The sequence below is a fragment of the Salarias fasciatus genome, chromosome 11 (assembly GCF_902148845.1).
Source record: "Salarias fasciatus chromosome 11, fSalaFa1.1, whole genome shotgun sequence".
Classification (NCBI taxonomy): Eukaryota; Metazoa; Chordata; class Actinopteri; order Blenniiformes; family Blenniidae; genus Salarias; species Salarias fasciatus.
This window is the reverse complement of record NC_043755.1, coordinates 18,664,809-18,736,897: the sequence shown is the minus strand read 5'-3', so window position 1 is coordinate 18,736,897 and position 72,089 is coordinate 18,664,809. Positions and strand designations below refer to the sequence as shown.

Here is a 72,089-nt window from a genome sequence, read left to right as displayed (position 1 = left end):
AGGAGATCGGAGCAAAACCAGAGAAAATACTACAGAGACAAGCACTGCACTTGTGTGAGTACACACGGTAGGTGTGGCGCTTCAACGCGCTTTCCAAAAAAGCGGTAGAATAACTAACCAGTGTGAGGTCTTTCATTTTGATATGAGGATCAATCTGTTTTATAAAGGAGGTCATTCACAGTCTAAGTAAGTGCTTCTGTAGTATATTTTTATTTTGGGTTCAGTCACCAAATGGTATTTTTACAGCATATTTGCTTCCAGTAATGTTTCTCTTTTGGCCACTTCACCAAAATGACTCTTCATCTCAGAGGAGCTACTTGGTTAAACTATAAAAGTGAAAGCATTAGAGTGTGGCGCAACATTTGCACAATGGCGCCATATTAAGCATGTAACAATAAACTGCTTTTTCACTAAGAGGGTGATGAGAAATCAGTTTAAACTTCCCTGTGTACTCAATAAAAATGCACTACAAGTACAGTACTAGAAAATCGTCCACTTTACCGGTAAACATCTATCATTTTTATGTGATCTGCGTAACCTTCGTTCTCTTTGAATGCCAACACTTTTATAATTGACTTCTCTTGTCTGTTAATGTACAGCTTGCACATTCACCCATGTTTATGCCATGACAGTCGCCTGCATATGTACATTAAAGGATAGGTTTGAATGTAGGTTTTATCTTAATAAATAGATGCTCTTATGTATGATTACAGAATTCTCCGTGGCTGTAATTTTCCCTTCTGTTCATCATGGCCTTGAAGTGCTCCTTTTTCTGGAGCAACTACAATCTTAGTCATAAAGAACTTAATCTACTGTCTGCGCCGCTCAACATGCACTCTGAAGTTGAGTCAAAGCCAATATGAGCCTTTATTTTTGTGTATAAGAAAAATAACTTATAGATCTTTCAAATTGTGGATGATCTGGAAATAAACCCACTTTTAATCGCTTTTCTGTTCAAGGTCATTGTTTACGTCAGTGGTCTTGATGTACGTAGCATATTTAGGCGATGTCCAAATTGCATTCTTGCTGGTGTTAATGAATCACTGTAGTGTTCAGTCTGGCCTCACTCCAGATCTCAGGTTTTACTTGTGGACAGCTTGAATTGAAATTGAAATATAAACGGATGACCAAGACTGTATGGCATTTTTGTGGCCAGGCTATTATCTACTACTAGCTTTAATAATTCCTCAGAAATGTGCAGTAAGACCTTGTGGTCACACTCTCACTCAAGAAACTGATTCACAGCACCCAAAATGCATTGTGAAGAAAAAAGTTTTTTTTATTCCATCTGTGCTCATGCAAGTAGTCTCAAAAAACAGGTTTAACACCTGATGGTGAATACATAGCATCACAGAGAGTACTGACTCATGGATACTCCTGATCACTCTTGCAAAAAGCTTCCCTCTGGTTTGTGCTTTTTTTTTTTATTGAAGGAACAATCACGGACGTTTCTGTTGCACTTCATATTATTACTATATATAATTATTATCATAGAATCATATTGAAAATATCGACTACCAAAGAACTGATTGAAAATAGCAAATCATTTATTGTCCTTTCTAAAGTGGACATGCTGAACAAGGGTCATTAGAAACATGTACAATCAATACCGACACGGTGTGGATGGTGTGAAACAGAATAGACAGCAGCTCTAACAGACCACTGAACCCTGCATTTCCACTGGGTAAGCAGAAAAATATAAGGGGGTCAAATGAAAGAGGCTAAATAATTTAGATTAGGGACTAAAGGTGGATGTTTCTGTCTTCCAGTACTGCACTCAGTTCTTCATGTGACTAATGAAACGAGTACTCGTGCAATCAATAAAAAAATTACAACTTCTGTTGAAACTTTTCCTTCTTTCCTAGACCTGCACAACAAAGCAATGACAGGATGACTGGAGTTATCAATTTTTGAAGGATACACAAATTCTCTGCCCTGGTTTCTAAATAAGATAATGTACACAGCCTGGAAGCAGTGTATATAATATATAAATGGTTGAATCAAATATATGAACATGATGGATTAAGTTCTGGAGCTTCGAATAGAAAAATGACACTCAGAGAAATATATTCCCAACAATATCAAGACTTTAGGCACACTAGCTATTCCTCGTCGCTAAAGTCATACGCATGCCGTGACATAACCTTGTTGATTTTCTTAGAATTATGGATTAAATTCGTGCAAAAAAAAAAAGTGCTGAAGTTGTAGAAAAAAAAATCTTGTGTTTTTTTTCCATGGTCGTCTGACTGAGGGGGACATTTTTATCAGAGATCTCTTCAGAGCCAATACGGACGAGGAGAAATTATCATAGAAACCAATAACTCAAGATGCGAGCGCTGTATTAAGATGGACTGGAAAAATGGAATGCTTATGTTTGTGATTGTCTGCGTAAATGAATGAGTAAATGTGGAAACGGGAGACAGGATGTACGTGTGTGTGTGTGTGTGTGTGTGTGTGTGTGTGTGTGTGTGTGTGTGTGTGTTTACTCCTCCCTCTTAAGAACAAAAAAAAAAAGGCAGCCATCAGCCTTGTTGAGTTATAGTGACATGACTCACGCGATGTCTGCTGCGAGTGACGGCTGCAGCTCTTTTAATTGCATGTCTGCGCTGAATGATGGGATACTTAATTCCTACACATTCCACACAATTGCTTTTCACACTGGCAGAGGCCTGGGGAGGCAGCCGAGGCTTTCTGTGGCCATATGGAGAGGGAGGCAGAGCCCAGGCTGAGTGATCGGGAGCTTCCCGCCTCGTCCCAGCACCAGACTGCCTGCTATACTGTACCGGAGATGCAGACGGACAGACTAATGAAACACATTCTCCCCGTGCACGCGCCCGTGCACGCAGGCACACATGCACATACGTGGAATCTTTGAGGGACTTTGCCAATGACATCATTTATTTCCTAATATTCCCACATTCACAACTATCCGAATTTAAGTGACTAACTGTAACCCTTTAAGGGGATTATTTGATTAAAAACACTTTTTTAAATTAAAATAGATGTGAGATCGTGTAAAGCCCCGTGTTTTGAGCCGGACAAGTTAGTATGCATACACACACACACACACACACACACACACTAAAGTAAGCAAGCAAGCATACAAGTGCCATGAGGTATAGTTTCAGCCTTAGTCTCAGCACACCGCCAAATACATTGACAAACACACACTTCTCAACTGTCTATCACTTGTAGATGTATGCACGTACGTGCACACGCATCCAACAAGCTTAGCCCACATGGTCTCACACGAACTCCACAGGCTCAGATATGTTCTCAATTACATAGCCACTGTAATCTTGCACACTGAGGGCATACAGTTGAACACACACACACACACACACACACACACACACACACACACACACACAGAGACACAGGGTCGGCTGTATGAAGTGTGCTGACAGTCCTGTCAGCTCCTGGTAGCACCATCAGGCTCCCTGCTGTACTGTGAATGGGTCACTTCTCCTTCTCCTTCATCTCTCTTATCGCTCTGTCACATCGCTTGTTTTCTGTTGAGTCCGGGGTAAGAATAGAGCTCTCTTGCTACAGTAGCAGTGGATAGTGCACTACTGCTGTAACCCGAACTTTAGTAAAACTAGATTTTCAGTGACTATGAGGCAGGTCAGTGATTGTCAGTGTGGCAAAAAAAAATAAACATAATGTCTAAATATGTTCATACACAAATTCTGGATTATCATTATTAAAATGTTAAAATATGTGTGTGTTCTGGCTGAGTCATCCATTTCGCCTGGTTGTTATCTTCCCCACAGATGTAGGATAAGCCCCACCATGAGCTCCTATTTGGCTCAGGAAATCCTTACTAATAAAACATATGAATGAATTTTCCAGCGATTTATTACCAGATTCCTAACAACATGGTAACAGTTCGCTTGTAACGACACCATCACTCTTCGGTAAGCTTTGCAACATTATGTTAGAATGAGATCAGTTCTATTCATCACTCATTGCCATTGAAACTAAAGTGTAAAGTCTTCTAGGAAGGGAATAGCATCAGGCAGTGATAATACATAAAGGCTGCCACTGGCATCCCTACTCAACATTTAGACTAGTAAGTGGAAATAAACCTTATAATTGTTCAGTGTGTTTATTTCTGCATCTTGCTTTTGTCGGCTAGGTGAATTCTTCCCGGGCGCATATGACTTTTCATTAGGTGGGACATTTCCTCTTAGTTTCATTGTTCTCTTCAGTGTCAGCTTTTCAGAACAATCAATGAGCTGCTCACCTGAATCCTAAGCAGCTTAAAACGTTGCAAAACACCTCTGCACACCTCACCTTACACAACGGAACATTCATTTTTCTCTCTCTGTCTCGTTTTTTTTTTTTATTCTTTTTTACAGTCGAAAACATAACTGGATATAATCAAAGTAAAATCAATAAAATAATTCAAATTTCACTCAATTTAAGTTTTACTCTAATCCAAAATCACAATTTCTCTGTCATCTCTCACAGAAATCAAGCGCAAGGCTGGTTGTTACAAACTGTACAAGAAAGCGAGATTACCTTCAGTTGGAACACAGTGAATGTCAGCATGAACCATATTTATTGGCAGATTTAATGCAAACATGCTGGGACTGGCCTCAGATGTAGTGGGTAAATGTCAGCTCCGAGAACAGGCAGGAGTACTGTTCATCGATGTGACCCTGGAAATACCTTGGCCCCGGCAGACCCTAACTAGTGCCTGTGCATGCAGAATAAGGCGAGAGAGAGATGTATAGTGTATATTGAGGGAGACAGAGAGTCCGCTAATGCATTTAGTAGCCAGGCCTCGTTTAAGAAAAGCCCTTAATGGCTTTAATTGATCTTTATTAGCTTCAATTAGAAGGGGACACTGGGGAGGAAACAAGGTTGTGATTCCTGCAGACAGTTCAGAGGAGGTGAGCTGGATTACAGCAGATACAGGAGAGAGGAGCACGGAATGGGAAACAGCGGAGGGGGAAAGGGAGGGAATAATTTACAGCTCCGTTCACGTGACACGAGTGGGATTATGAGTAACAGTTTCAGTGACCTGTCATCCTGCAACACTGTCACACTGGATGCTATGGTGAGTGACATTAGCATGTTACACTGTGCTTGTGGGTGTTAATTATCTTCTCTAACACCTTACCCAGCTCGTAAAGGAATAGCTCGAAATTAATAGCAGACCATACTGACTGAACGTCTTTTATAACAACATATGTGACCAAAAACAGTACCTCGGAGGAAACTAAGCAGCATACAGATTGTCTTATATGCAAAGGGGGGCAGAGAAATCTCTGAGGTGTCAGACCTCTGTGCATTGATTGGTCATATAGTGTGAGGTGAAACAGAATGTACTTAATGTATTACCATACGGACAATTTTATTATTGAATTCAGTCTTTAAATATTTATCTAGGGTAGCACATCAGATCACATTTTTGAACGAATTGTGTGCTTCCTATCACTTCCTCTTTACAGGGGTTGCTTCTGGAGGTCATTATATTTTGAAGGCCATGCCGGTTTATGTCAGATGACTCTCGAACCCAGATCTCCCAGACTTAAGGCCGAGACTTAACCTGATGTGCCACCAGAAAACTGCTCAGAAATAATAAAGACAACATCATATTACAACAGGAAGCGATCATGCTGGATCTACTTCCTGATGTGAACTGGGTTACATGTAAGGAATTAAAGGATGTCACATAGTTCATTGAAAGTAAAATGAAAAACTGATCGATCACAAATGGATAATCTTCAACTAATAACAACGTCAAATTTTTTTCATATGTTTAAATGCAAACATGATATCTGTTTCAGCAATTCCTGAAGAACTGGACTGCAATTTAAATGATATTTCATTAAGACCAGGGATTTGACTGAAATTAAAACAAATGAATTGAGTGTTGTATGTTTCAATGCATCCTTAAAGAATAAAAGAATGAAACACCGATTTTTATGTACTTTGTTGTTAAGTTACTGTTGAAACACTGAAAACAGTAACTCACCTTAACCAATTTTTGCATTTGTTGATAAATTATGCATTTAAAAATGTTAATTTCTATTACGATTTTTTGAAAAATGTACTTTTCAAACACTACTTTTTGACAAAATACAACTGAAATCTAAAACAATATTGAAAAAAATTATTCATCTAGATTCCCTGCTGTGGTGATTTATGTTGATCCTACTCAGGTTATAATTTATTGGGAACATAATTCAACAAACAATTGCAGATGAGTTTTGAAAGACTGTAAAATTAAAGATTTAGAGGGATTCAAACTGAACTTGTAATTGTTGATTCAACAGTGTTTTCATCTCAAAAGTTTCTTTAAACAATAGGGGACATTTAAACTACAGAATGACTCAGAGAATTTTGTTTCTCACAAATAGAAAATAATGCTTATCATAGAAGCACACTGTCAGGAGTTGGACTCCTACATCAGTACTGCCTCTGTTATACTCACAGAAATGTGGACAAAGCAAACCCATGGGAGAATCTCCAGCTCAGCCCCGTCCCTCCAGCTCCTCATCCAGCCCAGCGTCCATGCCCTCCTCTCCCCGGTGCTGTGTTTGTGTTTCTAGAGGGAGCCGGCTGACCCCTGACCCGGGGCTAATGAGAGCGATAACGAGGATTAAAAGGGGGTGACTGGAAGGTGTCTGAGAGTGGGGTTTAAACAATTACACTGGGCTGCCAACATGCCTTTCTTCATGACTCAGGAAATTACAGTCTCCCTCTCTTTCTCCCCCACGCGCTCTTTGAGTCGGCACACAAAAGAAAGGGCTTATGGAAAATAATAAATTATCTCGGGGCCACGTTAACTTGGATGTAAATCGCCGGGCAATTATGTTTTAATAGCCCTTTAAGAGAATGAGTAATTGGGTTGACACTACTGGGGTTGATCAGGCTCACCCATCTCTCTCCCTTTGTGCCCGGCGGAGGAGAGCTGTGGGTCTGCGAGCCGGTCAGCCTGCAGCGTGGCGGCGGCTCTCCGAGTTAGAAACACAGGAATCGCCATATCAGACAATCTGGATGACTGTTTTCATTAGGCTAAAATGAGACCTTCTTCTGTGGTAAGCCAAGCATTGTCAGTATCGTTCCAAAAGGCTCCTCTTCGTCTATTTCTGGAGCTTATTACTTAGTGTAATGATGTTTTTGCCATTCACTTCTTAGAGAGCACTTCTCTCATTTCAGCTGAGTCTGTAGTAAACCCTTGTAGCGGAATTCAGATTCTTTATGCCAAATCTGGGATAAATAAAGATAAATATGAGGGATTATAATACAAAATATGTTTACCTCTTTATTTACCTCTCTATTGTACCTGAAGTGAAACCACCACCCTTAATAATAAAAGCATAAACAGTGTTAATTCTACGATGCTGTAAAACATTACAGCCTGGAGAACACAGGGAGAACATGCAGACTCCACACAGAATAACCCCCAAGCTTTGGATCAAAGTTACAGAGCTGGTCTAATATATATATAACATGCACATTAAAAAAGAAAAACAAAACAAAACCATGCGAGGGGTAAAAAGGTCTGCTGAATTTGATCTAAAGTTTACGAGTGGAACTGCATGGTGGAGTTTTGTAAGGTTTCATTATTTTTACAGTCTTGAAACTAAATTACATCAATGCTGGTTAGACAAAAAAAGTTCTGCTTTATATAGTTACTTAGAATATAAATTAATTTATTCAGGCTTTCTTGGAACACCGGTAAGAAGAAGTCTTGTTTCATTTGTGAGACAAGGTCATAATGAATTGAAATCTTTTGATACATAAAGTCTCGTCTTTTCCACACTTCAGGGCTTCGTCTCAAAATCAGTGAGCAGCGCTTCAAGCAGCCCGACTATGACTTTACTAAATTTATATGACTCATGCCTAAGTGCAAAGTAAACCTCGTTGAAGACAAGACAGAACTGTGTATTCCAGATTTCTACCTTATTGCTGGAAAGATATCAGATGTACTGAACATCATTACGGCGAGTAATAACTCCTGTTTCTCATGTCTCTAAATTCATTCTTTCATTGCCTTTTAATTCAAAGTCAAATTATTCTCAATAAGAGTCAGAGTGTGACAAAACTATCAGCGATCATGATTTCATTTAAAGTAAAAATAGCAAATGGACTACACTTTATATAGGGCTCAAAAGAGAATGGTATTTCGCAATGCATTATGGGCCGCGGTCACCATTTTGACGAGCGCCAGCTTTTGTTTACAGCATGTAGACACAGGCGCGATGCTACCAGAGACTCTCAAACATTATGGCAAAACGGACCGCAGTAAAGAACTGGATGCACAGTACCGAGACAAGCAGACCCTGTTCTGAGGGCTCGACACCACGAGAACATTTGGCGGAACATGGAGCCATATGAGCACGTTTATCGGACCAAGGATTTAACCCATGCATTTATTTTTCTCACTAGAAATAATTTTCCTTAGTTGCTGTGTTATTTATCTGTTTGCACATGTCTTTTGCTGTTGGCATCTTATTCGCACTGTTCCTGGAACTTTAACAGTGTCATTGTTCTGCACAACAACTGTTTTAACAAACTGAAGAGAAATAAGAGGTCAGCATGAGTAAACTGATATGTAGCAGCTTAACTATGATTTTCCAAAACTGTGTATTATTTAAACGAGTGTCTCTAAATTAACAGCAGGTGTAAATGTGTTCATCTATGTCTGTTTTCCCCGCGAGGGACTGGTGACCGGTCCAGACACCTGCCCAACACTGACTGTCAGCTGGGATTGGCTCCAGCCTCCAGCCTCCTCCCTGACCGTAAGCTGGACATAGCAGTCTAAAATAACGAGGGCTGAATGGACGGATAAATTATGAGGGCTTGTAGAAACCCTGGAATGTGGCTACCAGTCTGAAAATACAAATATCATTCACATATATCATTCCACTGAGCTGAAGTTTTAGGAAAATTTGTGAAACTGATCAAAAGTTGGGTTTGTGAACGCGGTCATTTGAGTCCACTGTTGTAGTGAAATGCAGGAACATATAAAGATATGAAGTATTTAAATGGAAATGAGCTGTGTGGAGTTGAGAATATCCGAATTGTCATTGGAATTTGTTCACATTTCGGCTAATTTGAAAAATGACGGTTATGCTTCTTTCAATAATAGTGATGAATACACACAGACAGTATGTTGCTTCCTCAATAAATATCCAGCAATTGTACTGAAGTATTTGCTCATAATTAAAACAACAATCAACATTTTTATCTCATCAATCTGTATTGCTACAGTAAAAGTTAAAACTATAAAAGAAAGTGTGTTGGGATAATAGAGAAAAATGATATCAGTTGGGATTTTTTATCAGCAGGATCGTACCGCCAACACAGACAGGTGAGAAGGACCCTGGTCAGCTCCCTTTGACCTCTGAACTCTGGCCTTGAATGTGACCTGTTGGATGGTCTGAGGGCGGGATAGAGGAGGCAGTATCGACGCGAGCGAGGAGGGAAGAGATCACAACAGGCCAAAGCCGGTGAGCTGAAAACCACCGAATGAAAGTGAAACAACACAAACAGCGGGGGGGAAGGAGGAGCGCGGAAAACGAGGATGGAGAGACGGATGGAAAAAACAAAAAAATAAAACACGTGATAGAGATCTGATGCTAGGCTGAGTCTGACACAGAGGAAAGAGGAAATAATCAAAATCCTCGGCAGGATGTCGGACCTCACAGCAACGAACAAGCAAATGGTGGGATAAACCTGCATTTATCTGCTCGTACTTTCATCTCTGGGAGGAAGACAAACGGGCTAAGAAATTGATCAGATGAGCATCTGTTAGGCTTGGCAACAGTCACAAGTCTGCAGAGACGGATTCTAAACCCCATTTTTCAATCTCGTCTCCATTATTGTCAACGCTGTACCATCACTTAAAGGGCCATTCCGCGGCGCGGGAAGGAAAAGAGCTGTGCCTGTTAATGGAGCCGAGTGCGCCTCAGATCATCACCCTGCTACACCCGGCTCCTCTCGCTGCAGCTGCTGGCAGGGCTTGACATGGGCAATTTGGGCTTTGTATGTCCACAGAAGTAATTGAGTAAAAGAGTCAAAACATTTTTTTTCTTTGAAGATACCTCCGATTTAAAATTTAATGGCCCATCTATATATAAAAGTAAACGCCCTTCACAGAAACATGGCAGAGGTCAGCCGATGTGGTTTTTCTCTCAGTCTTGTTATAAAGAATGAGCGGATGTCAGTCAGCCGGCGGTGACCTTGAGTAACCTTCACCTGTTATGGTTCAGTAGCATCCAACGCAGCCTGGAGGAGCTGCTATTGACCAAACTGTGTTAAAACTGAGGGCCCGTTCCAGTCGAATCCTGCACCACTGCTGTGACAATGGCCACTTTTTCTTTTTGCTTTGTTTTGTTTTATGCAGAACCGGGCAAAGGCAACGTGATGTGGCTCAGTGTGAAATTTTACACAGCCAGAGAGCTTTCTGCAGTAGAGACATGACATGGAATTTATTAGTGTGTGTGGAAGGGCGGACGAGCCATCTGGACGTCCTGGAAAAGTCTGAAAAGACAAACACACTGGCTTTGTCCTTTAGCAATCGTAAACGAGAGTTACCAGCAGAGGACGCTGATGTGATCATTTATTGGGAAAGAAAAGTGCTGTTTGGTAAAGTTTGAGTAAAAAAAAATATATTTTGTGTCAGAGTGCAAAGCACAATAAAACATCTTAAGGAGCAAATCCATGCAACACGTCATGTTGCTATAAACAGTGCTGTGAAGGTACAACAGTTACTACTGAAAAAAGTAGTAAGAAAAGAAAGTTGCGTGTTGCTTTAAATGAAATAATCTGTTTTAGGATATTTTATCTGTAACACTGCGACGCATTAGCCGGGCTGTCAGAACTGTGTGGGTCAGCCTGATGACTGATTCACTCAGCTCGCTGGAAGTCAAACGGTGGAGCACAGACCGCGTTTTAGTCTGCTTGACCTAATCAGTCATTATCCCAGTCATATTTTTTTTTTTTTATCCACGGCAAGCACTCCTAGTAAGAGGACACAGTTGCTCAGCAGTTATGCAAAAACATGGCAAAGCACCTGTTCCAGAAAGAAACAGATTAATGGGTGAACAAAGATGAGGAGCAGCAAGAAAACAGCATCGATAAACTACCAGCATGCAGGCAGGTCTTATAAAGGTGGACTGATGTTTATTTTAGGACCTTAAAATACATTTATATCTCAGTGGGAGATATCTAGAAAGCTATAGGACAGAGAGAGACAGCAGCTCTCTGCATGTTTTCAGTTACAGTAAAAGTAATAAGATCACAGAAACTTCAATGACATGAGTAATCAATTACTGTAGTAATTTATAACGCATTGTTTTCAACTCTCGGTGAAAACATTCAGTTCTGTCACTTTGACAGTTTTTCTGTGTGTTTTCCTGCACCTGGCTGCAGAGGGATTCAACTGAAATAGTGTGGAAATCTTGTTTCTATCGTCTCATTTTCGAGCTGATAAATTTGTTAAATACATCCACAAACATACTTTTTGAGTATATAATTAATCATCCCTAGAATAAAGAGCTTTTGGTTGATGTTAACAAACTGGTTCCTGATTAAGGTCCTGAATGAATTCTCCAGGTCTTTCCTTTTCTGTGTTATGAAGCACCTAATTATTTGTGCCTGTATATTTCAAAGTGTGTCAGCGCGTCTCTGTATCCTTATTTCTCTGCCCCCCCCCCCCCCCACCCTCCTTGTCTTCCTCACTGAGGCTCTTTTATTCCCTCCTGAGCGGCTCCGTCACCCATGTCGCCGGGGGACAAGGAGAATGTGGCGTTTTCCCTGGATCAAAAATTTACGAGCAATTAAAAGGCGGCCGACGCCCGGCATCCATCAGCCCTGCGTGCTGCTGCCAGGCTGGGTGAGGGGGACTCGCAGTAAACCACAGGCTATATACTTTTATATCTGTTTTCCCTCCAAAGAGGGAAGGTTATGACAAAATTATGTTTTACTGTTCCTGGTTCCCAGCGAGATGTAGACATCTTTCATGGAGCCGGCTCGTTGGAGGTCACAGCCCCTCAGAAGGCAGACTCAGAGAGAGAAATATGTACAAGCGGAACGGTAAAAGTGTGTGTTTTGTTTATGCGGGATGATTTTCCGACCTGTGACAGAGGTCTTTAGCATAGCGGGAATAACACAATATCTGCTCTCGTGGTCCATCAGTTACTGAGGGAAGAGTGACCTAATTACCCCGTTGTTTATTACAGCACAGCTCTGATTTATGCTCCCACACTGATGTCATTTCAACGCCGAGTCTTCCTCCTCAATAATGGCAGCAAAGGCGCATTTCTTTTTGCGCGCGCAGACACTCACACGCCCGCGCACGATAATCCGCTGCGACACACCTAATACACAAAAACACACGCAAACCCCCTCATACATCAGCCCAGTCACTCTTTCACTTTTTCTGGCTGCTCGCGACAGGCCCAGACTCATTTGCATCCTTAATTGTGTTGTAATGTACTTTTAATTTGAAAATGGAGGCAATTAATTATTTTGATATGGAACAAAATGCCGCAAATGTAAACATTCTAATAGTTCTCCATGAGCGGAGTATCATTTTTCAAAAGAGGGATTGAATCTTATCTCATTTTTTAATGCCATAACAGTTCCTCTTCTTTCTTTCTTTTTTTTTTTTTTTTTATTTGAGGATAGCATTTCAGCACTCATGCATTCTCCTTGATATTCACTTTGTTTTCAGCAGCGAGGGCAGCCTTTCTTTGATCTATTCCTCCACTGTTATTTTCCATCTAAATCTCCCACAGGATAATTACTGTAGTTTCACCTATGCTATCAGAAGAGATTAAATGAAATTAAGCCTGTTTGGACGCTCTGCCTCTCCCCGGGTACGTCATGCCTCTGGTGCAAAGCCTGCTAACACCAGACTCTCCACTTTCTATTTCGAGGTTAGAGAGGCTTCAAGTGGAGATGTGAATCGCATTTTTTTTTTTTTTTTTTGCCTTTGCCGACCATGTGATCAATAGGTGTCAGTGTTCAAAGGGTGCGGAGGAGAGGATGTGGAAGGAGAGGAGTATTTGTTGACTCCCTGGAAAACACTGACACTCGCTCTCCCTCAGTCTGATGAACTCGCCACAGAGAGGAACAGGATAGATGCATGTTGGGTTTTTTTTTTTTTTATCGCCCTCCTCCTGCCACCTATCTCCATCACCCTTTCTCCTTTCTCTCTCTTGTGCAGATTTTCTGTCCTCTTGTCTCTCTATCCTCCACCCAGCCACCATCCCTCCCCCCTCCCCATCCCTCACCCTTCCCTCCTCTCTCCTCCCGTTCTCCCGGGGTGCTGGGAGCCGGCTGACATCACAGCCGGCCCGGCAACAGCCTATAAATTATGAGTGACAAGTCTTTGGACCAATAAAAGCACCACCATATTTCATGCACAGTAAATCTGATTGCAGATTGCTGTGGCGTGTGGCGGCTGACATGTTTATTGTCGTCACGGCGGCGGGAGCGGAGGGGTGGAGGACGGGGTGGCGGGGCGCTGTCCTCCGCTTCGGAGTTTTCTAAAGCTCCCAGTCTATATGGAGGTCAAGCAGATGGGAACTCTGGGATACAGTTCCACCAATTTGACAAGACCCCAGCCCCCCTAAAGTATCCCCAAACGTAAACATACGTAGATGCACGCACGTCGGCACCAACACGGCAAACGTACAGTACAGCATGTCAGGAAGCTTTGTTTTTTTTTTTTCCCTGCAGCCGATACAAAGCCGAGCAGTCACTGCAACCATCTGTCCACAATACGCACATCCTTCCCGAAAGGACAGGTTACACACCACTACTTTGAATTTCCCCATTTTAAATGAGCAACTTTTCCATTAAACATTGTTCTACATTTTGGAGCTGCTCTGTACACAAAATACTTCCTAAAGGAATACGTGATCATTAATCCTCGACTGTAAACTGCAAGTAGAGACCAGTGTTTATAACAAAGTGACACACAAAAAGCAGAACAAAGCTACTCAGAGAGAGATACAGGAAAGAGGAAAACACTCTCTGACAACAGAGAAGCCAGCATGGCTTCAACAGCACATTGAAATGAGCCTGTTTTCAGTTTTTAATGTTCCAAAAGAAGGTACAGAAATAAAGTGCAGGTGTTTTTTGAACAACAGTGAATGTTTTCATGCAACGTTTTACCACTACTGTACTACAAATAAGAGGGCAACATACTTTAGATCTTTTTACAATTGCAATTTGATTTTTGAATTGCCTATGAAGTATAATGCAGAATTTATTTGCACATCCATCCTTCCATCTTCTCCTGCCACAGACTTGCAGGTCGCTGAACTACACGCTTTCCCCTGCAGATACAGTATAAAGTTCATTCATCCATCCATCAAACGGCTAACAGAGAGTTACACAATCAACAGTCACCAATTAGTTCAGTGTGAAATCACATTATTTAGTGCTGAAGTTGTTGAGAATGTTTCTTCAGTCTTTATTTTTATAAAATGGTAAACAAGCTGATTTATGTAGCACATTCAACAACAATTTTCACTCAGTCGTATTTCTGGGACACTTCATAAGAGCAACACATCTATAAGTAAGCGTCTCATTACAGGTCCTGTTCCTTTAATGTGAACAATCAAGATCCACGCTACGTCATATGAACTTTTCTTCCAGTCAGACTGAAGCTTCAATGGTCTAAATACGCATTTCTGTTTATCTGTGGGTCACAGAGTTAATTCATTTCCTGAGCAAACATTAAGCTGAGAAACCAAACCACTAACAAACAAAAACCTACAGAAACACACAAACCGCATGATGTTGTCAGGCACAAGCACTGAATAAGCAAAGAAAAAAGAAAAAAGGACACAGCAGCAACCCCCCACAACTGAAGCATTTAGTGCTACCTTTAATTTTCTTAAACATAGATCCTCCCATTACGTGTATCATATCTAATCTTTAATGTATTGTAACAACCCCAGCGATGGTAAGTGACCCTGTGCTGATTGCACTGTCTCGTCCAGCCGTCCTCGCCCATGCAATAAACCATTCTTTATAATTAGTGTGGCCGCTGCAGTATGATCAGGGCATTACAAGTCCTCTGCCACAGGCCCTAAATGGACAGATTTCAGCAGACGCCCACTGGTGTGATCGGCATCATTATATTTTAATTAATCCATTCTTCTCACAGCAACACAGTAATTACAATCTATTTTATGAGAAGCCATGCTGTGAAAGAGGGAATGGAAGACAGAAAAAAACGAGAAGAGTGAGAGGGAATAATGGTAAAGAAAAAAAAAACAGGAAGAAAGTACAGGATGAGGTTGAGGGGCAGTTAGTTAGAGACGGGATGAAGAGAGGAAATATTAAGTTTGAGTGAGACCGAGAGCAGAGGGGAAACATCGCAAACGCTATGACTGATTACAAATGTGTCAGCGCCTGGCGGACACCGAGAAAGAAAGCATTGTAAAATCGTTTATACGATGTCTGGAGGAGCGCAGGCCTCTGTCTCTCTGATTCTGGCTTCACACAGCGAGAGGGAGAAGCTCCTTTCCCTCCAGCCCGGGCTGTGTAAATCATCGCAGGTACGGACACTCAGACACGCTGTGGGTGTGATAATAACATTAGAGGATTACAATGACACTCCTCCCCGGACAAGATCACCTGTCTCAACTGTCATAAAACAGGCTGCTGCTTTTTGTGGATGGAGCGCTTTATATGTGAGAGAGAGAGAGAGAGAGAGAGAGAGAGAGAGAGAGAGAGAGAGAGAGAGAGAGAGAGAGAGAGAGAGAGAGAGAGAGAGAGAGCGAGGGATGGCTGAGATGTGGATAAGTGGAAGATAACTGACTTTCACAAACTGTTTGCAAAATATGATTCATACAGTTAAAAGCATAGAAGTAATTTTCAGGATAGTTGATCTTACGGCCCCAATTCCCAAAAACTTGGGGCAAGGCCTAAAATGTAAAAAAAAAAAACAAAAACAGTAAAATGCAGTGACTTGCAGTTTGCAAAAACAGTTTTTACTTTATTCTCAATAGAAAAATAGACAAAAGGATAAAAAGACAGATCTTCTGCTGTTGCAACAGATGCTGCATGTGCTCTATCGTCTTTCTGAGAAATGAAAGACTTTCTTTCCTGTTTTTGGAAGACCTCTCCATAATGTTCAGTACTGAAGGTGCCTTTCTAGATGTGTGATTTGCTGCTTAACTTTGAAAGTCTTTGTAATATTGAATATTTTCAAAGATTCAACATTTTAAATATAATCAGAACTGCTCTTCAGAAATTTGTGATCCTCTTCTCACTTCTTCTACTGCAGCTATGCCACTCGAAATAGTGATTTGTACCTTATTCGTGATCCAAATTTCTCCTGATGTTCTAGCCTATTCCTTCCCCTGTCCTAATTTATCAAAGGTATAATAAGTACGTACTTCCCCCCTTCCCAGCCTATCCTTGGGAGGGGTGGTGCAGGTTGCAGGTTTGGGAGCCTTTGATTGAGTTTAGACAGTTCAGACGGGAACTCACATATGATTGGCTCTGGAAGTCGGAAGTGTGACGTGTAGCCCCGCCCACCGATGTTGTTCTGTTCCGGAAAAACTGAATTTGAAAGAAAAAAATCTTGTTCTCTAACAAAAGTCCATAGGATGCTCTCTGTCATATCTTCACAGTAGCCGGTCGTCTGGAGTGTCGATACTAATTCAAGGATCTTCGTATCTTTGCACTCTCTTCCTTCTCTCCACTCTTTTTTTTTGTTTGCTTGTTTGAAGCAGTCTGTTCAGTTGATTTCCTGTTCAAAGCTTGCCTGATTGTTCCTTTTCTCAAGCTTGGCTCAAACATGTTCTGGTTTTTAATTACTGTAAATCTGAGATGCTCCTTCACGATATTGGTACGGCTGTTGCTCCGGCTGACCTTTGGCCTCTTCACTATAGATGGAGGATGACCTGGTGTGAACAGCACCATGAGTTTAATTGTTTATTTGAAAATGGAGACCTTTGATTTCTGTTTTTGGAACTTTTGAAAGTACAAACACTTCGCATCACAGTGGCTTATTGAGCTGAGTCATTCAAACCAGGAAATAGCTTTTTTTTAAAGATCCTTTCAAGCCCACTTTTCCTATTAATTCCTATTAAATATTACAATGATTAAAAAAAAAGGAACTGATAAAGAGCTTACACGTGACTGCAACAAAGCTCAGGTTTGATTCTTTTTGTTGTGAATATCTAATCCAGAGAGGGTTTCTATTTCATAAAACCTTCCGACTGCCAAGAAAAGTGAGTTTAAAATAATCATAAAGTGCAGCGTCTGGGTCACCGGAGGAGACGGTAATGTGCCTGTGCACAATGTGGAAACAAAGCTGAAGGCCAAATAAAACACTTTTGGCTCAGACACCAAGCAAAGTGGGCACCGTCTTCCCTTCTTGTTTTCACTTCTGCTTCATACATCCACGAGTGGAAGTCTGCCAAGGGGCAGCTTCACACGTCTCAGACAGAGGCTGGTTTCAGGTAAAGAAATGAGATGGAGGATGAGACATGCCAACAAAACACTGAAAGATTAGAAAAAGAGTTGAAATGGGCCCACCTTCAAGAGAGAAGGTTTTAAGTTACTGTGGTTGGAAGTGTGAGTATCACTGTGATCTAAGCAAGTCGCGTGAAGATTAGAACAGTTTTATCCCCTGAAACACAACATAGAGAGATAACTATAGTGATCTCAAATTTCATAAGTCTTTCAAAAAAAAGAAGAAATCTAATAAAATGCATTACATAGTCAAACTATAACTTGTAAAACTCTGTAACCGATCAATGAATCAGTTAAGAAAGAAACAACTGTTGGGATGTGCTTTAAAGATTTATAGTGAATACGATAAATATTGAACGTAAACAGATATTAAATGTGAATTTGTGAGGTATTTCTTTATGCTCATCCATAGAGTTGGGAAGATATCCCTACCAATAAAGCATTTCTGCCTGCTCCATATAAACTTACAGCCAGTGAGATTTATTCAGTTTGGAGACTCCAGACAAGGAATCAAATGGTTCACCATTCATCTTCCAGACCGTTTTAGCCAAGTTGGGGTCATGAGCCACTGGAGCTGATCCCAGCTGGCTTTGGACAGAATGCGACAATTAACTCCACCAATTAAATATTTCACCTCAAACGCATGTTTTTGGACTGTGGGAGGAAACCAGAGCACCTGCAGAAAACCCACGACACACAGAAGGAGAATATGCGAGTATCTACTACTCCAGAGCAGATCCTGAGGGGACAGGTGTGTAAAGTTTAAAAGTGTTTTGTTTGACAGCATGTTCTCACTGAGGTCTCTGTTGGGTGACATGAAAACTAAGATCTCACAGTAGCACAGAAAACAAAAGTCCAACATGTAAAGTAATTAATGTGACTGAGTGATACATCAGTGAAATATCAGTTTAGTGGTAAAAACAAAAAGGCTTCGTGTTGCTGGGGTTCACCTTACCTATGGAGACCGAGCTTTCCTGCCACGTCGACGTTCTGGCCAGGCTCTTTGGGTTCAGGGCTCTTTGGTGAACTTCCCCCCACATCGGCTCGGGACTGGAGCAAAAGGCATAAAACAGAATATCATCAAACGCATCCGTTGGCCTGTGTACCGTATGAACTGAAACCACAGAGGACACTCTTCAACTCCACGTGACACTCTGAAGAGAGAAAGCCTGCGGGGAGCTCAACACAGGCTCTGGTCTCACGCAGAAAGAGGCCGGGGGACTGTTTTATAGGGCGAACAGCTCATTTTTATCTGGCCTGCATGTAAAACTTACACTATTAATGCAAAGGTTTATTGATACATAAACTGCAGCAATGAGACACTGCCATACCTTTAACAGCAGGTCCTCCAGACATAAAAGCCCCCATTTAAGTCAAGCGTACATTTTTAATAATGGTGTCACTAAAAACTGTGAATCCAACAAAGAATATTTGAGACTTTAACAAAAGAGCCTAGAGAGTCGCATGTAGAAAAAGTCTTCTTTTTAATCCCAGGCAGGGGAATTCTAATAGAGCAGACTCAAGTGTCATGTCAAGCAATATACTAATGGAATCCAATTAAGACCTTTAAACTGCGCAGAGAGCTGGAGGATATTAGCTCAGTTTTCTATAACAAAAGACCAAAGGGTCGTCAACGAGGGCTTTTTCAGGATATAAAAAGCATAAAGGAAATTGGGTTTTTCTGCTTTATCCACTCATTATTGTTCCCTAAGAAAATGACTTGAATGGAGCATAAGAAAACCGCTTGGCCACCCATTCTGAACGGCTCTTTTTCCCATTTCTAAGAAGAAACACCTCCACTGTCTTCTTCAACATCTGTACACACACACACACACACACACACACACACACACACACACACACACACACACACACACACACAGACCGGAGGTAATTAAAGGTGTATTACACAGTGAGGTGTAATTTCTCCCATCATTAATGACATAAGTGTAACACGTCATGCATATATTCCCAGCCCTCATTCTGAAGGTACATCTCTTCAGAGTTTTGCACTGCAGCAAAAAGTCTACACAAAGATGTGAAGAAACACCCTTGTAAAGGCAAAAAAAAAAAAGAAGAAAAAGAAAAAAAAAATCACAAGTAGCCTCTTCATTATTGTGCTGTTGGGTGTTAGACATCTCGGGAAATATCAGGCACAGATATAAACAGATGTATTCCACACACGTATTTGAAAAAAAATGAAGCAGAACAAAAGCGAGGAGAGAAGCTTTCATTAGCAGCATAAAACAAAACCCCAGCAAGCAGCGAGAGAGCAGGCAGCTAAAACAACATGATAGGAATAATACCAGTAACACTAATAATAGACGGATAGAATGAAACAAAACACAACGCACAAACAATTATTTTAAGCTTTGATTTCAAAGGGATTGGTGTGTGTGTGTGTGTGTGTGTGTGTGTGTGTAGGGGAGGGATAAGCTTTGTACTTTTGAACTGTTGCTGCTCACTGCATGCGTCTGTGTGCATGAGAGTGCGCTCTGTATTATATATTAGCGGCGGCGGCGTGATTCTGTTGTGTGCACACCCCCACCTCTATCATCAGCACCACCACCACCATCAGCCCCTCTGGTGGAATCAGAGAAAGCCCCGCGGCCCCGGCTGGTTTGCATAAAGCAAACAAAATTAAATTTGCTTTGCTAAATCAAAGCATGTATGGTATTCCAAGCCGCTCTCTCTGGGACAAATTACTTCAAACGGCCTCCTTTGTATCATAACAGAATAAAAAAAAAATAAAAAATAAAAAAAATCAGCCCAATCAGCGGCTCTCCAAAACCCTCGACTCGGGAATTAATTATTGAACCGAGGGCTTTTCTCTCTCCTAGTAGTCCGCGACACAGATCTATTTATTTTGGAAAAGTCGTTTTGCTCTTAAAAACACACTGTTGGCTGAGAACAGAGTGCAGCTCACTCTCTCTCTGTCTCTCTCTCTCTCTCTGTTTTCTCTGCTCTTTGCTGCACAGCCCCTGAAGGGACATGTGAATAGGTTTGGGCCACGAAATTAATCTGAGAAGCCCAGGACCAGCATCCACCACAGAGCTGGTTAAACAGAAGTATTGCTTATGCTGTAATGGACTTAAGATGAACTGAGCTGTTAACTTGTGAGGTTTTTTTTTTTTTTTTTTTCACACAGAGGTGCCACTTTTTTTCCACCCCACAAAAGCTCTTTGTATTACTGCTCGACCGTGTGTTTCCTTCTTCTGTTGGGTTTGGTTTGGTTACAAAAAAAAAAAGAAGAAGATGAAGAAGAAGAAGCACAAAACCACATTTTAAGAGGAGCAATAGGAGACAAGAACCCAATCTGTCAGGATGATTTCCAGGCTTATGTTGTAAATGTGGCTCTCAAGATGTTCTCAAACTGTTTCCACTAATTATTCATTCTGCGTGCATTGACAGCATGTTTACTGTGTCATCGAAACACACTCTGCTTGGTACCTTGCTGGTCTTGCATTCACGTTGACATTTAAAGGGAAAATATTTATTTAATTTGTGAAAATCATTCAAAAATCACTTCAAATAGTTACAAAAATAAACTATCATCATCATTGTTCAGTACTGTAATGTCAGTGTTTGCCACATGACGGTGCAGTGAGTCACTCTAGCATCCAGTCTGACCTCGGTTCAACAAGACACACTGAAGCTGCAGTTGTTGACTTTGGTAGCTGGAAGCTCGTCAACTAAACACTGCATCAAAAACAACAAAAGGCCGGAGTGACTCATCCTCACTGACTGACTGCAGTCCAGATGGACGAGACGTGTCAGTGATGTGAAGGAGGTCAAGCAACTGCTGCGCAGGACCGCACCAACAGTGTGCATGATACCGTCGTTTCATATGGTGATGATGACTGAAGATTAACGGAGCAACAAGCAGCAAGACAAATGTTTGAGTATGTGAAACAGGGATGTAGTGGTTCATGCTTGCCCCACAGGAAGTAACCTGGTTTAAGTCCAGGCTGAAGGGCCTTTCCATGTGGAGTTTGGATGTTCTCGTGGGATTTGCCAGGATGTTTCTGTTTCATAATCAACAGTTGTTTGATGAGTAACTGTAATGTGTAAAAGTGGAACTGCAGTGAAAGTCTTCTTCCAGAAGCTGAACAGCAGGAGTAGAACGACCAAACAACCGTGTTTGAGCATCTTCTCGACCCGCACAGCCGTCATCCGCTCTCCAAGGCTCACAAAGCAGCACAGCAGCCGTCACAGTGAGCACACAACTGTTTACAAATCCCCAGTTAATAGGATCAGGCCTCATTGACTGGGCCGCTCCAATGTGTCTGATGTAATCTATTAGCTGTATGATAGTCAGTGTCTCAGTCCAATCAATAAACCTGGGCCTCCATATTGCTCCACTGTGGACTGTTACTCCTCTTTAGTGCTGCTTAGAATGCAGGCTTAGTGACTATAAAGTGAGTGTGCGTGTGTGCGTGCGCGCATGGGTCTGCATCCATCTATTTGCTCTTGCATTTCATATTGTGCACTTGTATGAGTCTGTGTTTTGTGTGCGTGCTTGTAAGAGAATTGAGTCGCTGTAAAACATACATACTGCAGCCGATACTTAGGCAGATGTTAGCTCTGTAACACTTTAATGCACGAATGCATGTGGGAACTGCGTGTGTCTGTGTGTGTTGTGTAATTATGTTGACATTTGTAATAACCATGCACCTATACACGGGTGTATTCCCACATTGTAACAATGGTGCATATGTGTGCATTAGTGCAGCTTTATCCTACACGCTGTGTCTAGAGGTGCGCGTGTGTGTGTGTGTGTGTGTGTGTGCTCGGTGTTTGTGAGTGGGAGTGTGTCTGTGGCTGGTGTAACTGGGTTTCCAATTAAGTTGAACCACAGGCTGGATCAATGCTAGTCCTCTGTGTGCAGGAATGAGCAGCCCTGGGCCCTCCGAGCATGCCCACGAATAATTTATCACTCACACTGGGCCCAGGCAGAGGAGGAGGAGAAGGAGGAGGAGGACTGGCATGAGGAGCAGGAGACAGGGAGCGCGAGGACAAAGTGTCCAGCCCAGGGGAGAGAACGCCAAAGATGGGCAATCAAGAAGACAGAAAGACGGAGGGGCGAGGAACGAAAGAGAGATCGGCACCCAGAGGAAAACACTGTCAGCTCTCGATCATTTAGAAGCATCACCCTCCACATTTCTACCGGTAAACAACCAGCGAAAATGAAATTCTGTTGGGAGAGCAAGTCGCATAATTCTTTTTTAACACAACATACTGTATGTTTGCAAATGCTGTAAGCTGTAAAGACCAGTGAAAATATGGGGCGCAAGAACTGAGCAGTTTTCCACAAATTTGTCTTTTTTTTTTTCTTCTTACGAATTAGATATCAGCCAGCCAGAGTCATCTGTCTGTGATTTGAAGGACAATCCTGTTGGTCGCATGCTTGATGAACGACGTGCCAATGCTACTCCAACAGTATTCTACACGTGTGGTGGGATTTCACGTCATTTTACAGTTTTTAATCATCTTTACCACTAATTTCCAAAACACTTTTTTTTATATCTGACCTTTTTTGGGCATATATTATTATCTTTATTTATTTAATGAAGAGAAGAAAACTGAATGCAGTTGTAGATGTAACTCATTTTATGACAATGAATCAGGTTTTTTTTTTTTTTTTTTAGCTTTACAAAAACAAAGAAAAGTGCCTCATAAGCTGCATCCATTCCCCCCAAAAAACTGCCTAAATACACCAGAAAAAATAAAGAAAGGAAATCACTAACTTCAACAGGCACAGTGTAAAACCTGAGGGACAGAACAAATCGCTGCACAATGTCAGTTTTACCTCAAAGGAAGTAAATTTTACTGCACCGTGCATCATAGATATGTTTGCACCCAAAAGAGAGTGACGCATTTACATTCACCCTGGTATTTCCTTCGCTGAAACTCAGCATGTCCAATTTTCCTGTTCCTGTCTTTCTACTTGAGCAGCAACCCAAAGAGGAATCGCTGTGCGCTTGTTAGCCAGTGCGATAAAATCTGCTGGTACAAGACAAGCGGCGGTTTTAAACCCCAGCGTCTCATCCCAGGCAGCACATCTTCTGCTTGGACACTTTGCATTAAAATCCACATTGCAGCTTTAGCGAAGAGGCAGAGGAACTAACGCGCAAGCGGATCGGGCTCCTAATTGACAGAAAGGCACCGAGCCACATGCACACAAAGACAAAAAAAAACTCATTCAGGAGAAGAATTTAAAGGGAATCACCTGCTGTGTCATAACTGCACGGAAGCACATGCGGACTCATATATGCCTCCAGAGGAACATCAACTGCTGCATAACTGCACATCCAGAGCTGCTACCCTGTGGAGCCACAGTAGCCGGTGTTACCTCTTCTGCTATCCTTAGTTAGTCCCTATCAATCTGACAGTAGTGAGGCGTGGACTGGCAAGGAGCTCCACGCCGCTCTGTAATCTTCTCTTAATGTGCTGCACTCTGGGCCTAAGTGAACCCATTTGGAGTGACTGTGAGCAGACTGAGATCCCTTCCATGTTATCTGAACAAGTGTTACTAATGGCTTTATCAATTAGGCAAAGTCCAATAAGTGCATGGCAGCAATCTCCTTTAAACACACTCCACCGGCGCAGCCCTGATTCCTGTGGTTAATGAGAACGAGCGCGCACGCCCTATAATGCTATAATGTGTGCGTTTGTACGACTGCAACGCCACACGCAGTTTATACTCTGTGTATTTCTATTTCTGTGTTTACATTTTCCTCAGTGTGTAAAGGGTTCCTGTGAGAGTTTCAAACTGTCATGGCAGAAGAAGTTGTGCATTTATATACAGCAGTGTGTGTTGGCATTCATATGTAAACATGTGAAAATGTGTATTTTCCTACTCTGAGTCTAACTAATATACTCCAAATGATTAGCAAAAGTCAATTTAAAATGCAAAAAAAATAAATAGTTTGGGTTCCCGCAACCTTTTCTAGTTGTAAGTTAATTAAAAATGTTGATTACCTTGGGTTAATTTGTTGATTAAATCAGAACAACTTTTTGTTTTACTCTTTTGTTTCATTATTGGTGAGGGAAAAACATTCAACAGGCATCTGTGAGACTAACATACTGCATTATTTAAATGTATCTATACTCCATATACAACCCTCATTCATATCATTGAAGATCATTTCATGTACTTTACAATGCAGCCTTACGAAATGACATGTAGCAGGAAGAATCTGCATATAATTCTTAACTTATTTGTTGAGGCAGCAAGAGTGAACTCACAGCCTAATTACGAACATTAATTTTAATCTGTACGCTTGCTATCGCGTTGCGTTTTGCTTGCAGTGTGATCACAGGTGTGGGAGAGTCGGTCCCTCGTTTGTGATTTAATTCACATATGTCAACAATTACTGGAACAAATGGAAATTTGTATAGACATCTCAATTCTTCAGATTTGTCTCCTTTTCCCAACATTTTTGTTTCTGATCAAATTGTACTGATGTCTGCTGTTTTTAACTTTACCGCACATCACAGACCAGAAAACTAATTAGTTTCTACCTGCTGAAGAAGAAGAAAAAAAAAGCTTAAATAAGACAAACAAAATAAAACATATGGATTCAACAGCAAGAGATGCATCCTGTAAGGTTAAAAAATGGCGATTACACAGGAAAGACATGAATGTCATTATCAGGGACGTTATGCGACATCATTACACAGGTCATACACACTGCTCGTGCTATGTATGTATTTGTGGGAGGTCATTTTGAACAGTAACCTTCCATGATGAGCATTAACACAGGAGACGTCCCTTCTGAGCATGTGCGTGTGTATGTGTGTGTGTGTGTGTGTGGTGTGTCATAGCGGTTGAGTTAAGACCAATTAAAGGAAGTGGATTCACTTTCCCATGCTTGCGCCCCAGTGAGAATACTGGGCGATTACTCTTAAACTCCCCACAGAGCGAGTTACATACACTTTTCCTCCCATCCAGATACACACAGTGGGGAAACTGGAGAAGAGATGAGAATTAATTATTATATATAATAAAAAAGATTACCATGATTTTATAATGCCCAAGCTGACGCCTACATTATTTTGAATTTTCAAATATGAAGCAAATCTATTTATTTATTTATTTATTTTACTTCTGCTGTACAGCTCAAAAGATCTTTCTTATCCAACTGATGGTCCAGCTTTAACCGAAAGTCCAAATAAACCAGACCAAAGAGAAGTGGACAAGTACAATTGTGAACATCGTGGCAGAATCACAGCAAATGGCTGGACAGCCTGATGAATGGGTGAAGGGGAACAGAGATTAAGTGCCAGGGAGCCTGACACGGTGATAAAGTGAACAAACAAACAGTCGGAGACAGAAAGACTGACAAACTGGATGAGTGAAGAATTGATTCGTCCTGATGGTTTGTTGGACGGATGTCAAGATGGATGGACGGGGACAGATGGAAACACAGACAGGCAGGCCAACATCGTGTCGCGGAGACAGATAGACGGTGACACTCTGACACGGTTGGGGCAGGGACGCTTTGGAGGCTGTTCTGGAAAGACACGGCAGCCTGTGGCTGTTTTAAATCAGTACGCTACAATAATTTACAACTTCTATTAAATCTGTCAGAGCTCCTAAAAGACTTGTTTCCGTACATCAACACAAGTTTTGATGGTAAAACACTGTAATGCTGCTCAATAGAAACCCAGGCAGACATAGAGTTCAGGTGAACATTAGCAAAAGAGTGAGTTTCTGAGAGAAGTTTTGAAGTAATGACAGATATGCCCTTGGATGCTTTTTTGACAAAAATTGTGAGAAAAAAAAACTTAACTAAGTTCTCAGTGTATTGGTGTGATATTGGACAGCACCTACAGTTACAGGATAATTCCTGTTATCCCAGCAGCAGTGCAGTAAGTGTTCCCACCACTGTGGTTGTTGAGTCATGACAGGTTACCTGTTCAGTTGAAAAGATTCTGCGTCTGAGTTTTGATCTAACTCAATAAAAGTGTTCATAAGAGTTATACTGATAGTAATGTTCTGTGGTGAGCTGCAGGGAGTACACGCACCTTTCGCAAACTGTTTCATTTAACTCAGAAAAACAAAATCCAAACCTGCAATTTTTTGAATTACCAGAAGACCAACCCTTAATCGTGACAGCAACTCTTTCACCAGGTTGGATTCGTTTATTTTAGGATGTGATCTATTCTAAAGAAAAAAAAGAGGATATTTATCCGTGGTATGACACACAGATATGTTTTCCATGCTGCCTCATTCAAGCCTGCAAAGACAAATGCTGAGCAGCTGTGAATGCTACAAACGAGGCAGGTTGTTTCTGATGAATGGGAATAAGAAAATAAATTACAGGTTTCCTTGTGTTGGAGAGAATATATATATATATATATATATATATATATATATATATATATATGTGTGTGTGTGTGTGTGTGTGCATGCCTGCGTGTGTGTTTATGTGGGCGCCTGTGTGTGTTAGTGTGAAATGTGGGGAGAAAAGAGTGAGACACAGAATGAGCAAGTGTGAGAAAGCGAGAAAAGGAGAGAGCAAGAGAGAGAGAGGGAGAGAGAGGGAGAGGGAAGCCGGCTCCATAAAGACGTGAGCAGAATGCTGCTGGCCCGAGCCGGAGAGGTGATATATAGTTTAGTCAGTAGCAGCGGGTCACGACAAAGCCTTTAACAGTAATGTCCTGGGAGTCGCCTCGCCCAGGGGACCTGCGCTCCATTTTACAGCCAAGCGACTGAGACTGAGAATGCTGCGGCATGACAGCTGGAGCAGTAAAGCCGGCCTCTAGTACCATCCATAACATGAAGGAGGCGTAGACGCCGCTGATACCGCCACAAAACACCAGGCCCGAGGCCACACCGACAGCTGGCGAGTTAAGAGGGATGAAGAAAAAGGGGGCTTGGAAAATAGCGGGAAGGTGGCAGACAAGACAAAGGAAGGAGAGGAAGAAAGAAGGAGTGAGGGGATGTATTCGCAGATTTAGACAAAGACGGGGTGGGAGAAAATGATGATCTTCATCAAAGGGAGGGATAAAAAAACAAACAGAGAGGGGGAAACAGGAGCAGAGACGAGGTAGGAAAGGCTCGAAGATGCAAGGAGCAGAATTTTAATGACAAAGTCTATTATCGCCGCGTCTTTTCTTTACTACACAACAGAAATCTAACCTTTAATCATCCTGGTAAAGAACATTTAAATTCACTGTTAAAGCAAGAAAATAAAAGACTGGCTTTCTTATTGGGATTTGGACTTTGATTTTCTGACATTTTAACAGGCGTAAAAATAACGAACAGAGTGAAAAAAAAAAAAATCAATCTGCTGCACAGTCCACTGTTGCACTGCACAAAAGAGAGGAAAGACATCGCGCCATCAGCTCGAGTGGACATGTGAACATCTGAAAGATGTGAGGAATTAAAACCTGATCAGCCGTCGTGCATTTCGATAAAGCTGTGCTGCACACACATTGCCAACACCTGCAGTTAACTTGCTCATAATGTCATCAAGACTACAATTTCTTTTAATCTCCATTTAGACTGCAAGTCTTCAGATCAGATTTCCTGCCTACAGCAGTTACACGTGCTTACAACGTCAGAAAGAGAGTGCATGTGTACTTGTAGTCTTTACAAACTTCAAACCAAGGGCGAACTGCAATGGATGATGACTTATGTTAGATGCTAACGCCGCACCGCCTGAGAAGTCCACTAAACATCGGCAGGATTTTTAGGTAGAGGAGGAGGAAAAGGGCCGTACGTAATTGCTTTTTATACATACTGTAGTGCCAGCGGGGCGTGCTATGAATTTATCACTGAGATTTTGTACTGGAACAAACTCGCTCACATGAAATTGATAGTGTAAATGCAGCCTTAGATACTATCCAGTAACATTTTTCATTCAACAAAATGCAAAGGATGAGGTTGAAGCTAGCATCGGTATTAGCATTAGACTTAAAAACATAAATCAACAAGATCTGCGGGACTGAAATGGCAAAAGTTTTGGTAAAAACTCAACACAGAAAATCAGAGTTTACCACTTGCGCAAAAGCAGGAACATCATTTTGGGATTTTTCAAAATGTGCTTAAATCATCATATATCTCTTTGGTTCAGTAATAAAGGCGATATCATAAAAAAAAGGGTGTGTGTGTGTGTGTGTGGGGGGGGGGGGGGGGGGGCATAAATAATCTGATATTTGAAGTAAAATGTCTGCTTTACCTCTGAGAGCAGAACTCCAGGAGTTCCTCAAAGGAACGCAGAACCGTGGGTGTAAATCAGTCCACACAAAGATCTATTTCTGTAAAATGTAAATCTTAAAGTTAAGAGTCATTTAAATATACTTGTGAATCATTATGAGCTTGTATTCCGGATGCATGAATTTCAGGAAGTGATGATTCGATTCCAGTTTTACAGATGACACATGTGAGTGTTCAGTGTCTCTAAATAAATGCAAAAAAGTATGGCCTTAGTTTGACGATGTCATGTTAGTCTATAATAACAGTTACAGAGGTGATTGTTTATTTGAAAAGAAATACACTAAATGGATTCAATGAATATCAGAAATCACTGTAGTCTATTCAGTAGTTTTGGAGACGTTCCAGTCTTGTATTAATTGCTGAGTTGGTTGATTTCCCATTTCTTTTAGAGCACAGAACTGACAAACATGCTGCAGCTTCACATCTGGAATAAACACGTCCCACCTATGTTTGCATGACACATGGAAAAGTTGCATTTTGGTGACTTTCCTGTACTGAGTTTGCATGTTCTCCCTCTGTGTGTGCACGGGCTTTCCCCGGTTACTCCCAACACGCTGAAAATGTTAGAGGTTACTATAAACTGGTAACCTAACATACTCAATCACCTGGAAGAATCACAAGACTCCAGTAGATACAGTACAAAAAAAAAAGGGAACCATGTAGCTTTCTTATGTAAGCGCTCCTGTTGGCAGCCAATCAAGCGGCGGTATTCCCACACTGCAGCGGCTCCTGTATCAGCAGCGCTGTTGTCTGTCATTAGGACATGTCAACACAATTATACAGTCATGATAATTAAAACTAAAACAACTACTTTCTGGTCCAACCGCCTCCGGAGGTGGAGAAGGACGACAGAGGTGATTTCACACTGATAAAAATGGCCTCGTTGTTCCTGCAGCCCCGGCGCCGGCGCCGCGCATCTTCCTGGATGTTCAGTGTTACCTCCGCCATCAACACCTCGGCGTCTTCCTCCCTCTTTGCCAGCCACTACAGCCACGCTTTACCTCCAATTAACACTCGTTTGCTCCTGTGCGTCTGCGTGTGTGTGCCCAGCAGTCACCTAGGTCATTTGGCAGGCCTCTATAAATATCACACCAGTGGCTGCTCTTTAACAGGCTCCTCGCGGCTCGCGGGAGCCAAAGAGCAGAGCTGCCGGCGCACGCACACACACACACACACACACACACACACACACACACACACACATATACGCACTCATTAATGATAAACACTGTTCTTAGATGTGTTAGGCGTTACGTGCGCACTAACCAAAGGTAGCGAGCCTCCCACGCCGGCCCCCGCCGGGCCGACGGCCGTCAATCCAAGCCAGGGGTTTGCCGAAGTGGGCGGGCTTAATGCTCTGATTGACGGCGCCGGTGGCAATAGTGCAGATGGAGTCATCGATGCCGTCTGCACAGCGGCGGTCACGCCGCATCCCACCGTTACCTGCCGCCCACGCAGAGACGCTGCCCTCACCACCTTCGCCCTGAAAAATCAAACAGAGGCAAGACGGAGTGAGAGGAAGAAATTGGATTTCTCGAAGAATCTTTCTATAGCATGTCGAAGAAAACATCAGCAAAGGAATCGTTTAATGTGGTGGATAAACGTGAATATTATGCACAGCTGTTAAAAGTATCGTTCGACTGAAGCAGCTCGTTTTCAACAATGACTTCATAAAATAAAAGAAAAAGAAACGACAGATCGATCAATTCAAACATATTAGTTTGAAAATAGTCCTAAGAAAACATATGAAATGTTGCTGAAATCTGCGAATGAAGGGAGGAAACAGTGACAGATGAAGCGATGCTGTCTTCTGGGCTGAGATCATTTAGAATAAATGGAAATGAAGTGGTCTGTCAACACTGAATATGTGAAAGGAATCACTCAGCTTGTTATCAGTTAAGAAGCTAACATCGCTGGTGATATGATGTTGAATTAGTGCACAAGGCATGAGTAACAAGCACATCTGTGGGGCTCCACTAATGCTAAACATTATTTATAAGTTTTTGGAGAAACACAGGCTGCCATCCACATAGTATTTTCTGCAGAGGTCTTACTAAATCCAGGCCAAACCGCACCGAGCACATACCGAGTCACAACATGACGAGGAGGTTGGACGGGTGGAGGTGCAGAAAGGTTCATTTATTAGAACGTAAAAGAAAAAAGCGCAGCATAAACTGCAGCAGATGAAATAATATCTTAACCAAGAGTGGTGAAACGTCTCACTTTTGAAATGATCATTATTAGTCCAATGGCTTCAAGAGTTTAGATGTAAGAGCGGGTGCAATAAATAATCATGAAAGAAATACATAATAAGATGCACAGTCAAAAACTGAAATTGTCACCAACCTTATTTTCAAATATAATAGGTCACTGTTCCAGATGTGAGAGGTTGTCACATTTTTAATTAGGTGAAAGGTTTGAATAGTTTCAAAACACATTTTACTCAAAATTTCAAAAACTTTCCTACTTTGGAACTTGTAAATAATTCCACACAAAAAGCTCTAATTCAGTGTACATATGTTTTTTTGTTTCATCATCATATAAAGCTACAGGAATATGGAACTTCGTACAGTTTGATTTTTGACCAGGAATATAAGTTTGGTGAAGTAAACAGTGATCGGAAAAAGAAAAGAAACAGTGAGAAATACAGTGGATTTAGGCAATGAAAAACTTTTTCAGAAGGTAAAGTGCAGAAAGAAATCACAAAGGGCCTGACTTGAACTGGGAATGCAGCAATAATGTGCAATAGTGTAAACCCCTCAAATGGTAGAGCGCCGTTATCGCCAATACTCAGCCATATTTTGCCCAGAGGCTGACAGCCCTTTTCAGGAACTCAAAAACCTTAAGTACACTGCAACCAGAGGAACCAGGCTCAAACTTTAGATCTGATAAAGTATTCCAAAGTCAAGGTTCACTTAAAGGCTTTCTTACCTTTTGATCACACCTGGGATACTTTTGAAAGCTTGTAAGTGAACCTTTTGAATATTTTATCACAGGAACACGTTTCCAAGGTCAGGGATGAATCCCGATCCTTCAGCTTTAGTTTTCCACATCTCGATTTTTGACCTCAAAAAGTAAGAAATATTAACGTAGGATGGCTCTATAAGAAGGGTCCGTTTTGTCTGTTGTTCACTGGAATTGAAAATTAGTTCAAATTTACAACACGGTTAGAAAAAGTAACATAAGAAGATGTCGTTTCTGGCAAAATAATTAATCAATAATCATAAATCTTACAGTGCATTACTGCCTCTGTGGCAGTCTGTTGTTTTTTTTTTTACTACAGATTTATACAACAAAAATCTTTTACTATTTGGGGCAAAATCATTTCAAGCAAATAGGGTTTGAACATTTTTTTGATAACACAAAATTGACTTTTCACAAGAATTTTAAAAAAGCAAGTCTGCTCAAAAGTTAATATTAGTTTTGATCCAACTTCATTCATATATTAGTAAGAACTAGCTGCAACTACCTGATTGAAGGAACGGTTTTTTGCAACTTAAGTTTCAGACAGGACAAGATGGGGGATCAAACTGGCCCACTGTACCAACTGCAAGAATCAACAACAGCAGCAGAAATCTTTCTCCCTTTACCTGTCAAGAACATATGTTCTTAATAATTCAAGAAATGGGAAGTTAAATCCGATTGTGAAATCCAAACACCCGTCACTTTGTCCTTCCGATGGCGGCTCCGCTGACGGAGCGTCAGAGGGCTTCACTTCTGACAGGCAGCAGAGTGAACCTGGAGATGAAAGGCCTTCCTTCCCGGTCTGTAGCCGGAGGGCCTGCTCTGTCAGGCTGTGCGGCCCGTCCGTCTCGGCCGGGTCGTCCCACAGGCCTCGGCTGCGGCAAGATGTCCATGAAGTGGAAGTTGAAGGTCAGAGCTGTGACCTCTGCGGCATCAGTGAGGGAACAACAAGCAGGTACCGTAGTGGACCAAACAGGTCGACGGGATCATCGATCACCCGGAAGCTTCAGAAAAAAATAAACAGACTTGTACTCTTCAAAAAAAAAAAAAAATTCTGCTTTTCTCAAATTCCCCATAAAGTTAATGACAGGATTCTTCCAACAGCTGGCCGGCACTTGAATGGAGTTCATTTCTCTGTTTTGTTCTCCTTGTCATTGATTGTTGTCTTGTCATTGTTTCTGGTCCACCTTCAAATATATCTGTATGTTTCCTTCAGTCTGTTTCTGCTGTTGCCCCTTTTCTTGCAGTTTATATGTGAACAAAAACAACAGAAATGGCTCACCGAAACAAATTCACCGAGAATGTGCAGGAAAAAAAAAAAAAGATAATCTGCATGGCTGAATCGTCCCATCACGTCCACCTGAATGGAGTGTCAGAGCTGTTTCCATTGAGTTCATAAGTAAGACTTGTGTTCCAGATGCCTGGAACACCGACGGAGGCTACTGACGGAATTTGTCTGATTCTGGTGCAAAGTTCATCAAATGGAAAAAAAAAAAAAAAAAAAAAGCTGTTAAAGGGTTTTTCTTCAAAGTTTAAAAATAATTTTTTTTAATAAAAGGACCTCAACAGGGTAGAAGGGCGAATACAGAACCATGTAGAAGCTCTTTCCCTCTTCTTCCAACACATCTTTGCAGTGGCGAATGTGCACATGCTGAGAGCATAACATGCACATACCATCATCTTTTAAACTGACACTGTTAACTTACATTTCTGCTAACAATAGTCCGTTTGCATCCTGTATTCCAGCCCAATAGGACTGTTGGTGTTTTCAGCTCCACTGTGGCCTCCTGCATCCTCCACGCTAACAAGTGTTGCTTCCTGCTACCCAATTAGCCCTGCATCAGCCTTCAGCCAATTTTGCAAAGAGCTTTTTATTAGTTTCTGAGGTCACTTTTAAAGATTTATTGTGTCTACAGAATAAACAGAATAAATGTTTTACACACAGCAAATGTTAACACTCAGAGGGATAAAAAGCTGGTTGTTTATTCTTCACTTCACGTTTGCTGTTTGTCTCCTTGTGTTCTTAAAACGATTCAAATTACAGCATAAATAAAAATCTGACTTCCCACTGACCAAATAAACCTTCCCCTCTCTTATATCTGGCACATAAGGTTGCCAGAGGTTGTGCTCTTGTTTTGCTCTGACCAACAAAGCTGTCCCTTCACAATCAAGAGGCTTTATAAAGCAAATGCACTGGCAGCCATCTCTGCACCTTTGGGCGTGTTGGTCTTGAAATGAGGTGCAGTCATGACATGTTGTTGTCATATTGTTATCTTGAGGCAACAGAAAGCAATTGTGTGATTGAACAACAAAGCCCGGGGCTTTGACTCACTCCCGGTACGGAGCGGCACAAAGCACAGACCAAATGTCTTTGCGAGTTTTTTGACCGACATAATTGTCTTCCGCGCGTCTGACGCCGAGGCAGTTAATAGAGCAACGGTCTCCTCATCCGGGGGTAAGTCAGAGCTAAAAATAGATGTGGTCAGGTGGTCACCGGGATCCTAAATAAGATAGAAGATGACTCTGTGATTGGTTTGTTTGACCTGGTGCCCCAAATTAATTAAGAGATGAGGTGTAATTCCTTTGACGCATGCAGTGTGCAACATGCTCGGTTGATTTTGTTTAAAAGAGCGAAGGCAGGGTGGAACAAGCCCAGATGAACTTGCATCATGCGCTTCGGTTTAATTCAGCGGTCTTCAAGGTGTGGGGGTCGGTGGGATGCCTTTTTAGAACAGGATATAGTCTATATTATTTAAGGAGAAGAAATTCTGATTCTGGTATGTGAGTGACTGCGTTACATCAAACACATATTTTCATGACTGAATTTGTTTTAGAAGTAATGATTAATCAAAATCATAAATATGCTTCAAAATAACTCCCGTGAGTCGAGTTTCTATTGCCTGTGTCTCTGAGGAGCTGATCATATTAATATCCTATGAATCGGAAAAGAGGAGGATATCTGGCATTCAACTGCCCCATGGAAGAAATGAGTTTTGAGCTCTGTGATGGGGGCTCGTAACCCACATTTTAATTTAATATAACAATTTGATCTCTGCACTAAAGAACTGTGATCAAAATTGTCCTGGTCAACACAGCATCATGCTTATTTGTACTGTAGTCAAAACGAAGAGCTTCAGGTAGAAATTCAGATATCATCAGGCGGACATTTATTACCCTGATTAAAGAAATTAAACCGTTTTGGGAGAAATCTCTATTGGCTGGGAGAGGTGATGGTCACCTGTAGTTAAAGGGATAAAGAAAAGATGGATGAGTAAAGACTGTTTCTTCATTTGTATTACATCAATATGCCATTTTTTTTAAGATCTCAGAACAAATATGATTTTTACACAATATTTTAGAGAGAAAACGGCGCGATAAAAAGTCCTTCCTAACTGCCATACGGAGAGGAGTCTTTCAGCAGCACCCAGTAGTTCAACATACATCTTTAATGTGGGTCTTTGGCCTTTCTCTACAGTGCAGCAGACTCTGTTTATGAGTCAAGATAAAACACACCCAACAAGGTGAGATTGAGACTAACTGTGGAAAGAGATTCTCCATCTTGCCTCAACTGTCTTTCTTCTTTTTGCCAATTCTGTGTGAGGCTCTCATCAGCCCGTGACAAATGAGGGAGGGTCAGGGATTAAAGATCACATAGTTCAGAAGTCAGGAGTTCAGCCTCGGGATCTCTCTTCTCATTTCCCATGTTTCGTGCTGACAGCATCACTGTATTAAATTGGTTTGAGGCATCAGGATGTGAAGAGCCGCAGGAAATTTTCTTATTCAAACATATCATATCCTCCTCATTAACTTGTGGGTTATAGCACTTTTAGTATATCCTATAAAAATCTTTGATTTTCACCACAGAAGATTGGCTATCTTGTGCATTCGGTTCACTCATCCCTCACCAATGTTACAACCAACACTAAAAAAGCCATTACTGGAGCTCCCACTAAAAAATGAGCTGTTAAATAGGGTCAGCACGGCTCAGTAGCAGCCAGTCGCCACGGAGCGAGCCGCGTTCATGCAAACCCCAAAACCACATCCACACACACAAAACACACAACATCTGCAAGTTATATTTACAGATTATATACTCGGTCCTTTATCTTTCCAAAACCATTTCTCATTATTGCCTGTAACTAAACCTTCATCTTGAATATTTAAGGAAAAAAAAAATCCAAATTTTTAGGAGAGCCACTGAGGCTGTTTCTTGGGCCTCCGTTTATCATCGGAACAGAATCACAGAGCAAATATTTCCTGTGATTTCAGGCCAAATGTTACAATGTTTACGCTTACAGCGATCAGGCCATAAAATTTTAATCTTCATCCAAAACAAACATGACACGGGTGCCTTTGATTTAACATCATGAATGGTGACACAGCACATTGTAAACTGGAGGATTTTTCCCCTCAAAAAAATGATACATCGACAAGAAAAAGCTGTTTTTTTTTTTCAATAGCAGTAATCAGACTTTTCTAGAAGCTGCTTGAATTATAAATATATTTTTTTAATCCTTTAAAAATTCTAAATCAGGTCTTTAACAAGTTGTTCCTTGTAATATAAACGTATAAGAAAGAAAGAAATGTGGTTATCTGTTGATAAATTGGCTTAAAAAAAGGGGGTGCAACTGTTAATCCTTAAACTTCTTACCCAAGTCAATCAATGTTTTAACATAATTTCCTCTGACATTCAACCTAAGACCACACTGCAGGGAACCGTGGCTAAAATTCAGTCGTGAGGTACTAAAAGTGTTTCGTTATTCGCTTCATGGGAGACTGACGAGTTGCAGACTCATCGCTGAAACACAAGCGAATCAATGTTCATCTCCTAAAACCACAAGCGCTTCTGAAAAATGGTTTTCAAGCCATGTCATAGTCTTCGCCAAACGCGCTCCACCCACAACGGTGCATTGACTCCCACTGTCTCTGTGAGGCTGCATTGTTTTGCTCACCTCTGATCCCGCGCCATTGAAGGCGATGCCCACACCGCAGTAGGAGTTGTTGGCCTCCATGGCAACTTCCCCTGCACAACGGGTACCGCGGCTGAAGCAGAGAGGAAGTGAGACGTGAGCTACACACCGAGAATAAACAGGCACAGCCGAGAGTTGTTGTTTTTGTTTTTTTTTTTGTTTTTTTTTGCAACAATTATTCTTGAGGTGTTTTGACACGAGCACACACCGTGATTATGCCAGGACAGAGAGTTACGCACAGTACATCCCAGCTGCAAGACCGGTACACACTGAGAGTCACACAAAGACACCAGGAAAGGGAATTCGAATCAAAAAATGTAATTCTCTGGAATTTCTACTCCAAAGGTTGTCTCATGCAGATCCATCACAAACGTTCCTCCTGTTTTTTCTTTCGTCCCTCCTAAATTCCTTTAGCATATTACACCTATATGAGTACTTTAGACAGAAATGTAATTTTTGTTTTGCATTACTGTATTGACTTTAATCATTTTTAAGAAATATGATATTTTTGAGTAAGTTTTCATTTTGGATTACTATATATCTGTGATTCATTGCTCAGATGATACAATTAAAGATGCAGTCGTAATCACAAATAAAATAATACTAACACTCCATTTGCTTTTTAAAAGTATAGAATCCCTGCTATTATTGGAGAATCAAGATGGGGTCAAAATACATTGAATTTCTGCACATTTAAAACATCTTTGAAACGATAAGTTGAAGATGAACCGACGAAGCACCTTCCAATGGAGTTTTCATTCTTGGTGGAAATCAATGGATAGATTGAATTTCTTACAGTCATAGAAGTATGAATATGAATCAGCTATAGTAACTGTACATGTGAAAATCAAATGTTGATTGTATAAATGCACAGTCATGTGATTTGGATGCTGTCCATATTTCAGCACCCTGGGGTCGCCCAACAATTTGTATCCACTGAATAACACATATTATTATTTTAGTATGAGTGCTCTTAACCGGCAGGGGAGAAAAAAAAAACACTAACATGAGAGGAAAACAAATAAAGAGAACATAAAGAGAACACATTAAAATAGACGTGCACGACGTGCATGTCACCTGTTTCAAATCATACATTGATTTGGCAGTTTTAATAGTGTATTAGCTCATCTATAACCTTCATGATTTATAAAGAATGGATTTCAAAATGAGAAGTACACAAACTCTAATCAGCCATCATTGATTTTTTTTTCCTCCTTTGAAATGACAACAATCTCCAGTTGGAGCCAATTCAGCAATCCTGAGTCCGTGAATCGCTTTCCTCTATTTATTTGCATCTCACATCTGAGCACACGTAGAGACGGTTTAATCCATTCCTTCCATTTTGCGCCCTGCGCTGACAACAGTCATTACCAATTCCCCTCATCTCTGACAGACACGGGATCATGAGGCGAGCCAGGCGACGCACCCGGGTCAAAAATCGGCGAGGGCCTCGTGCAACGAGCCAGACGAGAAGCGAACGGAGCGCGGCGGCTGACGACGCAAATCTTGACACCAAACATTGCAATGACATGACAGGAAATGAAGGAATCCTATGAAGAAGAAGAAGAAAAAAAAAAAAACTCTTGATACCGGCACTTGAATTATTGTGTCAACATATTTCTTCTGACTGACGGCAATCACTGTCACAGCGGAGATGCCTCTGCCTGTGTCTGCGTGGTTTATGTGTGTCTCTCATAAAAGTGAACATGTTTGAATGACTTGTTTGCCAGAGTATATAGGCATAACGGGAGGAGGATGTCTTGGCAGCAAACTGTACAAGAGCAATTATGTATCTCTCTCTCTCTGCAGCCAGGCTTATCCATGCCAGACAATCTGCTCTGACAAAGTACAAGTTGGCCTGCGAGCTGCAAACTGCCTATAGGATTATAAATGACAAGGCTGGAGCAAACAACACTGCCACTTCACATATGCTTTATGGCCAGCCAGTGTAACGCCGGCCTAACAGCTTTATCCCGATATGAAACTTTTATTGTCTCAAGTTTTAAGTAATAGAAGAGCGAGGCCTGTTAAAGCCAAGTCAGTACACAGATGTCAGTCTAATGAGAATCCAAATACGTTGGTGTTGCAAGCGGCGCGCATTTCAGACAATAACCTCGTGAAGGGATGACTAAATAAGGGATTACGTTGCATAACAGTATATGAGACAACATTGAAATTCATTTAAGTCTGGCGGATTTAAAGTTGATTCACAAAGTTTTTGTTTGAGTTTTCACTCATGTGGTTTATACCTAAAAAAAAAAAAACTGCAAAAAAACTAAGAAAACATGATGGATTTGGCTCGTCTCAACAAGCTATGGCTCAGTTAGCACAGACTGTCATTTCTACAAACCATGAATATGTAACCTTTAAATGTTCTTAGACTGTTGAAAATATAAAATATTTTCACATCTGAATTAAAACAATGTATTTTCATTTGTAGGATCTCCCTTTGCAGTCAAGAAAAGCACATATCGAGCAACTGAATTTATTTAAGTTTTAAAAGTAACTTAGCCTTTGTATTTTAGACCCAAAGCAAGACTTTAAGACAAAGTCAAGTGTTTGCAGTTCTACTCGAAAGTAATTTGAACATGGATGCTTCACCTGGCTGAACTGATTCTATTAGAAAGAACTGGATCCCAAAGAAAATCTTCTGACCCTGCAATGCCGATGCCAAAGGTGAGCAGTTTTCCCATAAATAAAACCCTCACGTTTATGGCAACCAGTACTATCATCTAGCAATTCATGGTAAAGCTTAGGATCAATGCTTTAACTTCAAGCGGCTGCTCCCTCTCCTTCTCTTGGTGTTAAAAAAGTCACTGAAGGTATGTCTGTCTTGTGTTTTGTATAAATGTGTTTTTCAGACAACTGCTCACAGTTTTAATGTTGCTCATCTCGTCCATATTTTTGCATCAATTTATCACTTTTGTAATAAAAAGAAAAAGAAACACTTAGATGTGTGAAAGTTCGTGTCACATTAAGACAATCCAAATACACAAAGAAAAGGCAGAAACAATATTATCCAGCAGATATGTAGAATGTTAGGATATTTATAGAGCTTGACTTGGCTCTTTTTTAAATCATTTGGAGTTGCCTCTTTGATCCTTATTTTTACAGAATTGAGCTATTAGCAATTTATTGAGAAAGTCCAGACTGATTCAGAGTTGAATCTTTAAAAAAGAAAAGGAAAAGAAAAACCGCCCAACACGAAATTTCTAGAAATATTAAAAGCAGTGAACATCTGCAGGGTTTCTTGCCCTTTCTTACATGCCTCAGCAATCAGATCAAAGTTCAGCTTTTCATCAGTGTAAGAACTAAAGCTCGACTAGTTTTCCAGCGTTCACTTTTTGCCCTCCGATGAGAGCGCCGAAGTAATCTGTTCCTTTTTTCCTACGTACTGCCAGTTCAGACCACAGGTTCCTGTGATGACTCCTTTCAGTGAGGCAGACTGTCATCAAATGACTCACGCGCAAATTTAAGATTGTTTTTATGAGCTGACTTCTCCAGTTGTTAGATAATAAACAGTGGTGGGCACAGGGTGCAACCTTGTGGGAGCCATCTGAGGGCACATGCTGCAGAGACGGCGCGCAATTTACTCTGACCCTCCGAGGTCAACAAGAGAGTGAGTTGACTCAATCTTCTCCCTCCGACAATATTTAAATAAAGATCAAACGGGTGTAGAGCATAACTCCGGGAGCACAAAGCAGATTAAAAAAAAAAAAAAAAAAAAAAAAAAAAAGAAGGCTAATCTTTCAGCTATTAGAGTGCTTAGCAATTGTGAAGTGTGAGCAAGAAGAACCACAAGACATTTGATGTTCAAGACAAACATGTTGAAGTGATCGATTTCGTATTCGGAACATTTTGTGCGTTCAGTGATGCCTAAGTGCACTTGTCATTTTCTTGCGAGCCATGGGAGCAGTCAGTTTCAAGTCATTTGAACTTGCTGTGTGGTAGACAGGTTATTAAAATTTAGAATTCTGAGTGCCCTACTAATTGGTGTAATTAATTTGCCAGGGCATAGTGGCGAAGTTTTGTCAAGATTCATGTTTGGCACTGCGAGCTACTGCACATGACTGATAGCTAGGCAAAGGGCACGGAATATTTCAAATCCCCCGCACAAAAAAATCTTTCTATTTTTATTCCAATCGCTTTCTTGTTCTCTCCCTCTCGCTCTGTACCTTTCTCTGCATCTTTTCATCATCCTCATTTTCCACATCAGTTGCCTTTCTTTGGCTTGTCCCCCCTCCCCTCGCCCCCCCCCCTTTCCCTATCCTCATCACAACCGCCGCCGCCGCCGCCGCCGCCACCTCCATCTCTGCTGCATCAGGGCTCCTGTGGTCTCAGCGAGAGACAAACGAATGAAGGCCCCAGGAGGGCTGCGCCTGCTCTGCCACACATCACTCACTCCCTGTCTCTCACTCTCTCTCACACACACACACACACACTCACGCACACACACACACGGGACCTGCCAGCCTTTGTCCCATGCAGGCAGTGCCTCCAGGTCGTCATGGTAACCTGCGGTCGGTTACGCTGTTGAGGCCTGATTGTGTTGAGCTCAGGCGGGATGGAGCCCTGGGTGGGTGAAGCCTCATTGGAGCCTGCCACACCGTGCCACGCTGAGCGCTGCCACGCCAGGTCACCCTGCGACGCCTGATACATAGGCAGCCACGCTCTCTCCTCCGCTCATCCCTCTCTTTTTATTTTTCATTTTCTTGCCTCAGACACAGTTCCGCTCTCACTGATGAACAGTTTCTCCTTCATTGTTTCTCTTGCACTTGTAATGTTAACACAAAAAAACAGAAAAAAACAAAAACGCCAGCTTCAGCATGTGAAGTAGCGAAATGGTGAATAAACTTTACTTATAAAGTAAATTTTGCTGCTTCAACGGTCTCGACACGCTCTGACACGATCAGTCCTATTCATCCATTCGCACGCACACACACAAAGGGTGACAGCTGCACTGCAAGGTGCTCGGACACCAGTGGGAGGAACGCCGAGTCCACAGGCACTTCAGCGCATAAACGGTTCGAGACAGGGGGTCAAACCACCAACCCTGGGTTTGGAGGATGACTTGCTTCACCCAGTAAGCAACAGCCAACCACTGGGGACAGTGTTTACTTAACAATTTTAATTTCTCAGAGTACCAGTACTGCACAGACATGATGCCTGGTGAAAAAAATGACCCCGACTTGATAATCAGAACTGTATGATTTCAGGTATGAGGGAGAAATTATTTAATTAAAACAGACCCCGAAGAGATGGAGGGAAATGATCAGCCAGGAGGAAAAGATGATATTGTAATTTTGTTGATTTTGGACAACTGAGATGTCACACAGTCTCAGGTTATTTGTTACACAGCAGACGTCTTGAGCTCCATGCCGTCTGCTACTTTCACTCTGTTTTTCTCTTTGTAAATAAAAGATGTTTGAATCTTTGAATAAGCTAATGCCAGTTAGCGATTAAGAAAACGATCGATTAAGGATTGGAATCATTCACAGGTGAACCAGAAGTGGTCAATCGGTCTGGACCTCTAAAACTTAATGACAAAAGTTCATCATCACAAATACACAATAAACACAGATGATTCCAGATTTATGAAGTCGATCCTGACTGGGTTAATAATTATTAAGTACACTAGGTTAATGAAATCACTACTTTGTCTTCATTTTAAGTGAGTGAGTGTAAGAGTGCATGATTTGGAAATGCTTCTCTGAGTTATGAGAGATTTTCCCCTTTCTTACTGGAAAGTTATCCGTTTTTCCCGGTGTATTTTGCCCCTTAACGGAATAGCACATGGCAGTCTGGTCTATTTGATGTTAGATCCCAAACAGAACAATGATTTATTAAGAGATTAAGTTCAACTGCTTTGAAACTTGTATTTTGCCTTCAATTTAACCAGATTGAATATTATAGATGATCCTGAATTATTGAAATCCATGTCATCAGACTGTTAAAATATTCTTCCGTTAACCAGCTGTGACACAAGTAAAAACCCTTTTCAGGTTGTCTCCGTTACACATGCAGCCTCACTTCATAAAAAAACAACACATACAGTTCAGTGTTAAACTATAGTCAAAATGTTGTGTTTTAGGGGTTATTGTAACTCTGTACAATGTGTAGAAAACAACAACAAAAAAATAGAAAAAAAAAAAACAGGCAGCACCAGTTGATGCAGTTTTTTTAATCTACAATCACAAAGCTGTGAGGGTTTTTTTTGTGTGTGTGTATAGATTTTTTTTTATATTATTATTCTCGCTGGAGTACGAGAAAGAGCTCTCTGGCCAACTTTCCTTCTTGCCTGAGCCAATTTGGCTTTCTGCACTGAGCACAGGGCCAAGCGAGGATGCCGAGCAGGTTTTTGCGGACTCACATTTAAAGTTTGAAGTTTGAGGTATGCTTACTGATAGTATAAACCCACGTATTGTCTTTGTGTGGAGTTGAATAGTTATGAAATGCCTGATTTCCAAACTTCCCAGCGTGCTACTTTGTTTTCTGTTTTAATAACCCTCAACTTGGTGAAAAACAGCTGTTTCGAGCTCATCCTCTGCTCAGTCACCATCCTCTATGACTCCATCCCTTTATTTCACAGTGAAGAGCTACTACGTGCATATGTTTCCTGTCAAGCTTAAACATGTACATATATTTATATCAACTATTTCATATTGTATTTGCATGAATTAGCCATGGATTTCTGAAAGGATAATGACATTTGTGAACAAACAAAAACATCTGGTGAATGAAAACCTTTGGAAAGTGAGTCAGACGCTTCTACAGAAAATTTAAATCCACCATCCACTTGGAAAATCTCTCATCTTGAATACATATATTGGGAGAAAAAAAAGGTCTAAATGATTTTTGTCACCACTGTGAAACATTTCTGCCAACTTTTAAAAGTTATGACAGTGTGTGTCTATGTGCCTGTGTGTGTGTGTGTGTGTGTGTGTGTGTGTGAGACTGCCTGAGGTTTGTCGCAGGTGGTTTCAGATCGGCGGTGAGACCTTCCCAGCGTGAGCCTGGAGTGTCACAAAGGTCAATTTCGGCGTCAAAGCACAGGCACCTTTCAGTATTTTCAAGGATGATCCAAGTGGAAAAATGCATTCAGTCAGGTGCATTCGATCAGGTAGCACCACACCGTCATAAATACAGCCATAAACACACTCCAGCACAGACCAAGGTCTTCCGAGTGCGAAAGTAAAAAGCCACGTCCCACAGTTAGATGGAACACTGTAGGTGGTGGAGCCAATGCAAAACCTTCCATGAATACAAATGCTCTGAACCTGGCTGACCCAGTCGAGATTGTGATTGTGCGTGTGTGTGTGTGTGTGTGTGTGTGTGTCCGTGCCTGCTTCCTGCTCTGCATGTGTGTCAGCATTCAGCGGCAGCAGCTGCACTCTATCTCCTTGCTCCTGCAGCATTCACGTCGGTCCTCAGGGTCAAACACACACACAAATCAGACATCGAGATGTGTCGGAGGCCATTTTGAGCCGACGGTGAGTCGTGCCTGAGCCGCTGCTGAGAAAATGAGCCGACATCACTTCAGAGGAGGCCCCCGCTACATCTGACTCCCCCCTCCTCCCTTCCTTCGGCTGGCTCTTACTGCTCGGTTCTCCTCTGTGGGAGTTACTGTACAGGGAAAAAAAAAAAAAAAAAAAAAGCACCGGCCAACAGGCTGCCACGGAGACTTGAAGGTAGAGAAAGGAGGAGGATGAGATACATGAGGGAAGAGCAAGCAAGCCGTAAAATACCAATATCAATACTCCTGTAATGAAGCTGTGCGCGGCTGATCATTTGCATATGCAAGTGTGAAAAAGAGAAGGAAAGGTGCGTGAATACGTGTGCAGGAGAGCTGCTAGAGAGACAAGGGTGTGCCTCGCCGCCCGCCAAGGGTGAGACTTCCTGGCCCTACACCTCCGTCTCATTAATCAGCTCGGTATTAAGAAGGGCTGGAGTGGACACTTGCCTGTAATTAGCTGGCTTTGTCAAGGATGTGTGTGTGTGTGTGTATGTGTGTGTAGATATAAAACAGTGGAGAGTAAGAGAGAGAGAGAGAGAGCAAAATCTTGTAGTGAAGATAGAGTTTGAACAGCAATGCAGATGGAGAGATGAAGGGATGAGGAGAGAGGGAGCGGGTGACGGAAAGCCTGGAGAAGGAGAAGACCGGAGTGGGAGGGAGAGAGGAGTGAGGAAGGACCACTGGGAGAAGTGGAAGAGGTACGAGGAAAGATGAGGGGAAACAAGAAAGAAGAAGGTAGATGAGAGAAGACTGAAGGCAAGTGGCAGTGAGGAAAAGATGAAGGGAGAGATGGGGACGGAGCAAAAGGGGATGCAGGGATGGAGACTTCTAAAGTGGGACATTAGTATTCAAGCAGCACCCATTCACCTTCTGAAACACACACACACACACACACACACACACACACATATACACACATAAACACACCCACCCCCTGCCTCACCTCGTGCCCCGTCTACCCAGCATCCAGCTCTCCTCCCGCGGAGGACCCCGACACAGAGCTTTAAGTTCAAGTCTGGAACGCTTCCTCCAATGGAGATCTCCACTTTAGAGAAGTGTCTGTGTTTTTCCACTGTGTGTGCGCGTGTGTGTGTGTGTGTGTGTGTGTGTGTGTGTGTGTGTGTGTGTGTGTGTGTGTGTGTGTGCGTGTCTGTGTGCATGCGTGTGTGTGTGTGTGCGTAGGCAGGTTTCAGTGTGCACTCAGCTGTTACTTTACTGATATTACCTCTGAAAGTCATCAGCAAAATTTTACCAGCAAGTTAAACATTTTCTGTCAATCACAGGGGCACACAAACACACACACACACACACACACACACACACACACACACACACACATACACACACACGCACACACACACAAAAAGAACCTGAAATGTCTTGTTATTCAAAAACGAGTGCGAATCTGAGCGGTGCCACACGCCTACATGCTTCGATAGTGATCCAGGAAGGTAGACGCACACTGAGGACTTAACAAGAAAGTCAAGTAAGACAGACAAGATACTTTCTGCTGCAAATGTTGACAGAAAAAGAAAAACGTAAGCTCTTGGGCGACGCCAGTTTACAACATCCAGTTCAAAACTGCATGTTCTCCCTGTGCTGGTTCGCTCCAGGCCACTTGAGGTTTCACAATCTGAGCATAAGTTTTCCCCTCCAATCCCTGCATGTGATGATCATGTCTTATGATACCAACTAAATCTTATATAAATACAAAAGTAGAATTTATTTAACTGTTATGTCAGTATATATTTTGACAGAGTAAAAAAAGCTATTGTCAGGGCCAAAAACCATAAAACTTTTCAGATCAAAGACTTATAAATGACAGAAATTCTTTGAAAGCATTGCATAAATTGTAAAAGAAAAGAAAGAAAAGAGACATTTATATTAATACTTATAGCGTACAAGTTTCAAATGTACAATATTTGTGCGAAGCGATAACATGAGACATAATCTTCAGGAACTCAATGCAGCAAGAAACTCATGAAAATGATGGTGTAGCTATAAAACTGAAACATGCAAATATCTCAAATAAACCATTGGATTTATTTATTTAATACCCAGAATAAACCAGTCATTAAGCTATGTTTGCCACTTACTGAGCTAATAATGCCAACAATGAAATACTGAAAATATGACTTTTGGCCCACAAACAAAAGCCCGTGCCAAAATGGGTCAGCAAAGTCAAAGCAACAGGTAGCTTCCAAGTTCTGCTTTAGAGTCATTAAAGTGTTTTATTTTGTCTTCTGCATTCCCATATGTCAATCTAATGGTCCTCAGAGACACTAAAAATGCAGCTTCTTGCAAAATTCCGAAAAGTGGAAGTTTTAGAAAACACTCAAACTCTTTCTCCGTGTCAACAGATCACAATACATCTTTTCTGAAATGCTGCTGATGACACATGAGCACTACAGCAGCAGTGAATCATTCGTCAGAGTGTCATGGCTCACCTCTGATCAGTAGCACCCACCCAAAAGGGTTTCCCAGAGCCCAGTCTGAGGTTACTGATCAAGAACATCAAAACAAAGTGTACGGACTTCTTCTGCTTTCACTTGCACTGATTCATTTGACGTGATGGTGAAAATCCTGAAAAATTACCATGCTGGCAGCAACTCAAAAAGCCAGCCTCAGAACGTAACGGCTTGGCTCCAGTGATGTGGCGTGGGCATTATTCAGCATGTCTAATCAGTTGTTTATTCTTCATAAAGTGGAGGCGCCTCGGGGGAAAAGGTGTTTTTCTCTCATATTTGACACAGAAATCTCATTTGTCTGCGCGAGCGTCACTCAAAACGCCCGAAAGTCACAGAAGTCCGGGTACATTTCAGCGATCTGCGGAGTTTCTCACGGCTTCCTGCTGCCCTTTTTTTTTTTTTTTTTTTAAAGCTGCTTCCCAACGCCTCCTCTGGCCTTCTCCGCTGCTTTGCTCTCATTTGACTAATTATATTCCCGGAGAACGGTGTTGACAAATTCATTTTGAAATCCATTAGTCCCGTGGCGTTGTTTAAACAATGCGCACGTTAATGTCCATTGCTTTAATACCCCTGATTCACATTCTAATAGCCGTCTGATAAATCAGGTTATCTGCGACACCTTCTACACACCGTGAAGAGCGGAAATTAGAGAATTATTAACTATCCGCGGTGTTCTGTCGTGTCCGGGTGTGTTAGGAGGAAGAGGAGAGGAGATGACAGAGCAGAGGAGAGAGAAAGAGAGAGAGAGAGAGAGAGAGAGATGAAAGACAATAACAGCGCAGGAGAGCACAGACACCACAGAGATGGATGAACTAAAGCAGTCTGGAGGGAAAGGAGAAAGTGGATCAATCAGGAACCAGAAAAGCAGCAGGAAAAAAGGAAGGTAAATCTAGATGAGACTAAGACAAACATGAAAGGGGAGGGACAGAGGGCACAGTGTAAAATATACAGGGGAAGGATCAATTGAAGAGCAATGTACATTTAGCTTATTGGGTCAGTAAATCCCCTCCCTTGTGGACTTAATATAAGAAATATTACAGCCTTTGAAAGGCCGATGCAAATGTGTGGATGCTTTCAACGGTATGGCACAGATATATGAATGGATTTACAAATAGATCAGAAAAAAGGAAAATGTTAAAGCATGAAAGCTAAAGCTATCTATTTTCCTCCCTTGTTGTAGGGCATGAATACAGAAAGAGGTAGTAAAAAAAAAAATATCTTGTCGAACTCTAACAGACGCAAACCTGTGACGGATACCTCGTAGTTGGCAGCTGCAGCAGGTATGATGTGTTGAGTATCATGGTGGGCTGACAGTTTAGACGACAGAACGCTGGAACACTCACAGATTTATATTTATACGGCCTTTTTTTAATCAAATGCTTGCTAATCATCACATCATTTCCTGACTGGAACAAAATGAATATACTTCTCTTCGTTTAGTCATTTTTATCTATTTCTAGTCAGAAAATGACTCCCCAATGTGTTACATTTTGTACTGATATAGATGTATTAAAGCAAAACGGTAGAGCCGTACAACTTTCCTTGAAGGTCCCAAACTGCCTCGACAAAAGACTGATCTCTTTCTGATCTCTGATTTGCTGAAACATGACAGTGAAGCCTGGAATAACCACAAAAAAATCAGCTTTGATAAAATGTTTACCTTTGATAAATGTTTACCTTGATGACAGTAATAGTGAAGGTTGGGTATGCTGGTAGCTGGTAAAAATATAGATATGTAAATCTATTTTATGTTCAGTGTTGTAAATTTTCCTATATCCATTAACATGCAGTCCCAGCGATGTTTTCAGAGACTTTGCAGCGGAAACCTGTGGTAAATCTGCCACATCAGAGCTCCAACATGATCTGATTTGCTGTTAATTGCAAGTTTTCAAAGTAGATCTGCTACTGAAAAGCACTGAAACCCAGAAATAAAAGTCCACAAATGTGTCTCAGCTCCTCTTGCATTCTGCTTTTGAACACCCGCTGGATCCACCTCAGGATCTCAACTTCAAATTACCCCCTTTCTCCCATCGACTTCAGCCTGTAAACCCTCCCTCCATCCTTCCTTCTTCCTCTTTTTGCCTTACAGTGCCTGCTGGACTCGGAGGGAAGGTCCACTGGTGTCAGCATCCCTGCCTGTGGTTTCTGCTGGAGTGTGTGGATGGGATACACTGGCCTGATTAGCTGCTTGTTTACCTACCACCACCGCTACCATCGCGACCACGGGGCTTCAAGGGCAACACCAGCAGATCAACTCCCCGCGTACAGCCGCACCAACCCACACAAGAAACTGCTAATAGCTAATAGACACACTGAGCTGAGCACTTCTCGTACGAGTGTCTGTGATGTGTGCGCCATCATGCCCCCGTTGAGTCGCCCACCATGGCACAGGGCTCTTAATTAAGAGGAGTGTGTGTGTGTGTGTGTGTGTGTGTGTATGTGTGTGTGTGTGTGTTCTGGGGGCGGAGCAGCTGGCAGGAGGCACTAGGGCCAGAGAACATCTGCAGGAGGCAGCAATGAAACGCGTCTACACACACACACACACACACACACACACACACACACACACACACACACACACAGGTAGGTAGGTAAACACACATAACGGCATACAGTATCACTCACACCCCTGAGAGCGAAACGCAGCGAGCCGCACACTTGAAGGTGTGGACGCAGACCCGTTCAGCACAGCCACTACCACCACCATACCAGTGGGACTGTCACCATAGCAACCCAGGACTGGCCATGTCACCCTGGTTTAGTGAGACGGGTGACAGCAAGAGAGAGAGAGAGAGAGAGAGAGACAGAGACAGAGAGAGAGAGGGAGAGAGAGGGAGAGAGATGGGCAGGCAATAAAAAGAGCAAAAGACAAAGACGGCGAGCAAGGGGCATTAAATGCTCTCCGCAAAGCCTTGTTTTGAAACAAAAGGGTAAAGAGAGAGATGCTGCAGGACGGAGAGAGAGAGAGAGAGAGAGCGAGAGAGAGAGAGAATCCAAAGGGGCCTGAGCAGCTCTGAATGTGAGGAGGTCAGCAGCTTAGAAGACTTCAGACACACCGTAGGGCCCTCAGAAGTTAGTCTCTTTTTTCGATAAGTCAAGAAGAGCTGATGTGGTTGTGTAACTAACACACACACACACACACACACACACACACACACGCGCGATGCCATTATATTGATAGAAAGAGGAAAGGTAGTGAGGAAGAAAGGGATTTCGTCCTTGCTATGGGGCAAAGGCTACAACCGTGAGCAAAGGATTAAAGGATCATATCAGCCTTAGTGAGTTTTCTTTATCTCCTGCTGTTATCTGTGTCAGACCTTATAAAGAATTTAGCTTTACTTTTGACCTCCATGTTTTGTGCCTTGTATTAACCTCCATATATGATTGTGATCATTTACATTTAAACATTGCTTGAGAGCAAAATACTGAAAGGAAAGGAAAACAGCCCATTTGAAAATAAGGTTGAAGAAATGTTTTTGATTGCAATAATTCAAATATGCTGGTATTAACAGTACAGGGTATGAAAGAGACACTTACGTCAATCACAGTTTACTTATTGGAAAATCAGGTGCAACAAAAAAATTCTGCTGAGAACTTATTAAAAAAATGCTTCTACTTTTAGACGGTAAAGCTGGTGTTTCAGTAAAAACCACAGCAATGGGGAGCAGTGTTCACAGCCAAAGAAATTATACGAACTCTATACTGTGACTTAGGTTACGACAGTCCCACTCGTTTCTCCAGGTCCTGGTTTGGAGTTCTTACTGCTTGTTCTCCACAACTGGAAAGAATTCAAGAGGGGGCGTGGCTATCGCAGGAAAGCGACCATGCCTTCTACGTTACCATCTGCTCTGAGGAGTTCTGCGTTAGATGTGTGTGATGTGCGATGCACACACAACTTGACGTACATCCAAAACAACGCAGTGCGCGAGCTGGGCTGGTTACACTCATGGGATCTGGTGCTGTCACTCATGAAGAGTTTATTGAGCTTATGAATGAGTGAAAGAAATCCCTCCGTTGCAGACAAGCGCAAGAAGGCTGATGTAAATATAGGGTACAGGTAATCAGGACTTTAATTTCAACTGTAATTACCAGCAGAGGATAGAAAATGACCAGACTAAATCATTTACTAGAAAGAAAAAAATGGAAAGGATAAAACTTAACTGAAACTATTTCAGAGCCGTCACCTGCTGCGTGCGACTATTTGACAGTGGAGGATCAACTCATTATTTCAAAACGTGCACCTTCTTATGTGTGCACAACAGATGGATTTGTTTCAATTTGCATTTCACATTAAATGTTTATCATTAATTCTAGCTGCAGAAACCTCACCACTCAGTCTCTGCTGCACCATCTTGACAATGTCCCCATCTTCATGGCAGCACAGCAACTCGCGGCAGACAGCGTACCCGTAATTGGGTAACTTCCTGACCTTACAATTGGTTTTGCACATCTGTGTGGTATTTTTGTACCGAGGTAATGGTGCACTGCACACAGAGGGGCAAACAGGTAGGAGTGGGTGGAAAGTGCGTCTTTGCAGTGGGATATAAATTACAGGTCCTGGTCCAGCTTCAGTGGTTTTAAGAATAAAATTTAAGTAACTCAATGTACTGGAGTTCCATTCAATAGCACTAACTTTGAATTTTGGTTGTATGTATTTAATACATTAATGATCTTCAGGGAATTTCTCGGCATCTTATTCATAGTTACGTAATAGTAGGCTGCTGCAGGTCCTGTTGATTTGTTGGGGGTCAAGGGTCATGCTCAGAGACCCATGGTGATGGGATTCAGCCGCCTGCAGGCTCCTCAACACTAGAAGAAAAGCCTTTAAATGTCATTTTTTACAACCAAAAAATTAGTATGGTGGCCAAGAAATTGTAATGTTATCCTGTGCATAACTGTAACACGCTGCCTCGCACTGCATGAAAAACTCAAACTCAAATCCATTAAACACCTGCAACCATCTTAAACCTGCAGAGCACAAATGCTGATAAACTTACACCGTCTGATTTCAGAACAGAGAGCAGTGCCGATACACACCGCCGTCCACCGCGTTACCTCAAATATATCATGTGCTGATGACACCAGGGGGCTACAGAGGAATTACAATCAATACTACAAACATCAGACTTGTCCCTTACGAGCCAGGATATGCAGTTTATGTGGGAGCACCACGATTACAGCAGCTTATCGATCCATTCCAGCTTTCTTTCCAGCAAAAGCAGATCTTTTTTTTCTTTTCCCCCTTCAAATTTAATTCCTCTCTTGTCACTTTTTAAGGGATGAGATGACCATGTGAGATAACACAGAAATAAAAGTGAAACGCCCTGGATTGATGCGGCCATATAAATGGCTTCATCAAAATGTTATATTATTCATTTCAATCATAATTAGTTAAATAAAACGTGCACCATCTGCCGCTGGCTGCAGATTTAAGGTGTTGTGTATTCAGATTGTGCCACTCAGCGCCATTCAGACAACAATATAAACTAAGACAAGAGGCCTCTCTCCATTTAGCAAGCCATTGTCGTCATGTGTCACGGTGATTGGCACAGCTGTTTCAGATTTAAGTGATTTTAATAATCACCACACTGTGATTTATTCTTTAGCCAGTGTCATTTTACACTTTGTGCCACTGCTCCGACAAAAAGAAGTTCACAACAGAGCTGGTACTTTGAGCCTGTGATATAGGGAAGGCAAACCTTGAACACTTCCAGGGATGAAGAGCGTTGTTGTAGCACTCTTGCTAAACATACTATATTGATAGTGTGTGTTAGTTTGCCTGTCGCAGTCATTCATGCATCCTGTTAGTAGGTTAACTTGTACACGTGTGCACGCAATATTATATCTGCGTCCACTTTTAGAAGCACAAACTCTTGATAGACAAAGCTCATCTTCTGCTGGGATTGCCTCCAGCGTCCTGTATCTGGAAAAAGTTTACGTAAGTTAGAGAAAGCAGTGGAGAAGAAGTTGGATTGATAGATACCAGGGGGCCAGATTGTGACTGAGCACAGGAATAAGGAAATCAAATATAAATATAAATCAGAATAAAGGTTCCCAATTTTATGAAAATCTTAACCTAACATTGTCAAAACAGAGTATTTCCACATGAACTGATGCACAGATTTCATTAACGTGACCGTGCTTCTTTCATAACCAAAAAAACTGTATACTCTCATAGAATTTGCACACCATAAAGAGTGGAGATTTGAACCACGTGTGTCGTGTGTAAAGCCATTTGCTCGAGTTTGTTCAGTTGCATTCTGTGCCGCAGGAGTGAGTTGGATGAACACGGACAAATGGGGGCTTCTCTGTGCTGTCGCGAAAATCTCCATGCAATTCGGATGTCATATCCTGTTTACCAAAAGGAATCCAGATCAACACCACCATCTGCAGCGTCTGTGATCTTGTGGCTTCAGAGCTCTGATTGACACTGTTTTTATCACAACACCGTTTTACCGCGCACATTCACATGTTGCACAAAATGCTCGATCATTGTTATGCATATCAAACTAAATATTCTATTTTTAGATTTTTTTTTTCTGTTGTATACAAAATTTAAACTTGCTTGCATTCTCATAGGGAATGAAGACATTATAAATACTAATATTACTTAAAATAAGCAGTTTTTAGTTCATGTCATGTATGCAATTTTTTCATAAACAAGCTTATTACTGTGTTCTCCTCTGTTGGGCAACAATTTAGATCAATAATCAAACCTTTTAATCTGCATTTTTGCAAACAATGAAAAGTAGATCTGCTTTCTACATAAATATATTGACAAATGGCCATATTGATTTTTTTAAGACTGAATTGGTTGGTTGACAATTGTTCAGGTAAACTGAACTGGCAGCCTGACATTTCCCGTACATCTTAACATCTGATGTTGTTTTTCCCTGAGTATTTTAACAGTACGTTCACTTTCACTTGTAGCTCAGTCGATTTAAGAAACGTAACAGTACTTTTCAGTGACAAAATATTGGCCATTCACATTTTAAAAAGTTACACAGCAACCAGGTTTAACAGAAATCGACCTGTCAGGCATCGACTGTTTACGCTGTAGCAGTAATGGCGATACAGTACAGATCTGAGGAAAAAGACGGAAGATGAAACGAACAAAAACAACAAAAAAAGAGCTGTCCAGCCTGTTTTCAAAGGGTAGACAAAATTGCAAAAATGGCATGTAACGGTTTTATGTGGGATTTCTCGTGTTTCTTGGCAGAGTGGAGCAGCTTTCCTGAAGTCTTGTCACCAAGATGAGATTGCCAAGCATCTGGCAGAGGTTCTTTTAACAAACACAGAGAGGAGGTATCAACAGAATCATATTGAAAATTGTCAGGTTACAATGGCTGATGTGCAAACTTGTCTGATTTTGATTGGCTATTACTCGTCAGCTGGCAGCCAGGCTGCTGATGAATGAGTCTGTGACGGCGAAGCATGGAGGAAGGCTGAAAGCTGCAGGTACAGCTTTCAATGAAGCGAATTGCAATTCTCTTTTAACAACATGGAATGAAGCTGTGGCTTAAAGGAGACCCATGGTGCTTTTCTGCACTTTCTGTCACAATTGTATTCAAGCTTAAGTTTTTTTTTTAAATTATAATACATCAAAAATGTGCTAAATCATGATTTAAACCCCAGATTTGAATGATTCTGTTGGTGAAAAAGCTCTGTCAACATAGTTGCAACAAGTACAGTATTTAGTTAAGCATAAATGTCACAAAATCCAAATTTAAATTGAATGAGTCACACGACTCAGAATGTAAGAAGAGTGTTTGAAAAAAAAAACAATTGAGACACTTTAAAGATCTACTTCTTTGCCTTAACACAGTAAGAATAGTTTATCAGTTACCATTTCTGGGATGTGTTTTTACAAATCGGTACTTTATTCAACTGTAAATCATAAAAATCTGCTACACTGGCATCTCATAAGAAAAAGAGCTTAATGTAAAGCACCCTTTATGTGAGTTTCAGACTCAGAAGTCATTTATTCATCAGTGTTGAATATATGCAGCAGAAATGTTCAAGTTCTGCAAAGGTTTCTTCCTCTTAAAAGTGAGCTTTTCCTCTCCTGAAATCGCTGATGCTTGCTCAATTGTTGGTTTTTCTCTGTAGAAGCGCCTTGAAATGACGGCGCTGTATTTGGCGCAATACAAGTAAAATGGAATTGAATTGAATTGACTTCCACTGTTTCACCGTCTGCTTGGGTTAACTATCCATTACTTCTCCAGTTTCAATTGAGACTTTGAAAATACTGCCGCATGGATGGATCAAAGCTTGCGTCTGAACTTTGCTCCAGTGGAAAAACAAATGTTAACATGATCTACTGCAATGTGTTTCCCTGAAAGATGAAGGGAGACGCAGACTACCAATCATTGAGCCTGTGGACTCATTTGTTTACAGTAATTGCACGAGGGTATCACTATTAACAGTATAATGATGTTTAAAGATGGCACACAAAGTAGCTTTAAATCATCTTCTGTTTGTGTTCGGCACACAGACATTTTATCACTGTTACATAACACGGAGGTTGGATTATTAGTTACTCAGGCTGATCTTTCACAGCAACAGCAAAAAACTGGATGCGTAAAACAATAGAATTAAAATCATTTGAACGGGATGTAGATATTTTTGCTTTTGGTAACACTTGGAGGTCTGAGTATAAATCTCATATAGAGTCAAAGGTCGATACCGAGGAGGCAGAGTTGACATAAGGCGTTTTCCGGCTTCTGGAAGGGAAAAGGTCAATAACAGCAGTCCGATCCCTCGAGTCTCTAACTGCCTGTGCATGAATTGGGAAATGGTCCGTAACAACAAAGACAAGGACACACAGAAACACACAAAGACATATATGAATCAGCTCCACAGCTGCTCCGCTGTGACTCTGCGGCTGAATGGAAACGTACATGTGTACATGATTTCCTCACATTTTCGCGACAGAAGCGGAGCGACTTGAGATTTATGCATATTCATTGATAAATATTTGAGCTCCTTGCACTGTTCTATATAGTATTGATCTGCTGCCAAGTGCCAAGAGTATACATGCTTGACCCTCGACCCCAGCAGAGCCATAATATGCCTCCATAATAAACAACGTTTCCCCCAGTCTGCACTGACCGGGTGTGCAGCTATTGAACTGGAAAAGGAAAGCAACACCAGCACCGATCCAATATGACACACAGCGACTGCTTCGTTTCTCGTTTCTCTTCCAACGAAGGCCTTTGATGCTATATTTGTAGAATATGACATTGTTCAGATCGTAGTCGGCAGTTGTTCTGCACAAATGTCAGTTATTTTAACAAGTTTTTTAACACTGAAACGACATGACAGAAAAGTGAGACTATTACACCCCAACAGCAGATTTTTTTTTGGGGGGGGGGCAGGGTGTGACTGATTCTCTTTGGATAAAATGGAACTTGTGAGAAACTTGAGAAACTGCGGGAGTTTTTGAATATTCAATTAAAGCTATCTTAATTTTTTTCCGCAGGCGTTAGGAGGCATTTAAAGGATTTTCAAAGCTCAAACTATCACGAAACTCCTCCAATCAGAACACAATGCAACAGAATACATGCCAAAAGAAGCCTGTTTCATGCTATGACTGAATGTCTGATCAACACAGGCAAAGAAATTATTTATCTTTAAAAACAAAAAAAAAAAACACCAAATGCAAAGAATGCATTGAATTAGGATCATTTTAGGGAGATTTCTTGAAAAAAAGTATAAGAAGAAGAAGGTCAATCCATGGGGAGAAATGGTGAAAGTGACACATCACAGGTATTTTGATTGAAGCCTGACTGTCTGTGAACATTTCATGAAGGAGAAAAAAAAATCTGTGTTGTAGCCTCAACTAAACCAGCACAGTGAGACTGAGGAAATAAACATGCTATGATTAATTTAGAGACTGCTACGCAGAGGACCGCAATAAGGACATGATCGGCGTGCGTGCGTGTGTATGTGTGTGTGCGTGTGTGTGTGTATGCTCGCTCCAGTTCAAGCCAAACTCAGCATTAATGATGGACTAAGATCAGCTCTAGCTGTGGGATCAAATGCTCCGTCTGCTAAATAATGTAGCGCACCGGGCCAATGACAGTCCCATATGGACGGCTGAGAGCGCCGCTGGAAACCTAATGTATAGCAGGTACTGGAAGTGTGTCAGCAACTGTTGTTAAACACTCGGGCTGAAGGGGAGATCACTGCCAAATCTATATAGTATTTATGTGTATTCCAGTGTGTGTGAGCGCGTGTGTGCGCGTGAGACACTGAGCCTGAATACACTTGTGTTTGTGATTATGTTGGCAATATGTGTCACTCATCAATAATGTACTGTTCTTGGTTCTCCGCTCTTCAAAGCTAGAGACGCTCTAGTGTTCCACATAATTAACTCGCTACCAAACACACACACACACACACACACACACACACACACACACACACACACACACACACACACACACACACACACTCATATTCATACTGAGCTAAATACAGCTGAAAAAACAGACTAATACACACATAAATGAGCTCCACTTCTGAAAAGTTCATAGAAATTTCAAAGACAAAGCTTGTACCAAATGTCCCTTATAATTTGTAAGATAATGTAGAATGTGGCTCCAGAGAAATATTTATTGATTAAACTCAATTCAGTCCAAATATGGCGAACACCATAAAGATCAGCGACGATCTGGCCATGAGAACAAGTGATCCAAAAGATAAATATATGAAAAGGATGCTTTTATATTTTATAAACCAGGCAGCAATTGGTCATTGTGAGGACGTCCATGTAACATATGTTTGATAATAGAAGTGAAAATATTCATAGACGTATTCACGTGGCTGAAAGCAGAAAGTATTTTCACTTTCATGAGCTTGTTTTTCAAGGATGGACAAAGCCTAAAATACCATCGGTTGCACTGTGACATTAAGAAACAGTAAAACAACTGAAATACATCTGTGCTACTCAAGCTGATTCGCTCCCATGAACACCGTTTGGCTGGAAATGCATCCTGGGCAAAAATATTGCATGAACGGGCAGAGATAAGAGCCACACGGTGGTGAAGTTGTTGTAATTCTCATCGCACAATGATGTTATCACCACTTTGAGTCTGGATGGGTCTTTTTATGTGGAGTTTGCATGTTCTGTCATGCATAAACATGTTTCTCTTTGTGCTCCTCTCAAGTTTAATTTACTGTTGACTCTAAATTAGCTGTAGCTGTGACATGACAACACAATGAACACAACTTTTACGTGCGTCCACTAAAAAGTCAAACTTTTTATTGTATTTGTCCAGACTGTCACGAGAATGAAGTCATCTCAAAACTGGCGTGCAAGACATTTTTATCAAAAGCACAAAAACATTGTAAAAACTTCAAAGAAAGCTTTTTTTTTTTAAAAAAAAACAAATTTCTTAAAAGTAGCAGGACACAACACAACACAATCAAACTATCCTCAAAGTCATGCTGTCAGGATGAGTGTAAAAAAATGCGTAATGCAGCAGCTTTTTAGACATTTCTCTGTATTTTTCTCCAGAAGCTATCGTTAAAACTGGCTTTATGTTGGGACTGCAGTGACTTTTGGTGGTGATTGTCTGGTTTTGTGAAAAATATAGACATTTTCAAAGCATATACTGTGTCTGTAAGTTTAAATTTGAAGGTTATTTGGCGCTATTTTACCGATACGGCACACTCAAGATGAAATTTGGCTGCATGTGGCTCCTGAACTAAAATATGTTTGATACCTGATGAGCTGGATGCTATGCCAGCAGGTGAACTACAGCATTAGCGGCTGTCAGTTAGTTGCAGGTCTCACACAGAGACAAACACTCATTTGTAAAAATTAAAAACTTCCGAATTAGCCGATCACCAAGACACAGAAATGCCAGTCAGAATCAAACCCATGTTTTCTGTCTGTGAGATAAGAGCCGTAACTGTTACGCCATACTGTCTGCCACCCAAAAAATATAATCTCTTAAGATTCCACTCTATAAAACTAAAGCAAGTGCATACACCAAGAGCCCATTCATGCATTCCAGGAAGCCGCAGTCTGTGACTTTCTCTGATTAAACATTCTAAATTTATACCAACTGCCTGAGTGTTGTTATACACAAGACTGACTCATTTACAGTCATTTACAGTTTATAAACACACTACAACCGGGTGGAGAGACATCACACACACCACTCAGGAAGCTCTGCTCCCGCTCCCGTAATTCAAACAGTTTTTTTTTTTTTTTTTTTTTACTCAATTTCAGCTTTAATACAAGCTCATTTTTAAAGGGAAACCTAGAGGAAGACAGAGGCTGACAGCTGGAAGAGTTAATCATCGTGATCATTTTTCAGGAAAAATACATGACTAATAAAAAAATAATCAAGCGAGAAATGCAATGATGGCCGTAACGATCATTTTTTTTGTGCGCACGTCTCATTGGATGTTCCTCTTTTGTGCGTTTATTGAAATGGATTAAAATAGTCAGAATTTCAGGGCTGCGAGGATCTATTCTCTGACAACTGTGTGCTTTGAAATTGTGCCTCAGTGAGGAGATGTGTAAAATACACACAGACAGACACCAAGAAACACATCTGCACACGCACATACACACGCGTAGACACACATACACACACATAAGAAGTGAGTGGTGTTGATGCCAGCTTGGAGTGATGGTAATATCACAGACTGGAGGAGCTGCTAATGAACAGTGCGAATGGGAAGAAAGGCTCCAGCTCAATCCACTAATTGCCTTAAAAGCTTTTCGTACAATTTACCCTGTCAACAGAGATGGTGCTAGTTGTGTGTGCGTGTGCGCGCGCACACCCCTGTGTGTGTGTGTGTGTGTGTGTGTGTGTGTGGGTGTGGGTGGGATGTGGAATAAGAAAAAGAGATAATTCCGAGAAAACATATTGTAAGAAAGCAAGGGGAAAAATGCACAATGGTTTTACACCTACGCGGGCCCAATCAGCCACACGGTCTCACACTTCCACCGAGAAGTCTGATTTAGCCGAAGCCAGTAACATTTAAAACTGCAGCCAGACATTTCACACACTCCAAAACTGTATAAACACCGACAACACGCATACATCACTGTCCCTCACTCCGACACACGTGCATTACTGTAATGCATGCATGCATATGCACCTGTATATGTCTGTATATGTCTTACACACACATACACACACACACACACACACACACGCCGGTGGCCCCATGCAGCGCACACCACTGTGTGCTGCAGTGGGCCAGGCTCTCATTAAAGTAAAAAGCCTGCTGAGTGTTTTAAGCAGCATTAAGGCAACAACAGAGTCATAAATACAGGCAGCTCTGCTCTCGGCTCTCCAGCTCAGCTCCACAGTCTATTGTTCATCACACACAGCTCAAGGACCACAGTGACACACAGTACAGTGCAGTCTACAGACGCACACACACACACAAACACACACTTCTCTGTATCAAAGACTTCACTCAAAAAAAAAAAAAAAACTGTCAAAATCAGAGAAGTGGACTAAAAATGAATAAAATAAGAACAAAATTCAGGAAACTTTAGATATTTATGCTGTGTTAGAATATGATGGACACCCTCTTACTAATTTTAGAGTTCCTATAAAGTCAACGAAAGTTTGCATGAAGGAAGCTGAAGCAAAAATAAGTGACGCTATTTACTTTAAATACAGACAGCTCAAAATGATCGCTCTGGGTAAGTTTAGGCAGCTCAGTTTAAAATTCCTTTACCTGAAAGTACTTTGAGAATATAGAGGATCCTAAAAGTTCTTAGATTCAAGTATGGACTTTTTGTAAAAGTGATATTTTACACATTAACAGAACTTTTTCTGTCTGTTCATCAGTCTCTCTCCCTCTCTCTCTCTCTCTCTCTCTCTCTCTCTCTCTCCTTTATGCATTTATTTATCCATGCATCTTAGTTCATGCTCTGGCTGAAAAAAAAACCCACATTATTCCACCTTTTCCTGTTATGAGGATGTGTCTCTCAAAAGCACTGAGCTGTCAGACATGTGGCATCACTTGCTTGTAATTTAACACCAACCTCATTGCTCCGATGCTTTTTTTTTTCTCAGCTCTCTCCTTAAAACAGATACTAGTGGGAAATAAACATGAAACTTTGACATTTTTCACTGAAATGTTTCCTTTTCTTCTCGAAACAAACAAATGTAATCCATAATCACAATATAGAAAGACGCTGGAATGTTTTCAGTCCTTGTTGTAGCTGTGCTGGCTTTCTGAGTGAACACGCACAGCTCCAAAGCAACGAGCACATCCACATGTTCACCTACAGACAGGACTGTATAGAGCTATAAATACAGCACGATCCGCTCGGGGTGTTCACCAAGTTACACATAAGAAAAGCTACGTCTTATTCACACCGTCTCTGCATTATGGCTCAAGGTATAGAAATACAGTACATTATTTGATTTTTGTGTGTGTGTGTAAATATGGGATAAAGATTAATTTACGAAGCTGCTGACGAGGGATTTCGTGCGGTGGCGGCGGTGATGCTGGCTGCGAGGGGGTGGAGACGTGCTGGTCATGTCACCCAGTTTCTGTCACCGGCTGGGAAACCGTGCACACACCCTCAAATTAAAAAAAAAAAAAAGAAAAGAAAAGAAAAGAAAAAGGTAAAACAGCCCAATCCACTGGCTGTCACACACGGCCACCCAGCAGATACTAGACACGTGTCCCATATCAACAGCCGTCTCCAGCATACCTAATCTCCATGAAGAGGCGGGGGGTAGGTGGCATGGGGGGGGGGAGGGGGGGTCTCTGCCGGCGAGTGAAAAGGGAGACAGTGGCAGGTCACGAACACTGAAAGGGCAGGAGTTGGGGGGTGTCGAGCATCGGGGCAGTGTTGTCTCAAGAGGTTGTCTTAGTCCTGGGTCAATTCATCACAGTCGATAGATCGATGGGTGGACGGAAAAAGAATGAAAAGGAAGGTAGAAACCCCCAAAGGGCTGATGAAAGGCTGATGGTGACGGATATAGCTGGAGGCGGTGGGTAGGAGGGAGGGGGTGGAGGTCAAGTGTGTTTATCTAAGTGGGGCATTGCATATGTAAACTCATGTGTTCTGCGTTTTCTTGAACAGCCTCCGAAGACATGCTTGGTGTACGTTTGGTGTGTGCTCGAGGAAGTTGAGGGCCTCGTCTGGCAGGTACCTGAGTCTCCAGTGGACGGAGGCCTCCAAACCTACAACTCCTCCCTCGAGTCTGTCGTCTGTCATTATGGACAGCATGGAAAGACGAAGCTGGCCCCGGGTCAACACCAAAGCCAATACCTGAAGACAGGCAGCACACAAATGTGCATACACAAGCACCAAAAAAAAAAAAAAAAAAGAAAGAAAGAAAGAAATCACACAAGCACATACACACAGCCAGCAAGCCAATAACTGCAGCCCATTATTGAGCTGGCCAGGTCCAAGTTCTGACACGAGCCACAATTAACCCTTGAATCCTCAGTGGGCTGCTGGATGTTCATTCAGAGCAGCTAACGAGGCTAAATGTGAGAGCAGTGGCTTCGGTAATGAGACAGGATAACTGTGCTGTGTTCCAGTCGGAGCAGGTCAGCTCTCACTGGCCCTGAGCATAATATCCTACTTCCAGATTCACGTCAGACCAGCACTGCCTTCAATTACCTCGTTTTGTTTCTGGAATGGCAACAGTTGGCTGTTGTTGGTCCAATAAACTAAACTCCTCTTATCTCTGACTCACACACACAAACATGGGTGGCAGCCTGGAGTTTGGAAAGGCAGGGCGAAGGCGGCTTTATTCCAAACAAGGTGCTGTTCACTCAGTCTGTAATATAAAATCCCCTTCCAGAGGAAGCACTCTGACATTTTCTTTTTCTTTAAGTTGCGGGAAAGCAGATTATGGTGAAAAGTTCCATGCGAATGCCCGAGTGACAAAGTGTGTTGTCTGTTCTGTCTAGACTACTCATAGAGCTCAGAGATGTCAGGTAACGGTACAAATCGTCCCCCCATCACCCTCAGTACTCACTCCCCTCTCTGTTCACCCTGCTAATGTATAACTGCTCTATACATATAGTGAGGCTTCCTGATGACACAGCAGTGGTGGGACGCATCACCAACACTGATGAGTCCAAATATAGACAGGAGGTGATCATGGATTTCAGGAAGGGCGGACAGACCTCCATGCCACCTCCACTGCACATGGGGTTGGAACAGCTGTGGAGGTGGCTTCAGGTACCTGGGTGTACACCTCACCCAGAACTACAACCCATCAGCACCTCTACGTCCTCAGGAAGCTGAGCCACGCTGGACTTGGGAGCTCGGTTCTGAGCAGTTTCTAGATGTGTTATGGAGAGTGTCGTCAGCTCCCCCGTCACAGTGTGGCACAGCAGCTGCTCTGCTGGAGAGAGGACAGCCCTCGGGGATTGTGGGGAACAGACTTGCAATACTTAAATACAGAAAATGTTGACTACTTCAGTACTTAAGTATAGTGCTTCAAGAACATGTCAACTTCCACTCAAGTAACTTATTTCATTGAGTACTTTTATTTTTGCTTCAGTCTTGGTCTCTAATACTTTATACATGTCTGCATCCTAACCCTAAGTTTACCATGCCACCATCCACCTGGGAGGAGGCCACAAGGTCAGTCCGAGACTCACTAGTGATCTTAGCTTCCTTCGGTCAGGGAGCAGCTTGGATCCAATCTTCTTCTCATCAGTCCGGTGCCTCTGGGAAGATCTGTTGTTAAATTAGTCAGAAAAACCTGTCAATAAGTTTGACAAAATTCCCAAAAGGTGCACCAAATTAGACTCCAACAACAGAAAAAAAATGTGGCGTAAATCTAGAACAGTCCGGGTTTAATCTGTGACAGTGGCAACAAGACATGAAAATCCAATCTGAATCTCATAAGCTCAGTTTTCCACTGGAGATTGTCCAAAAAGAGTCAGCAAATGGAAGATGGTTCATTCTGCATGCTAAGCAAAGTGGGCTGCGAGTGAGCGTCTTAAAAATTCCTCACATGCACACAAAATGTGTTGATTCAAAAGACTGCCGACATTCTGACTCGCCTGAATAACGGTGATGTCATAATGGCGTGGTGACGCACACGGATAAGTCTCCCAGCTCCTTCACAGGCAAAGCGCTTTACCACGTACAATTTCTTGGGTTACTTAAGTCGAAACCAACCAATCCTAAGCTTTAGTGTTTTTGATAGCGCAATTTAACAAGCGGAGAAAAGCAAAAAAGAGAAGAACAGCAAAAACGGGCCCATTTGTAAGCACTGCAGCACACACACACAAAAAAGACTACAGATTCCTTCTTTTCCATTTTGGTTCTATTCCTCTTGTCTCCCTACCGTTTATTTTCCACCCGGGCCGTTATCAGACGCGAGTGTGCAGTGAGCAGAAAGGTGAACGCAGAGAAAATAATTACCCTCAGCCTCAACCAGCTGGTTTGTTCATAAACACGCAATTATTATTTCATGGCAGTCCATTATATACAAGCCACTCCAGGGCAGAAAGCTCTGCCAAGGCGCGATCACTGAAACATCTTAAACACTCTGCAAAGGCTAATACCTCAGCTACTGAATGCAATTTTCGGATTTTCTTGGCAGCTCCTCAATAAGAAATCAATTAGTCTTTGAGAAATATGAGCAAAAGTCCTGTTAGGCTAATGCGCCCAGCCTGTAAGGGCTGCGGCTACATGGTTCCTCCATATACAGGGCAGCAGCTGTGGGACGGTGGCAGGGTTAGTCACATCTACTCCGGTTATTTGTTTGTTTGACTCCTGTCTAATGTGACATTTGAGCACCAGTGATTGGATCTTGATTGAAAGTCGGCAATCGTGAGCTTTCTAGCAATTTTTTAAATTACAGTGATTGGCTGTAAACTGGTCTCACAATTACCAGATGGATAGATGAGATCAAACAGACAGAAACAACACTGCAGAGACACGGAGAAAATAAACCACAATGTTCTACGAACAAAAAAAAAAAAAGGACTGATGGTGATGCATTTGTGTTTGTGTAAAGGGATCAGATTTAAAATTATAACCTTTTTCATATTTATGCAGCTGATCAGCCAAGACATGATTTGTAGAGGCGTTTTATAATTCAAATAAATTCACATTTATTGCTCAAAATTCAGAAACATGAATCAAAAAGAATACATTTTGGTGCTTAGCAATGTAAAGGTTATGTAGATCACATTGTTCCCTCTTTCTTATTTACATACATGCCTGCTGGTTCTATTTTCTACCTGACCTATCTTTTGTTTGTTTTCTGGCTTTTGGCCTTTGTTGCCATATTATCACAGCGTCATTTTGAAATTTGATTTAAGCATGTTTCTAAATGAGAAGCTGATCTTCTTTATAGGAAATACATTTCTCTACTGCTCATTTTTGACTCTCAAGAACAGATGTTCTGATGCCGATCCCAGTGTGAGGCTGACCTGAAGCAGCTACTATTACAACAATGTCTATAAGAGTAACAATGCAGCTATCTCCGCAAACTGTACAGATACATTCCAGCATAGACTTTGAGACACTCAGTACTCCCATATGTTTAATTTTCCAGAAAATCTAACATCCCTACTGAATATACTGCATTTGTTGTTGTATATCAATTGCATTGAACAATGGGCTTTTGCACGTTTGCCTCACTGTGATATACTGATTTCATCCAACTGCAAAGGATGCAAAACAATCTGAGATTCTTTCTTTGGTTAGACTTTAAAAAGAAGAAGAACATAATGGCTAGCAGCAGTCTTACCTCACAGCAAGACGATAGTCTGTTCATTTCCAGGCTTGAGGACTTCCTGTATTGGGCGGTTTGCATGTTCTCCCTGTGCAGTCATTAGTTTCCACCAGGAACCTCTCCTATAATGTAAAAACATGCATTTTGATGGTTACTGTTGACTTTAACAGTCGTGAAAATGCTCCACATCATTGCACATACTCCTTTGCAGTGTGCAACCAGTTCCATACATGTTCAGTAGCTGAATCCGCTGTACACAATCTCACTTTACACAGTTATTAAGTTTGACAATTTCAACAAACTGACAGAAATATCTGTGAAATCTGTGACTATAAAACTGATGAATTTTAATATATAAACAGGATAATTGTCCTCCGCAATCTCCTAATTAACACGATCTGTGCCACATGCCACTGCCAAACAACTCATCTAATCATTTAATACTCCTTTGCTTCCCGAAATCACCTAGACTTACTGCTCAAATTGACCTCAGCTTCTCTGAATATTTCATGGGAATAAGCATCTCTGCACATTTAGCTGTTATTTACCAACACAGGCTTGTGCGCTGTAGTCGTACCCGGTTAAACAGCGAAGGTTGAAGAGCGCCGCTGAGCAGAATCAGGCAGTCGTCTAAATTTAGGTCAAGACAAGTTTCCTCCCACTCATATTTCCATCAATGACAGATTCCTGACATTTCCTCATCTTCAGTGATACACAGAGGATCTGTGGACAAGCCGTCTACAGAGTTTAAGCCCATTCTACATCGGCTATAAACCGGCCACGGGATCAGAGATCTCTGTGGGAAGAAATTGAATGGTGTGTCAACCTTGCCTTGGGTTATTTCTTGTCGCTGTAAAACATTTTCTGATGTACACAGGGGCACTGGATGTATTCTTGTACTCCCTGTCAGTCCTCAAACACAATCTGTTGACCCTAAACTGTAAGATCAAGACTGGAACCACACTGGTAAAGCAGAAGTGGGAAAGAAGGAGACGGAAAAAAGCTGGAATGAAAACCGGAGACGAGCGCCGTTAGCGGCGGGCTGACAGATGCGTGGCAGCTGCCTTCGACAGACACAGGCGCACTGCGTGCATTTCTCTATGGGCGCCACCTCGGTGCATTCTGGGAGTTGTGTCTCAGCAGGAGGGCGTGTCACTTCCTGGTAGGACAGACCTCACTGTTGGAGCAACGTCTCCCGGGATGCGAGGCCTTTGAAATACCGATGCATTGTGGGAGCTGGGGTGCATTGTGGGGAGTGGTGGGCCCAGCGGGTGTTATGCCTGTGTGTTGTCCCGGTGATTGTGCAAGAGGCAGCGATGCGCATGTAAACACACGCACGCACACACACAGACACACGCGCACACACACACACACACACACACACACACACACACACGCTCAGTCTTGTATTTCTATCCTTGTGGGGACCGTCCATTGACTCCCATTCATGTCTAGCCCCTAACCCTGACCCTTACCCTAACCCTAACCCACACCACAACAAAGCCTAACCCTAAAGAAATGTTTTTGCACTTTTACTTTTTTCAGTAACAACAACATGGTCAAGAAAACACTGTTTCTCCTACTTAGGACCGGAAAAAGGTCCCCACAAGGCACGTCGTTCCACGTTTTGCTATCCTTGTGGGGACATTTGGCCCCAACAAGGATAGAAATACGAGAACGCACACACACACACACACACACACACACACACACACACACACACACACACACCTCTGATCTATGGATACCCAGCAGCCCAGCAGGATCCCGCCTTTGTTGGTGCGGAGTACACACAGAGAGTTCACTCTGAACAATGCGTGTATGTACGCACTCGTAAACACACATCCCGATGCGCACACACACGCGCGCGCGCGCGTGCACGCACACTGCACAGATTTACACACGCTCACAGAGGGAGTAAAACTCCCCAAAGCTCCTGCTGCAAACACATGGGAGAAAGATGAAAGACTTTCGCTTTCCCAGCAAGCAGCAGCAGCAGCAGCAGCCAAAGATGGATCTCTTAAACTTCATCCACTGACTTGCAGTCTCACCGTCGATATGTGCACAGTTAACACATTTCCCTGAGCTTATCCACAGCGCGGCTACAACATCCTCAGCCGGCGCTCCGAGCCCTCTTCTTGGAAAAAGAGGTGGAAGTGTTTCTGCAGTCGAGCTTCGGCCATCCTCGGCTCATCCGCACTCCTCTGCACCCACACCACCCTCTCTCTCCCTGCCTCCCTCTGCGATCAATGCTCTCCTCCAACCTGGACTCACATCAAAGTCGCCCACTTCCCCTCACCCTCCACCACCACTACCACCACCACCGGCACCACCACCCCCGGCCCTTCTGTGCTGAAGGTTGGCCGATCCACAGGTAACCTTTTTCTCTTTCATTCCTCATCTCTGTCCTTCTTTCTCCCTCGCTCCCTCGTTCCCCCTCTCCACCCCTCTCTCCCCGTGTTGCCTCTCTCTCAGAACCGGAGAGCATCAAAGACTGCTGGGCCTCACGCCAGGGGCTCCCTGCTAAGCAACCTACCCCCAGACCCCCTGCCAACATCAACCCCCATAACGCAACTACACCACCGCCGCCACCGCCGCCTCCCCCCCCCAACCGAATCCCCTTCCAGCAAACCCCCACCGCACGCCCCAAAACCTGCACGTAACACACACACCGGTGTAACGGCCTCCTGCCAGGCCTCTGATAGGCAGAGGCTACCCCACGCTGACTGCACATACTGTAAACAACAAGCTGTCAACAGGGCTCAAGCGTGCCAGCCGTCTGATGTGACCTATGGAACAGAAATCTGGCTGTTTTGTGAGGCTCGGGGCTCAGCGGGGAAGTGGGTGGTCAGGAGGTACGGCGAGAGTGTATGAAAGGTGGAGGAGCGGGTGCGGGTGCGGGGGGGGAGGGGGGCGCTTTCATTCTGCAGGTGCAGCAGAGATAGACCAGGTTGATCTCTGAAAACGGCGGCAGTTTTTCTGACACGCCGGTGACCAGACAGCTTGTTTTGTTAAGCAGGATGGTAAAGGTGCTCCGAGGGGCATTTTAAATAATCATGAAATGATTCATGGCCACATAATTCTAAGGTGAAGTCACACCGCGGGCAGTACCGTGGCTGATATGAGGTTTCTGAAAAGAAACAACTATTTGTCAGAGCTATAGGGCGAGATGGGACTCTGCGTGGAGACATTAAGAACCCACAAGACTGGTGAGTATGGCCTGACCGCGCTTTCATACTGTTGTTTTTAGGGAGGAAAATGTTAAGAAAAAGCTATAAAGAGGTAGGTGTTTCCAGAGAGGGAGCTGTGAGCGCTCGAATGCAGCAGTTACAGATAAAATATTGTTATATTTTTAATTAATAAATATCAAAAATTGCTTTAAATAAATTACAGTGTCAAGAAAATATAGGTTTGTATTGTGAGGCAGAAAAAGGCACTATAGTAAGAAACCAAGAATTTACAGGTCGACTCTCGGTATCACAACTGACCGGAGGCAGACAGAGTACGAAGAAGCAGTAAGTGGTTGAAAATGACGTAAACATAGTGGCTGGAAACTGACAGAATAACAAGAGGTCAGATATTCAAGAGCAGAACTGATGATAAACGGGACAGAACAGTCAGTCTAAAGAAAGAGAGAGATCAGTTCATCTCATATGAGTCCTTCATCCACTTTATCCAGGAAGTCAATCTGAGATGAAAACTCATGTAAGCTCGTAACATGTAAACTTAACACGGAAAAACCACAACTCTGGGCTCCAGGTAGATTCAGTCTTGTCAAATTGGAATGTCTTTACCAATTTTTAGGTGGAATACCAACCGTGATTGCATTAGCAGCCTGTGTTTCGGTTATTAAAAATAAAACTTCTAATCCGACTATCTTGTTTACATCTGTATGTCGTACCTTTTTTCTGTGATTCAATTTTTTACCGGTGAATCTTTAAGTAAAGATAAAAATGCATTGTAAAGCACTATTTGTTAAAAGTTGCATACAATTTTCTTTGAAACATTAGAAACGCAGAAGAAATAATTCACTATTTTCCACGCATGGCTGAGCTTTTGCTATTGATTATATCAGAAATGGTATCTGACACAATGTAGTGAAGAAGTATTGTCGGAAATCTAAATGACAAGTTTAATAAAGAGTTTAAGTTGTTGGAACCACCTTTTTGGATCAACCTGCCTTTCTCCTCCTGCTCTGCTCACCACTGGATTCTTATTTAGCACTGAATTTTGCTATCACCTCAGTTCTGTGAGTGCATTTATAGGTAATCGTCATTTTCCAGTATACCGCAACAGAAAACAATGTAAACACCCTGACTTGTGGGTGTTATATCTGGAGGTTTTCTCACCTCACCTGTTAATAATAAAAACACCTCTGGCACCAACTGAGCAGGATTTGTTCATTGTTCAAATTCTCTAAAACAGCTTCATGACGACTCAGTGAAAACAAAGTCTCGCAGAGCAGCAGAAACTTGAGTCATGCAAGCTTAGAATACACTTTACATTCAATTAAAGCACGAGATGACTGCATACGTTATTCTGGAGGCAATTTGTCTCAATGGCTTGGCCATTCACAAAATAGAACACTTCATATTGCATATATTGTAATATCCACCTGTAGTGAAGGTCCCTGGTTCCATTCTGGGGTATTACTGTGAAGAGATGGCACGTTCTCCCTGTGCGTGTTTTCTCCAGACACTCTGGTTTTCTCTCAGAGTCAATCAACCCTCATATTTCCTGTGACTGTGTATTTTTCTTCTCTCTGTGATGAACTAGAAACCTGTCACCCATTTCAGCCCCCTGAGATGCTTTCATATTCAAAAGAGTTTGGAAGATGGGTGTTGGATACTGCTAGCATGCCTTGTTTTTATTCAAAAAAAAAAAAAAAAAACATAAATGTAAGTTTTGATATTGTTATCAATTTTCAAGTAATGCCTTCTAAAGGGTCAGGGGAAAAAAAACCTCTCAAAGCTGCTCTTTAATTTGTAAAAATTGCACAAAAAGGTGCATCCAGTGCAAGAGAATAGCGAGAAATCTCCATTAGTGCTCTAAACAGAGCGGAGTCACTCGCCATATTACGTATCTACAGTTTCACTTAAAGTGCACGATCCAATAAAATTTAAATTCATTTTTAAACAATTTTAAACAGCTGCCCCTGCTGATTTGATAATGGCATAATGGACCATGGAGGTTCAGGGAATAATATGACTGTACACGTGTTGCACTGCATACAGATTTGTCGGCGCCATACGGCAGCAAACACTACACATCGAACACCATGGGGAAAAAAAAAAAAAACAAATAATGGGAAATCCATGGAAAATCATAAAGGGATAAATCTATATACCGTAACAGACTGTTGGTGTGAAAGATAATTGAGCATGCAGTAAAAACCACAGATAGGATAATTCATGCTGTGACTGAGATAAGACGTTGTGACAATGCTGTATTCAGCTCCTCTCTCCTCAAACCTAGATTTACGTCTGATATCCTTTTTGTCTGCACATCCTGTCTTTTGACATGACTTGTACAACTGCACTCAATCGCTGTCTCCCTCCCTGACTATTGTCTATACGCTATTATTACTGTCATCTCCCCACTCTTTCTCCCTTCTCCCCCCGCACCCCCACCCCCCCACCCCCCCACCTCCACATCTCCCCTCAACTCACACTCAGATTTGTGGCTCTTAATATTGTATCTGTCTTCCAGAAGGACAGGAGCACGGGAAATGACATGTTTCCGCCTGGGGTGAAAAGACACACACACACACACTCTCTCTCTCTCTCTCTCTCACTCACACATACACACACAGATAACACACACTCAGGCATTGGAGACTGCGTCAAGCCCACAATGTAATTATGGGGAAACAGAGCAGTCAGTTACACACCTGAGTGCAGCGCGGATCAGAGCCGGGGTGTTACTCTGACACTGATGGGGAAAGCCAGGAGTTAGTCTGTTAAAACACAGTGACAGACAGCTACATCTGCTGACATGGCCGCACTGACAGTCCAAATATTTGGAGTGAAGAGGAAGGGAAAAGGACAATGCAGAACATGAAGGTGACACTGCGGCGCGGCGCCTTTCATGCATGTTAAAGTAACGTTATTGAACAAATGAGGGTGGACGGAAAGGACGCCGAAAACACACGTCATGTGTTTTGGTTCTTTCAGAAAGGTGTGGCGCTGATGCTGCATCGGGGACGCGAAGCTGCGTTCCCAAACAATGCAATGTAGCGGCGCAAAATGAATAATCTTTACCACTGTTTTTAAATGTTTTGTAGTGATGAGGGTGAGCAGAACTTAGTCATTTTTGCTTCGCTCATGGAAAGTTGCATACTTTCGGAGCTCATCGAAGGGTTGGTACACTTCAGACATCACAAGGCAGACGCACAGAGACGCACAACTTCACACTGATGCTAACAGGCAATTTCAAGAAATCAATTAACCTCAAACTCATGTTTTTGGAATTTCTGTGTAACAAAACCATGCAGACAAAAATAAATAAATAAATAAATAAATGAAGAAATTATTGGTACATTGTGGGGTTTGTGTGTCTGTATATTTGAGCAGAACAGACAAAAGTCCAACCTATAACAACAATAGTTTCAACTTTGCTTTCATATCAGTGAAACAGTCACGTTTTATTCAATCTTTAACTTGACAAAGCTGATATATTTAAGCTAAAAAATGCCAGTTTGAAGCTTTTTATTCGCTTTTGGGACCATTTTTCAAATTTTGTACAGGTTTTCCTCAAATAAAAAGAAAAACTGCT

At 42.0% G+C, this 72,089-nt stretch overlaps 1 protein-coding gene across 1 annotated transcript; it reads right to left on the bottom strand.

The window, feature by feature from the left end:
• Positions 1–29,918: 29,918 nt before the first annotated feature.
• On the bottom strand, positions 29,919–36,701 carry LOC115397083 (endoprotease bli-like). The gene is made up of 2 exons (XM_030103253.1): positions 36,610–36,701; positions 29,919–30,176 (listed from the first exon to the last, which is right to left on the bottom strand). The coding sequence occupies exons 1-2, from the start codon at positions 36,667–36,669 to the stop codon at positions 29,955–29,957; spliced, it is 282 nt and encodes a 93-aa protein (XP_029959113.1). The 5' UTR covers positions 36,670–36,701; the 3' UTR covers positions 29,919–29,954.
• Between the last annotated feature and the right edge of the window lie 35,388 nt (positions 36,702–72,089).

Excerpts from the sequence above, each read along its gene's own strand:
- LOC115397083 (XM_030103253.1), bottom strand. The coding sequence starts at position 36,669 with ATGGAGGCCAACAACTCCTACTGCGGTGTGGGCATCGCCTTCAATGGC. Across the intron at positions 30,177-36,609 it reads TCAATGGCGCGGGATCAGAG|GGCGAAGGTGGTGAGGGCAG; the intron begins GTGAGCAAAACA and ends TTGATTTTTCAG.